Source organism: Stigmatopora nigra, chromosome 14 (genome assembly GCF_051989575.1).
Source record: "Stigmatopora nigra isolate UIUO_SnigA chromosome 14, RoL_Snig_1.1, whole genome shotgun sequence".
Lineage (NCBI taxonomy): Eukaryota > Metazoa > Chordata > Actinopteri > Syngnathiformes > Syngnathidae > Stigmatopora > Stigmatopora nigra.
The window spans coordinates 3242932-3315020 of NC_135521.1; the positions used below are offsets into that span (position 1 = coordinate 3242932).

General features: G+C 39.2%; 1 protein-coding gene across 5 annotated transcripts; it reads right to left on the bottom strand.

The window, feature by feature from the left end:
• Nucleotides 1-2736: 2736 nt before the first annotated feature.
• Nucleotides 2737-51400, bottom strand: glra1 (glycine receptor, alpha 1). 5 transcript variants are annotated; one of them, XM_077732816.1, is made up of 13 exons: nucleotides 51284-51400; nucleotides 50938-51003; nucleotides 47718-48292; nucleotides 40223-40362; nucleotides 38640-38651; nucleotides 30742-30780; nucleotides 23929-23996; nucleotides 20290-20513; nucleotides 17149-17231; nucleotides 15733-15870; nucleotides 10459-10673; nucleotides 6344-6490; nucleotides 2737-3173 (listed from the first exon to the last, which is right to left on the bottom strand). In XM_077732816.1, the coding sequence occupies exons 3-13, from the start codon at nucleotides 47786-47788 to the stop codon at nucleotides 2862-2864; spliced, it is 1449 nt and encodes a 482-aa protein (XP_077588942.1). In that variant the 5' UTR covers nucleotides 47789-48292; nucleotides 50938-51003; nucleotides 51284-51400; the 3' UTR covers nucleotides 2737-2861. The 5 variants fall into 5 exon arrangements, with proteins under 5 accessions (XP_077588942.1, XP_077588945.1, XP_077588943.1 ...); XM_077732819.1 differs by lacking the exon at nucleotides 47718-48292; XM_077732817.1 differs by lacking the exon at nucleotides 38640-38651.
• Nucleotides 51401-72089: the final 20689 nt, after the last annotated feature.

Here is a 72089-nt window from a genome sequence, read left to right on the forward strand (position 1 = left end):
TCGATTTTAAAAAAAACCTTACTCAAAAATTCAGACATCAAGATTATTAGAATTTTAATCTGTTTTTTTTAATTTTTTGAACTTGACACAGATCTGGCAGCGAGCCGCCATGGACATTGTTCAAAATGATGTTGATAAAAGGTCATTAATAGAATAATTAGTAGGACATATTTCAATAAATAGAATATATATATATATTATATACAGTTACAGCAGAAATGCTACATTCTTTTTTTGTTCTTCTTTAAATTGCTTCACAGTTTTTTCTTTGTTGTGCGCAAGCAAAACATCTGCCAATCTCTTTGTTTTCATGCAAAATATATTTTGTCAGATCTCAGAAAAGAAAAGTCATTTGCCACACTTTTTTTTTTTTGGAATTTTAACTTTTTTTTCTAACCCGCACGCCGCAAAGCAAAAAAGGAGTGGTTGGACACCGCAAAAGCTCGTCAAGCCAAAGGAAGGAAGAGAAAAGTAAGGCCATTCCGACGTGTGCAAAAGAGATTCCCGACCAATCAAATCGATCAAACATGCTAACTTGAAAAGACAAGCTCCGAAATAGAGAAATCCCGCCTTCCTGCCCCTAACCACCCCCCCGAGGGTAGAATAACACCGCGTGATACACCGCGACCTCACCCGCGTCGGAAGCACAAAAACATTTGCGGGTCAGAGGTCAGAGGTGGGCAAAATATACATATGCGGCCACGCATAGAATTACGCAAGTCTCATTTGTTTAGGGTAACACTTTGACCAAAAAATGGAAAATGAATCATTAAAAAAAAAGAGTAACTGAAGTGACAATACAATAAAATTGTTTTCATGAAATAAAGAAAATCACTTGTAATTTTAAATAACAGTAAAAAAAATGTCATGTTCTCATTTATTCATCACTATCAATAATTTAATAATATTGTTGTGAATAAAGTGTAGATAATTTTAATTTCTATGTTATTAATTGAAAATAACAAATAAATTATGAAAAATATTACAAAATTAACAATAACTTCGATTGTGACTCACAAAAATACCCAAAATATTATTATATTTGTATTGCTAGTATTCCTCTCAACCTGAAAATATATTTCATTTTAAGTAGTGAGATTGATTTTCATGGATATGAAATCAAATTAAAAAATGAAACCATTAAATAATATCCATAAAAAAGAATTCATCTCATTCAAAAATGTAACCAAACCACTTGAAACAAAAATATTTACATTTTCATATATTAAATGCATTGTTTGGAACAACATAAAAATGATCACTAAAATTTTAAAGCAATCATTAAAAAAAATATAAATCATGAAATTATTAGCAATAGTGATATTTTTGACTAACGTTAAATATACATGAAAATAGTCATTTCATCAGCATTTTTTTCTCTTGAAAAGTTTGCCCACCCCCGGTTTTCTAGGTCCATGTTTTGTCTTTGCGTTTATTTTTTTCTTTATTTCTTCGCGTGCACACAATTATTAGCCAGCTAGCTAGCTAACTAGCTAGTTAGCGGTGGCGGCTATGGCACAAAATGTGATCAAAGCTCAAAATGGCGTCACCCGCAAAATAACACGACGGGTGGTGCTGATGCACTGTCGGGATAACACTTTCGGCTTTGTGTAAAATACGTACGTCGCCCCCTGCTGGCCAGGAGTGCAACGGACATGAGCCTCGGACTCTTGACACGACGTTGGACGTCGGCGGTCGACGCCCACGTGCTTTGCATTAGATACGAAGCGCTTTGCATAGAGTAGCCGACCGAGCCTTGTATTATTAGAAATTACTTCAGAAATTAAATCATTCCAATGATAAAAAACAAAAACAAAACATATCACATATAATTTGGATTTAAAAGAAAAATCATAATAATTACTATAACAAGTACATGAAAAAATAATGCTTTAAAATCTAAATACACCTTTGGAAAGAATTGAAAAATTGCATAAATGCAGTTTAACATAAAAAATAGTATACATTTATTAAATATTAATAATGATAATTTAAAGAATCGTAATATAAAACTTTTAAAAAATCATATAAAGAATAAAAAAGGGAAATCATAGTAGTAAAAGGCAGAAAATAAAATTAAATTATTGCAAAATGGAAAAAATAATTTACCATAAAAACGTAATAAATTAAAGCACAGCATCAACCAAAAAAATGACCAAAAATAAAATTACAATATGTAAAAAAGCGCTAATGAGTACGCTTTACTGTCCCATTTTTAGTCACTTCCTGTTAATTTGAGGGCATTTTTTAATATAAAACCATTTTTTTCTGTCCCTCCAACGACTTGAACTTGTATTGCCATCAATCCCAGCGAATGAGTTCATTTTGGGCCACTTCCTATTGCTTTTGTGCCATTTATAGCACACTTCCTATAAATTTGGGTGTAATATTCAGGCTCACTTTCTTTTCATGTCACTTTCTCTTGATTTTTAATAAAGTTCAATCAATTTTGGAGAATTCCTGGCTCACTTTCTTTTGTCATTGGAAATGTACGGAACCATTTTGTACATTTTTTCCCCCCAAAAACTTTGCAAAGCATCCCAACAATAAGCAATTGCTACATCAGGGGTTATAGCGTGCTAGCATTAGCATAGAAGCAAAATTTTGTTTAAAGAGCACATTAGCATCCCGTCACCGGGTTAGAGCTCCACTTTTGTGACCATTTGCGAGCCCACTCATGAATCCTCCCTTGCGCTGGATGGGCGTGGCCTCTGTCGTTGTGAAAAGACACTCCCCCTTCTTTTTTTTTTGGCATGCAGCCATTGGATTTTTGGAGGAGGATGAAGAGTTGTCGGCCTTTTGTCCAGCAGAGGAAGATGAAGGATGGAAAAGAAGGATAGAGGAGAAAGATGAAGTGTTTTTTATTGTTTGTGTATGTCCTCGCTGCGGATGATTTTGTAGGTGATCCAATAGAAGATGTTGAAAATGAGGAAGACGAGGGGGAAGGCCACGCGCGACACCGTGTCGATGCGTTTGGCGCGACCGATGAATAGTTTCTTCATTTCCTCGATGCTTTTCTCGGGCGGCCCACCGCTGGTTGGCCCAGCACCTGTCGTAGCCGCGTTGTTGTTGTTGCCCTTGATGGCCGCCATGCCGTCTTTCTGCAGGCACGCCGGACCCACGCCGTAACCCGAGCCCGCGAAACTGAAGCGCCCATCGCCGCCATCATCCTCCTGTCGTGGGACAAAAAATAAATAAATCATGTTTGGATTTAAAGATACTCTCTGCCTGCCATTGGCAGCGTTAGATTTCAATACAGTGGTACCTCGAGATAAGAGCTGAATACGTTCCGGGACTGAGCTCATATGTCAATTTTCTCGTAATTCCAATGAACGTTTCCCATAGAAATGAACTAAAAACAAATTAATTTGTTCCAACCCTCTGAAAAAACACCCAAAACAGGATATTGGAATTTCTTTTTTATTTGTTCTAATTCGCCATATATTATCAAAGTAACAAATAACTAGTGGTATAATAGAACTAAAATGTGTTTAATAGTACTAAAATTAGACGTATTTCACGGACTTCGACCTCATGATATTTTTTCTCCATGTTTTCCTTTTGAAAAGAATAAGAACAACATGTTTTGTCTTTGTGAACCATTCTAAAGCCCAACCACTAAATAATGAATAGCAAATTCAAATTCTTTCAACTCTGAGCGTTTAATGGTCCCATGGAACAACTAGAGCAAAAAATGTCTGATATTTATTCATTCATTCGTTCATTCATTCATTCATTTGTTCATTCATTCATTCATTCATTGATTCATTGATTCATTCATTCATTCATCCATTCATTCATCCATTCATTCATCCATTCATTCATCCATTCATTCATCCATTCATTCATCCATTCATTCATTCATTCATTCAAACGTCCGGCGACCAAACGTCCGGCGACCAAACGTCCGGCGACCAAACGTCCGGCGACCAAACGTCCGGCGACCAAACGTCCGGCGACCAAACGTCCGAGTACCATAAACCTTGTGCCCGAAGTCATCTGAGAGGGTCTCATGCAATTTTCTATTACTTATTTTCTTTCCTTTTTCGAGAGGGGGAATCATAACTTCTATGTAAATCTTTGTAATGGGCAAAACACAGGAAGCGATATGCAATGCGAGTGAGTCATTGCTATTGAGCTGAAATCAAACAAACCAGGTGCGACGCGACAGCACGGAAAAGCGATAATCACAGACACCCGCGCTCTGCCTGTGCGTCATACCTTGTCTCTGATTGGCTATGAATTTGAAGGCAACCGACGCCTTCTTTTCCCCCGAAACTACGCTGAGGCAGAAGGTTTTGTGGGAAATAATGGAGATATTGAATAGATTTATCATACGGTTGTTTTTATTTTTTTTCAGAATACATCCCGAGAAGTATTATTAGATATGCGCTGGTCACACACACCGCTAAAATAGTGCGTTCTCCTTTGTTGACACCAAACCCACTACTGATTGGTTGTAGTGATGGGCGACGGAAATTGAATTCTTTCATATTCTCTACATTCACATTGCGTACACGTGCGCATGCACTATTTGTTGCTTCGCCACAAGAGGAAGGCGATTTTCGCCTCGTCGTTGTACTGCTATAGAAAATAAATTGAACGCGTGCCCATAATGCTGTTACGTTTGAATAAGCATATCGAAAACAGAAAAATAAAATGTATAAAAAGTGTTATGATCATGTTATTATTCAAAAATCTGTTCTTCATCATCATCATCATCATCAGTGGGAGCCAATGAGTAGGCCTGAATATAAAAAAATAAATGCCAGTTTCTTCCAGGCATTCATCCCCCCCCCCCCTTTCAACCCTCTTATTGAAACCCCAACAAAGAAAACATACATGGACGCGCTGCCTCACTCACTATGCGATATGTGCATGCGCATCAGGTAACAAGCTCCATTTTTAGCCTCTGTGTCCCAATTCTGTCCTTGACTTCAGGCGAGGCCATGTATTACACTTTTCCCCCCCTTTCTTTCATTACACGCATCCACACACAAGACGACCTCCGCACGCCCTTCAGCTAAACTATGACAGATGTTGGACCTATTAGTGGCGAGGATCAATTGGAGACAAAAGACAGCAAATGGGCAGAGGCGTCCAATCATGTGCTGTCCAATCATCTTTCTGCTCTGCATTGAAACAAGTTGGTTGCTAGTACATGCCTGATTCATTTGAAGTGGGAGGGCTGACCAGCCTCCAAATTCAAAATGAATTCGACATATATTACCGCCGTTTCCAGCCAATAAGGTGAGTAAGCAATTACTATGTGAAAATACATCCGATTCACTGCAATTTTCACTTAAAAACATGGATTTGTGGCCAAATGTAATCCGACGAGAGCTCAGAGCTTTCGTGATAAAATTGAACGGATAAGTATTATTTAAAAAAAAAAAAAAAACGAATATTTTAATATTTAATGATTAAAAAAATAAGAGATTTAGTAAAATATATTTACTGTCTTTCCAGTTTTAAAAAACAAATCATTTACACTCAATGTTTTCCCTTTTTTAGAAAAAAAATCCTATTTTTTTAATTTAAAAAAAAATACAAAAAACTGAATATTTACATTGTTTCCAACTTTTAAAAAAAATCCTAAATTGTAAAAAAGTTTCTTCACTTGTAAAAAAATAGGAAAGTTGTACCTCTACTTACAAATCCCTCTAGATAAGAAATTTTCAGGTTGCAAATTTTTTTTATATACAAATGAGTGACTCGAGATACGAAAAAGACAGACAAAGCAGAAGTGCATCAAGTGGATAGAAAAAAAGGACGGTAAGCAATTTCAAAGAGAGAACAAAATAAAATAGAAGAAAGAGAAGGTGGACGGAAATCTGAGAATGGCAATAAGGAGATGGAAGCCATTTAAAAAAACGAATAAGAGAAGAAAGTAGGAAAAAAGAGCAAGATGCGTTTTTTTCATGAATTTCATTCCTAGGTCAAAATGAATGTTGTTTAGCGTTCTATGTTTATCTTTTCTCTTTTGAAATAAATGAGCGTATCTGCATTCGCTTGCGTAGCGACGCCATTTTTGTCGAGACGTCAACGTGTCATGGCGTCGTCAAATTGCTTTTTTGTTTTTGCAAGTCGTGTTTTTATATGCGCAGCATATAAACAAGCCTACTCTTGATTCAGTCATATATTTTTTGTCTGACAAAAGCAGCTTATATGTGAGTAAATAGGGTAGATTATTTTAAACTCCTTAATAGATTTACTCAGTATTGGATCAGGACTTGGTTTCGTCAAATTCGTGATTGGGACATCCCTAGTGAATAATCTATAAAGGTTTTTGGTAGAGCAAAAGAAAGAATTTTGAAAATACGTAGTGGATAGAGGAAATGACCTTCATGTGCCGTCGCCGCCGACGGAAGCGGAGGAGCTCTTTGTGCTGGCGGGCGATGAAGTTGACAGCGGCGTACTCCAGCAGCGCCGAAAAGACGAACAGCAGACAAACGGCCATCCAGATGTCAATAGCCTTCACGTAGGAGACCTGCCGGTAATATTGCATTAGTCAGAAGAATCATATTGCAACAGAAAATGGGCTTCAGGGGCAAATATTTGAGCAAATATTTGGACAATGTGTACTTTTAAAAGATGCCCTGCCTGCCTGCTTCTTGACACTAATATTGATATAGAAAAAACTTAGTGTTTTTACTTTATTTAAATTCAAAACAAAAAGTGAACAGTGTAAACATTCTCAGTTGTACTTATTTATTTTTTGAAGTTTTAGAATTTAAAAAAAATCTTTGGATTAAGTATTTAGTTAAGTCAAAATACCCAAAATATTCAGTTTTAAACATTGTAGTTTATTTCTTAGAAAGTGAAAACAATATATCCTGTTTTTAAATTCTTTTTATGGAATGTGATTTAAAATAAAGAAAAGTGTAGATGTATTTGAACATATTTAGTTTTTTATTAACCTTAAAAAATTAATGTAGAAAACAGTAAATACTGTTTCTGTCATTTTGAGTAGTGTGCATTTGATTGTAAACAAATACTCCTAAATTATTATCTGATAGTATTATTACAATCATTTCACATTATTAACCAGGTGTGTTGCATTCATGAATTATTTTTCTGATCTGCTTGTCCTCGTGTGGGTTGCAGGAGTGATCCTATTACACACTCGCATGTATTATGGAGTGAAGTATCAGTCTCGCATGTATGTTTTGGGTTTTAAGAGAAGTACCCACAGAAAACCCATGCAGTCACCGTTTATCTGATCTTGAACTGTGAGGCGGATATGCTAAACACTTCACCACAAACACTCATTTAATTTCATCTTCTGAACCTGGAAAAAAAACCCACACAGGCCTGGGGAGAAGATGCAAACTCAACACTGGTGAGCCGACCTGGATTTGAACCCGCTAACCACTTATTTGCCGGGCCGCAACCTATTATATCCATCCTAGTAGCACTACTGGCTTCTGCTTACGAGTTTCAGCGTAAATGTTCACATTTTTATGAATTTAAAAGTATTTTTATATTTTTTCAAAATAATTAATAGCAGAAAAAAATCGTGAAGAAGTGAATTCGCGATCAGTGAAGTCGCGGTAATCGAGGGAATACTGGATATGTCATTCAAGTAATATATATATAATATTTATTGAAGGTAACTCCAACCTTTTCCCGTTTAATGAATAATTTCGGCAAGATCCTACATTGAGATAGCACACATGTGTTGCTTGTTTATTTTCAGGACATTTAGTTGGGAGTGATACCGTATGTCCAGACTGTTTAATCAATTTATAAATCAGTTGATGTTTTAACCTTGGGAAGAAAAACAACCACACTTGCCCAGAAAATCTATTGGGATAACTCCTATCAGAGTGTAACGTTCACCATGTATAACGTGCACCCATTATTTATAACAAAAAAAAATTGGTATCATTTTTTTTTCTTCAGTTTTTCTCAGCTTACACCAAGTATTGCACCAGTATTCGTAACTGTCGAATGCTGAACACGTCGCCTTGAAAACAGGTATTCACAACATAAAGTACGGAAACCTGGTAAAACAAACAACTACCAGTATGAACACAGTTCTCAAATAGAATTTACAATTTTAAATCCTTAAAGCCTAATTCATCATCATTATAATTAAAATGTTTCAAAGTCTTGATTCATTTCATCAGAAGAATTTACCAAAAAATTAATTCAATTCTTCTTGAGCTCTTTGGGCAGACTCATGTGGTGAGCAGGTACCCCACTAACGATTCCCTGGAAAACTTTTAAAATGTGTACTTCTTTTACTGGCTTTTGTAAAATAAAGTAGATTATCGCCATCTGGCGGACGAAGACAGGTTTTACGTCTCCCATTATAATGGCTGCGGAGGCGACTTTTTCACTGGCGGAGGGCAGTTTTTCACAGGGTTTTTTAGTCATAAAAGCGAAGAGTTTGTGTATAACGTGCACCCGAACTTTGCCCCATTTTTTTTTGGTACAAAATAGTGCGCGTTATACTCGAATAAATATGGTAAAAACGCAATAGGCACAATTTTTCACCCTTTTGGTTGCCTGGTGCTTGTTACCCTTTCCAAAGCTTGTACAGAAATAAGCATTGCGACAATGGCTTGACGAAGGTTTCCCTTAACAACAGTTGCTCGGACGTATAATTGGTCAATGGTCGTTTTTTGGAACAGAGTTTACAAAAGGTCAACTCGCGATCTTTTTTTTTTTAAAGCTCAGGCTGAGGGTGAAAGGGATGAGATGGTCTAGTTCAGACATGGGCAAACTACGGCCCGTGGGCCATATCCGGCCCGTGAGGCTACTTAATCCGGCCCGCCGACATTGTACAAATATATATATTTTAATTAATTAATTAATCATTTATTTATTTATTTTAATTTTTGAATGTATTTTATTTTTTATTTTTCCCCAAGATTCCACGCTTTATTTTTCATGTTTTACAGTAAAAGTTGAAATGACATTTTAATATTTCTTAATACTCCATTCCTTTTTACTTGACTTTGTACTTTCTACTTTTTACTTTAATGATGAGTGATGAGTATGTTAATACTTGATTCTTTTTTTTTCCATTTATGGTTCATATGTACTGTTAACGGATGCACTTTTTTATTTGTATCATATCTTTTGCTGACCCCGCCCATCTGTCAAATTGTCAATATGGCTCCCGCGCCCAAAAGTTTGCCCACCCGTGGTCTAGTTACTCTAATAGGTCGAGACAAATCTTGTGGTTGTTTTTACACCAGATGCCTGGCGCGCTAAGTGTGCTAGCTCTTTCTTTTCTAGCTATTCTCACCTTCCTGCTGACGTGCAGCGACCGGATGTGCAGCAGTGTGTGTGCGCACGCATAAGCTCAGCTGCGCTGTGTGATCATTATTGTGACAGCTGAACTGCAGCGGAATCACGGTTCACTTGTTCAATTTTTAGAGCGCATGAAGCACCTAATGTCCACGAACTGTGTGTTTGTATGTGTGTGCGTGTAGGGGAGGGATTACAGCTTCCCTGGACATAATTATACAATCGTATACTGGGTCACGCAAGCTACTACTGTTTTTTCTTTCTTTAATCTGAAAATCCCTCACAGGAAAACAGTGAGCTGCCCTTTTGGAAGTTCTTTTTTCTTTTTTTTTTTGTTCTTGGCTGTCCCTCATTCCGATTCATTTATTTCAGGGCTGCCAAATTCATTTTTGGCGCGGGTCACATCTAAGTAGGGATGAGGAAGGGAGGGAAAGAGGGAAGACCATTATGTCTGCTAAGTAGGGCTGCCATGATTAATTGATAAGTAATCTATTATCAAATGATAACAGCTCAGAAGACAGAGGGGCTTCTTGCAGAAGGATTTACAAGTGTGTGTGTGTGTCTGATATCTGGCTTGTTTGTTACTGAGGAGCATATCAATATTTTTCAGTCATTTGAAAACAATTTCTTTAAAGATTATACAAGCCACCTGAATGTGCAGTGGTTCTTCCGCCTGACTGTGGTGCGGGCAGTCTGGGTTCGATTCCTACTCGGTGAAAGCGTCAGTTGTTGTCTGTCTCTCACCAGTACGGAAGATGGATGAATGAATGAGTGAAAGATTATACAGTAATACCTTGAGATATGAGGTTAGTGCATTCTGGGACCGAGCCTATATGTCAATTTACTCTAATCTAATCTAAATACGTGCCGCATTGTGTTTCTACGATTTCTTATCGTTTAATACAGGGAATTGCAATGGTTAATAAAGGGAGAAAATTGGCCAAAGTCGAAAGGCATGGGACAGTCGCATGTCAAGGTATTACCGTATAACGTGTTTCTCTGACATTTTTTCCATCATTTTATTTCTTATAGTTGAGCTACAACAAGGTTGAAAATGATGGGCCTCTTATCTGACTGCTATGTATGTGCAACCATACTTTTGCTTTGGAAAAAATATATATTTTTATCGGATAGAAGAACAGTAAAATAAACAAAACATTATTCATGAAGCGACAAGTCGCAATGATATGATTTAACCTTGGGCAAGGAGGCTCTGGAACCCGAGCTCTGCGTAGTCATGGTGAGCACAGTGGTGATACCCAGGCCCACCCGGGCGGGAGCAGCGTCCATGTTGATCCAGAAGGAAACCCAGGACAGGATGACGATGAGCAGAGATGGGATGTACATCTGGATCAGGTAGTAGCCCATCTGACGCTCCAAGTGGAAGCGGGCCTCAATGCATGTGAACTTGCCTAAACAAACACAGATTATTTTATATGAATCATAAAAAAAAACAATCTTTCGCATTCACTCAGTGCTTATGAAGACTACGTTTGCATTTTTGCCACTTGTTGTATTTGGTGGCCTATCCAGTCCAAAAGGATTGGACACCTATCAACGGGGACGGCGGCGAAACAGTCGATCCGGACCTTCATTGACTTTCGTATGCCTGAAATCTCAAAACGAGAAGAAGGATGAAGAATGCGGTAGCGACTGAAGTGAGCAAGACTTGAGGAGTAAGAAGTTGACGGGGTAGAAAGCAAATTGGCATCTTTGTCATCTTCGGGAATATCAAAAGGCTGAGCGGGACGTCAAGCGACAGGAAGTCAAATGGTTGCTGACGGGAAAAACATGGCAGATGCCGAGCTGCAAATATTTCAAATTCACTCGTACGACTAAAAAAAAATCAAGCTATAATTTGGTGACTTTTGTGTCGTCATTCGGACGGATGTTTTATTCACTGACTGCCATTGAAGGTGCGAAACATCCAATCCATTTTGACTGAAAACGTTCGTTATAAATTCCACACAGTTCCATCATATTTATTTATCTTGTTGTTTGACATGTGGTTTTCATTTTTTTTTCATTTGATCAACAATATATTTGAATGTCGTCTCCTCCTATATTGTCTGATGTAAAAAAAATCTTTATTTTTTATCTTATATCTGATGATCCCAACCCATTTTCATGTCATCCAATGCCAAGCTGACAAACACCTCTTCCTTTAAATGTCTGTTTAACGAACTAGCGCTGACACTGAGAGGTATTTGACCCATTTTAATCAAATGATTGCTGCCATCATGCTACCCTATCATCAACAACTATGAAACATTGTCATTCATATCCAGCCGGTCATCCTCTAGAACAGGAGTGCTCATTATGTCAATCGCAATCGACCAGTCGATTGCCTAGGTACTACTGGTAGATCGCCTGGGAGTAAAATTTGATCCACATTGTTAGTTTCCTTTAGGCCTGAACATTGTCTCGTTTGTACAGTGACACTGCAATGTGCCCACCGCAATACTCACACTTTGTTTGAACATGGATAACTGACTCAATTAGCAGCAGTTCAGGCCTCATCAGTATCTAAGTGTAGTCCCGAAAGCATCGGGTATTATTTACGACCTGTCACAGCCGCTTGCTTATTATGGCTTCCCTTTCATGTTGAAAACCTTCATTTTGGCGCTCTTTGTTGTTAATCACGTGTGTGAGCTGCCCTCTCGGCGACCTCAGTGCCAAAAACATGGTAGGCTTCTTGAACGTGCTAAATTGCCCCTAGGTACAAGTGTGTGCGTGAATAGTTGTCCTTGGTCTCCTCGTGCCCAGCGATTGGGTGGCCATCAAGTCAGGGTGTCATCTGTTTGGTGCCCATATTTGGCTGGGATAGGCTCTAGCACCCACTGCGACCCTTGTTAGGATAAGCGGTCCGGAAAATGATGAATATAGAAATGACCCACTTTAAGCACTGTGAAAATGATGCACACAAATGTATTCACAGTAGGATAACACATGACCACTTGTCAAAGAGAAGTAGTCTTGAGTGAGCGATCGCGGGAGCTAACAGGCTAAGGAAGGAATAACACTGAAAAAATACAACAGCTCAGCCTACCCACGTATTGATTGTGGGTAATGAAGTTTTATTCTGAGAAAGGGTGCCATTGGCTATCGGTGTTGTGTGCACGAGTATACTTCATTACCCAGAAATCCCTATTTTTGCCCACGCATGCGCGTTGTGCGTTTTCTGATCCATTTGTAGGAGAAACTCGTGTGAAGAAACCGCCCAGTGCTCGTAGATATCTGTTATACACGACAGATATGCAGCAAAAAAGACAAAACTTTTCTTGTATCTAGAGATAATTATTTGCTCGAAATTTAACTCGTATCTTGAGCATCTCAAAGTTAGAGCTGCTCGTATCTAGAGGTATCACTGTATATCAATTTTATGTGATTCGCTTTCACTCCAGGAAAACGGTACTGCTGAAATGGGGTTGGCAAATGTTGCCAGCTCTGGAAGAGTAACTGTAGTCATCTACATTTGCATGTTGAACGGTATATGATTTTATTTTGAAATTTTCAACGGAGTGAGCATGCTAAACTGCTGACTATAAGTTTTACACTCGGTAAAAAAGTTCACTTTTATTATATTTTCCTTCAAAAAAAGTGCACGTTGTGCAATTTTTTTCCCCATTTGTCGCACTGTTTGCCGACGTTTTACACTATCGAGTTTTCATTGCTTAAGTGTCGCCATTCAAATGTGAAGATTGCTTTTAGGAGAAGATAGCTGCTGGTTAGTAGCACGTTAATGTGATTATATTGTCTTTCGCCAAAAGCCTCAGTGCTAAAACGCTCTTCAATGTTAAACACAGATGTTTTATTATTTTGTATTTCTTAATTTTAGTTTTACAGTGTGAGAATGACCAATAAATATCAGCGGAAGGAACTGGAGTGTGATATAATCAATGGGTGAAATTATATTATACGAAAATGTACTCACAGCACAAACTGCAAAAACTACCGACCTGTTTTTTATTTATCGTGCGATTAATCCCAAGCTTCCCTGGATATCAGAAACAACCTTCATATGTTTAAAATTTCAAGGAGGGAGGAAGAGGACGAAGAGTGTGGTATGGGCCGTGGCTTGATTTATGCGGCAGATACACTTGAGAGCTTTTAAGCTATGTCCATATTTTCCATCCTAGGACAAGATTGAAATGATTCATCCGTGAGTGTGGGACCTTTAATCAATACACTTCAGTAGACCATGACGCACACGACTCCCTATACCTTGTAAACTATATATGAGCAAAAATGAACGCCCTTCAAAAAAGAATTGTCTTTTGTATTTACCGATCAAATGCACTATTAATTATCAAGTACAGGTATGGTCAACGTTCGGCTCTCGAGCTGCACGCGGCTCTTTGCTTCTTATCATTCGGCTCTTGGGCTGCATGTGGCTCTTTGCTTCTTATCCTATTTTGTATATACAGTGGCTCTTTACCATATTTCATGTTTCTTTTATTTCTATTCTCTCTTAATACAGACTCAAATTCCCCATGGTCTACTTTAAACAAATATAGTAATACCTTGAGATATGAGCACATTACAGCCAGCTCTAATTTTATAGCTGATATAAATCCGATCAAATGCACTATTAATTATCAAGTACAGGTATGGTCAACGTTCGGCTCTCGAGCTGCACGCGGCTCTTTGCTTCTTATCATTTGGCTCTTGGGCTGCATGTGGCTCTTTGCTTTTTATCCTATTTTGTATATACTGTGTGGCTCTTTACCATATTTCATGTTTCTTTTATTTTTATTCTCTCTTAATACAGACTCAAATTCCCCATGGTCCACTTTAAACAAATATAGTAATACCTTGAGATACGAGCACATTACAGCCAGCTCTAATTTTATAGCTGATATAAATCCGATCAAATGCACTATTAATTATCAAGTACAGGTATGGTCAACGTTCGGCTCTCGAGCTGCACGCGGCTCTTTGTTTCTTATCATTCGGCTCTTGGGCTACATGTGGCTCTTTGCTTTTTATCCTATTTTGTATATACTGTGTGGCTCTTTACCATATTTCATGTTTCTTTTATTTTTATTCTCTCTTAATACAGACTCAAATTCCCCATGGTCCACTTTAAACAAATATAGTAATACCTTGAGATACGAGCACATTACAGCCAGCTCTAATTTTATAGCTGATATAAATCTAAATTAGAAATATACCATGTTTTTTGCCAAAAAATCAATCTATGAAAAATTCTTAACCAAACAAATAAAACAAATGTAAAAAGTGTTGATTTTTAGAGCTGCTCTGGTTTGTCTATCACCGTCAATGGCAGTCAATTAGTCAAGTTAATACCACAATAATAAAAATCATTGTAGGATGCAGCTGTCACCAGAAAGTTTTAGCACGGGGTCCGACCGAAAACATTCTGACGTACGACGAAGACGCATTTGTTGTTGTTGTTGTCTTTATTGTTCCTGCGGCGTAGCAGCGCAGGGCAGGCGAGTTGTGCATTGCAGTAGGCAGCCAGTTAATTAGTATTTCAAGAAGCTTTATGTTGCCCACTGTTTGTGTTGCCGGGCGGAATATCTTCTCTCACACGCTCACTGCAGCTACTAATAAATCACAATACCCCCGGCGCACCTTCACCGCCGCCTTCGCCCCAATTGGGAAACAGCTAAAAAAACATACACAGTATGCACGCATTGAATCATCCTTTTTCGGAGGCGTTGACGTCCACTGACGTCTAATGCCTTTGAGCTGGCAGTCTTATTAAAATGTTACAGCAAAGTTCAAAACTAGATGGTTAACCAGTAGTGGTAGTAGTAATTGATTTATAGGTAGACTTTTCTCCTGTACTGGTAATTTTGTGGATTGCTATCCAGTAGAGGTAGGAAATGTTGGTAGATTGTTGTGTTTCTGGTAGATTGTTGTGCAGTAGTATTAATCTTGTAGTAAGTAGATTTTTATCCAGTAGTGTTAGTAATAATTGTGTTGTAGGTAGTCAGTTGTCCTGTATTGGTAATTGTTTGGTAAGTAGATTACTATACATTAATTGTAGGAGTTGTCAGTAGATTGTAGTCCAATACTGGTACAGTCATACCTCTACTTACGAATGCCACCCAGTACGAAATTTCCAGTTAACGAAATCTTTTTATATGCAAATGAGTGCCTCAAAATAAGAAAAATTCCAAGTCACGAAAATTTCAAAGAAATCAGTAGATGTTAATGCTTGTTGTTGATTAATTTGTTTGTTTGAATTCTTAATGATGATTGGGCGAAGAGGTTCAGAGATGGGAGTTCATGTAAGTTAATAGGTGTCGTAGAGTAGTAATTGTATAGTGTATGGTATAGTAGTAATTGTGTTGTCGGTACATTACTATCCTACAAGAGTATTAATAGTAGTAAGTGTGTAGTAAGTTGATGGGAGGCAGATCTGATACTGCTAGTAGTAATAACGTTTTTTGGATAGATTGCTGTCCAGTAATGGAAGTGTTGGCGTGTTGTAGTTCTCACCAGTATTGTAGTGTTTGGTGCAGTATCTGAGGTCTTTTTCCTCCTTGAGGATGAACTGAGGCAGCGTCAGGCCATCGGCCACCTGCACAGCGCCTTTCTCGTCCCACTCGAAAATCAGGTCGTTCATGGTGTAGCCAACTGGAGACACAAGGAAAGTATACCCGGCGTTAGCTTCACTGCACAATTGAGATTTGCATCCGCTTCTTTTGCTGTCCAAAGCATTTTACATTAACTTGTAAAGAGAGTTTTTCAGGCTCTTTTTCCAAACGTGGGCAGGACCAAATCTAGACAAAGGATTTGGTTTCTATGGTTACGTGGCAACATCATTTCTTTGCGACATTGGCTCCAGACTGAGCGAGTGGGAGATAGGAGTGTGTCGACCGCTGATTTCCCAGTTACTTCACGTCTGTGCCGGCAACTAAACCACACAAATTTGTACTGCACTCAGGTGCATAAAATAAAATATTTAATTCAGCTGTTTACTTCTAGTATGGTAATTTTGAAATAGGGATGTCAAACAGATTATTTTCGCACAAATTTGGACTGCACTCAGGTGCATAAAATAAAAATTTTAATACATCCGTTTAACTATAGTATTGGAATTTTGAAATAGGGGTGTCAAACTGATTTTTTAACTAGTTTGCCACAATTAATCCAATACTGAATTGACAGCTTTAGTGGACACAGTCTTCATAGACTTTAAAATGACCTCAAAACTTTTTAAGCCTCTTAATGGAATTATTTCATATTTTTCTTTTTAATTCTAAAAAGGGAAAAACACTAAGCACAGATTGATCTTTCAATCTTTCCTTTTTTTAATTAAAAAGAAAAGCAGTTGATAATACATTTTCCAAAAATGATTTCTCTACATTGAAAAATAAGTAAGAGTTATTTTTCAAAATTTTAGATTTATAAATGTTTATTTTTGAATTTTGGATGAAAAAATAAAATCATTTTTTTTCTCAATAAAGGGAGGACAAATATTTCTTTTTTTCTATCTTTGATTCAGTTGTTTTTCATTTAAAAATGAACAAAAAATATGAAGAAATACATGTATTTTTTTATTTTACGTTAAAAACTAAAGTGCAAAACAATAAATATTTCATATCCTTTATTTGTTTTTACATGATAAAAAAATGCTTTTGAATAGACAAACTAAAAAACTTGAATTAAAATGAAGTGTATTACTGAATTTGAAGGAAAAACAGTAAATATTCTATTCTCTTCAAAGTCAACACACATGATGTACTTAGATGCCATTGGTCTTGATAGATGTCCAAATCTTTTGGAAATGAAGGGGGCCATTTCAAATGGATTAAATGTCTACCATATAGCAGAAGGATGATTGGATATGACATGATTATAGAACTATCGATTTCCATCACTGAAATTCTTTATTTATGAGTGTATACTTACAACTCTCCAGCTGCATGATGCAAGTTTGGACATCCATCGGGAAGTTCTTGAGATCCATGGGACAGGCCAGAATCAGCGTTATTCTGGGGGACACAAACACAAAGACACCCTTGTTTTTTGACTCATTTGCTGCAATTGAAAGGAATACACATCTAATCCATTTGAGCTCAGAGTTCTGGCTGTGATGTTTTTGAATTTTATTTTGGGAATTTCTATTAAATATATTTTTAGCGAGTAAAATATTTTTTGGTAAATGAATACAAAATGAACCTAAAAAACGAATTAAGAGCTATCAAAAATACGTTTTATTAGTTTTATAGTTATAGAAATGCACTCATTCATTCATTTTCTGAATCACTTGTTTTCAAAGGTCTTGCGGGTGCCGGAGCCTATCCCAGCCAATCACGGGACACCATGGCCAGCCAATCGCAATGCACAGGTAGACAGACAACCATTCACACTCACAGTCATAACTAGGGGCAATTTTTACATTGTTTAACAGAAATGAACATAGATTACAACGGCCAACTATGCATGTTTTTGGGATGCAGGTAGAAACTGAAGTACCCTGAGAAACCCCACACAAGCCCCAGGGAAAACACGCAAACTCCACACAGTGAAGACCCATCTGAGACCGAACCATCGACCCCAGAACTGTGAAATTGACGTGCTAACCACTTGGTCACTGAGGCCGCCTCTTTTTTAAATACTTTAAAATATAAAAAATATATAGTCGTATATTTACAATGGTTTCGAGAGAAAATTTGTTAAGCAGAATCCAAAGGTTATCACTGAATTCCGCTACTGGCAATGCTTAAAACGGAACTGGACACCTGTCGCTGTCAAAGGCTCTAAAATGTCCTTCCGCTTCTTTAGTCGATGTGTTCTGAGCTGCTGCAGCGTTTTATGACGGCCATTTTCTATTCCCCTGATTTTATTGCCTCCTGCCAGAGAAAAAGCCGCATTACAGGCAGAGAGAGCCGAGGACCGCTCGCCGCAATGCATCACGCTCCAGCCTGCCAAGCAGCGGCCGACTGTCCGTCCGAATGTCCGTACTTTTGTCTGTTGTTGTTATGACATTGACTGGAGAAGTTTATTTATTTATTTATTTATAACTTTAATTTAAAAAGTGAGGACACAAAGAACAGAGTCAAACAATGCAAGTAGAGATGACTGAGTATTTGCGGCTTTTCTTTTCAAAATACTGACATTTCTTGAATTGCCCCAAATTAATCAGAAGTGGACTAAAATGCAAATGAAGTATTCGGTGGGAATGTCTCAAAAGAAAAATAGTGACTTAAAATCAACAATAAGTGACTTATAAGTGCTCCAGAACAACCGAATGTGGACCAAACCAAAAAAAGGAAATGAAAGTGGGCAAAAAGACAACACAAAATGATTCAAAAATTGACAAAAAAAGACCCTAGAATTTATCAAAATGGAGAGATAGCACTTGATAGAGTACAAGAAATAACCTGGAAATGCCCCAAAACCGAGATGAAGTGACTAATGAGCAGAAGCTGACTAGGAAATTCTCTCAAATCCCCCGAAAATTATTTAAAAATCTACAGAAAGCACCCTGATTTGCCCAAAATTCATACACATGATTCAAAACCAACAGAAAGTGATCAGAAATCAAAATGCAGTGTAATTGATGTCTTAATTTGCCTGCCATTCAAAATCCAATGGATTAAAACCAAGATGGCTAGATGTGGAAGCTCATCTTTCAGGGTAATCATTGATGCTAAATGTTCAATTCATTTTGTCAAAATGAATTGAATGCTGTGTAGTTCTGTCATTGGCAGACAAATGAGCGAAATATTTCTAGCCATACGTACAATTTGGCCCCTGGCAAAAATCAGTTTGACTGCCCTGTCATAGTAGAGTATACGAACGTCAAATTTTGGGGTGACTACCCCAAGTTGTGTAAAGAATAGTTTGAAAACTGCACTACATTGTCATTTGGAAGGATCTCATAGCTTCTTCTCCTCCAACTGGAGGACAAAATGACGGACGCCGTACGCCGCCGGAATACTAAGAAGCGCTGTAGATCACCGGCAAGGCGAGGCAATAAAAAGGAGCGGTAGGCAGAGGCAGCAATAATTTCCGCAGCCTTGAATTGGTTGTCGGCGAGACAGAAAGAAAAGCGGTCGCTCTGACTCTGACTCATTAATGGGAACTTTAGATGAACGGCGTCAAGGTCTCTTTCACACAGTCCACAGTACACCGTAAAGTTGGCCCTCAAAATTAATTGACATTCACAGACGATCCGCTAGGAGAATTTAGGAGAAACTCCATAAACACATTGTTCGTGATTCTACACCTAAATTAAAGTTAAAAGTTGGACTAAAAACTCGGGGTTACTTTGCTGAATTCTATAGATTGGACTTCACTGAGCCTTGACCCATCTTTGTAAAACAAACAGAATAATCCCATTTGGCAGTTAGCTAGAAAAATCAGAGTTGCTACTGAGACGGATGGACAGCCTCTTTGCGCACTTTATTCTATTCAATATATTTTCTTGACTGTGGCATCTGGCAAGTTGTTTGGGTTCTCAAGAAAATCAATCGGAAAATGATTCATGTGTTGTGGAGGAAATTGGTACAACATCCACAATGCCGATATAACCCTTGATTATTTTTGGTAGCACCAATCTGAAGCAATTGAGCACAGGAGGAAGTAATAAATATCCTATTCTGTATTTTTTTAATCCCAATATTTAATTGAAGACTCCTTTGACCAAGTGCCAAAGGATGAGTATATTCTAATAATCCTTTGTTTTTCATTTCAAACGAAAACCATTTTTCAAAAATTATATTTAAGATGTTACAAAAAGCTTTTTGACCTAAAAATACCAAAAGAAAAAAAAATGATAAAAATTGCAATTATTGATTCAAAAAGGGGAAAATCAGGAAATAAATATACATTTATAATCTTCATTTGAATCTGATCCTAAAACAGTAAATTGGAACTCATGATTTTCTTACTGGGGCCGCACAAAATGATGTGGCGGGCTAGATTTGGCCCTCAGACCGCCACTTTGACACTTGTGCTCTAATCTGACTACAGCATTAGGGTCTGAATTTTGGAAAAGTTTGACAGAGAGTGACTGACTGAGGCTGAGTAAGGCGTGCCACTCACCGTATGCTATAGAGCACGTTTCCATTCTTGGAGATGCGTAGCAGCTTGTTATCAGTGGTGACCTCGTGGAAGTTGGCCCCCTTCTCGTTGGCAAAAAACAAGTCGGGCTTCCAGATCGAGTCCAACATAGACGGGTCCAGGTCCAAAGAGTCGTCCGGATACTCTTTGTAGGCCAGACGCGGGTCGTTCCACTGCTGCCTCAAGAAGATGTTCACTCTGTAGTCCTGCCAAATATACCTTTTTTTAAAATTTCATTTATTTTCTACCTTTTAATCATTTGAAATGACAAGTTGGCGCCGTCACGCGGCGGACGGTGGCAGTAGCTCTGTCCACTCTTATTTGTTTTTTTGTGTTTTACAGCCTTTCTATATTTTTTTCACATTTTAATATTTCTTAATACAATCCTGTTGGCTTTACTTTGTACTTTATATTTTTTACTTGAATAATTTTACAACTTTCTTTGTTCTGTTAGCCTGGCTTCTTTCTGCTACTTCTATTTTGGAACCATTCAGCCATTCCTACGTTGTCATATACATGGGATTAGCTGTGTACAATACAAAGCAGAAGGTACACCTCAATGCCGCTGGAAATTCGGAGCTGGGTAAAAGCGCCGGGAGAAGAAGCGACGCTTCAGACCAACCATTCCATTATGGGATAAGATGGAAGAGCTGTCGGCACTTACCAGGCCGGAAACGGAGTCGAGGGGTTCTACTTTGCTACTGTTGATTCTTCAACTCCAGATTACTGAGGAACTATGCGGATAAGCTTGGAAGAGTGACTCTGCATATTTTCAACCTCGGTCACAGTCTGCCGAAGTTCCCCCATCTTGTGGAAGACTTGCTGTGTGCGGTTCCAGTTTTATCCAACCCTACAGCGTCTTTTTCTGGAGTCTGTATCCGTTTTTGCTACTGCAACCAAGATGGTGCCGCTCAATTGGAAGCCGATAGCAGTAGCTCCGTCCTCCTCTCTTTCTTGTTTTGTGTTTTTGCTGCTTTTCTGTCATTATGATTTGATTAAGTGATTCTTAAATTCATAAACTTTGCTTTGCACTTTGTGCTTTTTGCTTTGTTGTTCTGCATCCTTTGCGACTGTATTGTGATATATTATACCTTTCCTGTATCTGCATTCTCACCCTCTTGCTACTGTGACAATGAAATTTCCCAAATACGGGATGAATAAAGTTATCCAATCCAATCCAATCCAAACAATGAATAGTTTATCTTTCTTGTTTTTTCCCCAATATGATTTTAATTTTATTTATATGTATTCATTGTTTTTTTTTCAAATCAATTAATGGCAGAAAGCAGACACACAAGCGCACACTTTTGCTTCTCCTAATGGAATTAGCGTGAGGACAAAAATGGATAAATCTGATGATAGCCGTACTTTGTTGTTTTTCTTTCTAATGTACTGGCAAGGATTAGCAAGCAGTCACTGTTCACTTGTTCACCCAAACACGCACACAAATTAACATACTGTACTGTTGGCTACATAACTCATTGGCTGCATCTGAGCGCAACAGACACCCAAACCATATGGACCAGGAGAGTCTGGCTCATTGGCTGTCTCACAACAACCACTATCCATGTTTCAAGATTCTCTCTTATGTAGTTTTGACCATTTTGTCGTCACGAAGTTCTGACGGTGTTTCTTTGTTGAGTTTTTGGACCATAATCTAGCCAAGTAGGCAGTAGGCAGGGGACACCCTGAATTGGTTGCCAGATTGAACCCTCGAAAGCAGGACTGTGAGGTGGACAGGCTAACCCAGGAGTGTGCAAACTATTTCACAAAGAGCCAAAGTGGGTGTTGGCTTCTGTTCCAATTTCTAAATTGGAAACCTTTCCTTTCCACAAATCTGGTATCTTAGAAGTCAGGTGCTTCTTCTTTCCGAAGAAGCCCAATTGGTTATACTGTCTGTGCTGGATTGGTTGCACCTGCACCCACAGCGCCCCTAGAGGAGCAGTTTGCCGCCTTTTTAAAATGTATTTAACTAAAGAAATTAAAAAAAAAGAAAATGACACTGAAACTGACAGTGTTTACCAAGTTTGGACATCTAAGCTGTCAGTAGCACTGGTCAAATGTATTTAGTTTAATGTCTTTTAAATTTAAGTTACTTTAAAAACAATGATAAAACATTTTTTTAGGGAAATTCCACAGAAGCATATTCAGACGGTCCCAGTAGAAATTGATTGAATGTTTATTTTGTCAATTTTTTTTCCCGTCATGAATGCATTTCATTATATACTTTTTTTCCATGGCAATCTGGATTGGACACCTATTGAAGTCTGAAACGCCCAACACATTTCTTACATTCAGTTTTTAATGAACCTCATGTCCTTTTTGCATATTTTTCTGGAGTACTCGAGTATTTTATTAAAACTGAAACTGTTAGCATTTATTTTAAATATTTTTGATTTATCAAAAAATATATTTAGCGCCATTTTTTTCTCAAATTAAACAGTGTTGCGGGGTTTAAAGTGAAACCAATGTGTGCACGCACGCACGCTTCCGACTCTTTTGGGCACTAATGGAATTTTCGTGTAATGACGCAGCGTCAATTTAGTCCTTTGGGGGGCGCAGATGGTGCCAAGGTGACGCATATGCGCACACTTAAAAAGGAGGAGGCGGCTTCAATGAGGCGCAATCATTTAGGCTTATATCTTTCCAGGGCAATTTCAAGCTTCTCCTCAGTTTGAAAATTAACGCATATTATAAGCCTGCCGTGATATGAAATAAGTCAATTAATCGCACAATTAAAAAAAAAAAAAAAAAGATGTCGGTAATTTTCTGGCTGCAATTTATCACAGCTTGTGCTCTGCACACAACTGTGTTAAAATTTCATCAATAGTTTGCATACGAGATTCCACTTCCTATCATAGATGAACAACTAGACTACACCATACAATTAATTCAGATATACAAAATAGGAAAACATGTTGTGCAGAAATATCATTGGTGTTTTGAGGTTGTACTGAACTGAATCAATAGCTATCTTCTCCAAAAAGGTGATTTTCATGGTTAAAAGGTGACACTTCACACATGGCTGATTTATAGCATTTGAAAAGTATAAAAAATGTCAGAAGGATGAATGAATAATGGGAAAAGCACACTAGGAAAAATTCAAGTAACAACCTGTTAGAACATGACGATTAATAAGTCGAAAGTCGAAGTAATGAGTCGAAAGCACAGAAATCAAGAACTCAGCCGGTCGGACATTTTTTAGATTTTGCATTTCGTAAATAGAAATTTTTTTCATATGTTGAGAAAAGATTTTTCCAATGGGGCTTTAGTTTTTAGTAGTAGTACCATTGTATTATTTTTTAATCCAGTTTGTGTGTTATTAAAACCATGAATACGGAGGTGGAAATTGTGAATCAGGGGGTGTCTCTTATACGAGAGAAATTGTAAAATTAAAAGATTTTAAGGCAAGTTTAAGGGTACGGCTTATACGTGGAGGCGGCTTATATCCGAGAAAATACGGTAGTAGTCTTCCAATTTTGAAATAAGTGAAACTCTCTTTTGAAAATTCTCTTGATTTGAACACAGACAAATAATCTTGATTGTTTCTTTAACATGACAAAATATGTAAACACGTTATACATAGATTTATTTTACCCCCACCATCGAAAATTGACTTACCATGGTTGTCTCTGCAATGGAGCCAAAACTGTTGATGAAGATGTTGCAGGTGACGTTGACTGGCGGACCTGAGGATGAAGTTTGAAAAAAGCACATCAGAGGACAATTAGGTCACAATGACATCGACAGCCATCATCGTCCACTGCATCTGAACAGTTCAAATGCATCAATTACACCATTAGGCACAACGGTTAGCCTTAAAAGCAAAAACCTTACATTTATTTTAGCATTTTTTTGCACTACCTTGGAACAGTGTCTACATTTTTAAGGATATTGAGGCCCTTTAACCATTTAGAGGGCACTCCTGAACTGGATAGCCAGCAGTAATAGCAATAGACGTCTAATCCACTTGGACTCAAAAGTCCAAATGGATTGGATGGTTGTCGCCGTCAAAGGCTGCCAATTTAAGTTCAGCAACACATGAATTCTAACAAAGACCCCTAAAATATTCAACATATAAGATCCCTTTAACTTTGTTTTGTCATTGAAATAAAGAAATGCTTGACATAACCCTGGCACAAACAACGACTGTATATCTGCGTTCCATCTCAACGGGAAAGCGCCGGCCGGCATGTCACGGGTACACCCGCAGAGGTCAATCACAGTGTTTTATCGTCCTTCGGGCGGCGCCGCCATCACGATGAAATATTAACAAAGATGAAAAATCCATGTCATGTGACCCAAGAGGACGCCCGCACCAATAAATTAGCTTCAAAGTCAAACATCCTCCTACATAAACATCAACGCAGTCTCTCCTCCAGTATTCAAAGGACATTGCTCAATAAAAGTACCGGTCAAACTATTTGGGAAGAACTAAATAAAAACAAAATATGTTACGTTACATGAAGAAGCTCATTTTCAGTTTTTGGGGAGAATTTTTGGGAAACTTACCAAGTTGAATTAGCAGATTACTAAGAGATGAGAATTTTTTTTTCTTGGTGGAAACCAGGGTATTTTCTTATGTGTTATAACTTATTATTTTATTGCATACAATGCATACAATACTAATGAGTCAAAACAGTAAAATATGGACAGCAAAATAAAGTGGGCTGTCCTGAGAATGGCTAGGGAAATGTCAAAAGAAAAACAGAAATATTAAAAAAATATATACAATGGATCCCCAGGTTACGGCATTCCTAACCTTGTGAATTTTTCACGTTGTGATGTGGAATATAACGTTTTCTTTGTCCCCTTTTTATGGCATTGTTCTTACCGTATGAAAAACAAGAATTTCTTTCGGGCAGCGAAAAAGTTCCAAAATTCAAACATGGCGGTCAGCGTGCACCATGGCGTGACTAAAAAGTTCACCAATAGCAGACCAGCATCTTAGTGAGGAGACCAGTCTTAGTGAGGAGACCAGTCTTAGTGACGGTGTGACGCACACTGGCTGCCATGTTTGAATTTAGGGAAAATGCCGTAAAAGGGGATAATAAACTTTATCCACTACTTTGTAACGTAAAGAAAAGAAAAGAAAAGGTAAGGTAGGCCCAATGTAAACCGGGGATCCACAATTTTGAAAATAACATAGATGTCTTGAAAAATAATTACAAATTAAAATATCAGGTTGGAAAAATAAATCAACAACTCAACACAAATGTAAAAAAAATGTATTCAACATAAAATAACAAAAAAATAAAGCACTAAACTAGATGATGCGCTATTTTTAGGATGTGTTGTGACTATTGGCGAGGGCATTTGTCGCCTGTACAAACATGGCGGCCGCCATGTTGACTCCCAGCTACAAACAAGCTGTACTTGTTTGTGGTACTTTTATTATTTATGCGATATATTAGCCTTCAGGTCACAGCAGGCTTCAGGCAAACATACACACGCTCACGCACACATGCGCACGCTCAATATCCCGCTGCAAGTTGGCGTCTAATTCCACAGGCGGGCCTAAGTGAGGATTCTGGATTACTTTGATGGCCAATTACTCTCCCTGTCAGCGTGTGCGCATCCCTGCAGGGGCTTTCTGTGTGTGCCAGAGAGAGAATAGCAAGCACATCGGTGGTCCGTTTAAAGGGGAGGGATGGCGTAATGGCGCCCAGCCGGGGTGCGCATCGACGGCATGACTCGGGGCTGGAGGGCCAGCAAAGATAGCCCCCTGAAAAATTGGATTTTGATGTTTTTATATGCAACATGAAAACAACAAAAGATTGCAATTGCGCAGCGTTTTTTTTTTTTTGTCTGGAAAGACGCTACGTCTCACTCTCACTCTATGAGGAGCAGCTAATTTATGGATCGTTAAATTTCTCATTTCATTCGACAATCTCTTTGTGTAGGGATGCACCACTCTCATGAGTTAGAGCAGGAGTACCAACCTTATCGATGTTCCCAACCACGTAGCAGTTATGATTTTCTTCGGAAGGCCATTACGTGGGCCAATCCATTGTAATATTTACCGTATTTTCACGACTATAAGGCGCATCGCATTATAAGGCGCACCCTCAAGGAATGACATTTTTTCCATATATAAGGCGCACAGTATTATAAGGCGCACTGTCTATTTTGGAGAAAATTTAAGACTTTTAAATGCGCCTTATAGTCGTGAAAATACGGTAATTGCTATTGACTTCCAGGTATAAAGCACTCACTACTTCAGTCACCTCTAGAGCCAGCCATTGTTGATGTTTTGGATTTTTTTTGTATAAAATCTTGCAGTGTGGAGGAGCTATATGATGGAGGATTTTGTAAACTAAGATGGCATCTGCATATTTAACAGTATTGTTTCAGTTCAGGCATTTGTGTTTTTTAATATCCGACAGTGGTGGTTTTTCGTTTTTGGTTTTCTGTTTTTTCCATATATAAGGCGCACTGGATTATAAGGCGCACAGTCTATTTTGGAGAAAAATTTAAGACGTTTAAGTGCGCCTTATAGTCGTGAAAATACGGTAACTCAATTGGTGGTCATTGACGGCACGAAACGTCCAATCCATTTGGACTGGATGGGGCGTATTATTCATTCATAGAACACCGTCAATGGCAGCTAATGACTTGAGAGTATGAGAAAAAACTGGTCCTGTCCTAAGATAACCCCACCTTTGGCTCACAGTGCACATTCCTACCAAAAATGTGAATTGATTAATGGCTAAAATGAGAGGAAGTCATAGGCAGCCCTTTTTCAAGGCGCCACCGTAAAAACAATTGGGACGTTCTGGTCACAGTTGATTAGCGATGGCATGCTCGTTACAAACCTGGAGGCAACTCCGCATGTTAGCGTTTGCCTCAGCATCGCTGTCAATCTCCTTCTTCCGCTCTGCTTCATACCGCCATTAGCATACGACGTGTACGCAAATCAACACACTAAGCCATAGATAAACACTAGAGCGCGAGAAAACAAAGTGCTGCCGCTAATCAAGTGTCAACAGTGATTGAAAGGAACATTCACCCCTCCCAGGCCAAATATATTGGACCTCTATTGCAGTTATTGGCAGACAGTGAGTTAATAGGCAGTGTGGTTTTCATTCATTTATATTTTTAAGTTGTTTTTTTATTAAATTGAAAAAAAACAAAAGTAGGTTTACACAAATTAAACTTTAAATTAGAATAAATCTGAAATGCCATAGATGTAAATATTCCCTCTCATTTTCTAAACCGCTTTATTCTCATTAGGGTCACGTGGGGTGCTGGAGCTTATCTAAGCTTACTCCGGGCCAGTGGCGGGGGACACCATGAATCGGTGGCCAGCCAATCGGAGGGCACAAGGAGACGGACAACCACGCACTCTCGCACCCATACCTAGGAGCAATTTAGAGAGTTGAATCAGCCTACCATACTTGTTTTTGGAATTTGAGAGGAAACCGGAGTACCCGGAGAAAACCTGTACAGCCGGAGAGAACATACACAGATTGGAGGTGACCTGGATATGAACCCAGGAATCCAGAGCTGTGAGACCGACGCGCTAACCACTCGCTCCACGAGGCTGCCGATGTAAATATTGTCTTATTCAATTTAAATTTCATAAATAACTTCAAAAAAAACTGCAAATATGCACATTTTTATTCATGGTTTTCATATTTCTTTATATTTTTTTAATGAGTGGTAATATTTAAAAATAAAAATAGATGCCAACTATTGAAAAAAACATGCAATTTTTTATAAAAACATTACAACCCCCCTCCCCCCGTGTTATTTTTTCTTCAAGAATTTTCTTTTAAAAACACCAACACTGAATGAGTAAATATGGTATTATTTTTAAGATGGAAAACAAAAAACCTGTAAATATACACAAAATATATATTTATCACTAAAAAGTAAAACACCGGACAAGCAGTTAATATTATTTATAATTTTCAAATATGAATTATTGTGGGTTGATCAGCAGCCCGAGTGGTTAGTGCATCGGCCTCACAGCTCTGGAGTCCTGGGTTCAAATCCAGGTCAGTCCACATGTGTGGGCCTGTGTGGGTTTTCTTCCGGTACTCCGGTTTCCTCCCACATTTCAAAAACATGCAAGGTAGGACTGATTGGACACTCTAAATTACCCCTACAGGTATGAGTGTGAGCGTGAATGGTTGTCCATCTCAAAGTGCCCTGTGATTGTCGGACCACCGATTCACGGTGTATTAGATAACCCCCCCCCCCCCCAAAAAAAACTGTAGGTATACTATAAAGATTTTTTAAATTCTTAAAACTCCAGAAAATATCAAAAAGGAAAGAAGGGAATGAATGATCGCTGCCTATTTTTCTACTGCATTGCCGTTTGCCTGTTTTTTTTCTTCTTCTTCTTCTTTGTGTGTGTGTGTGTGTGACCCTGTATGAAAATGCACGTGTGCCATTTAATGAAGTCCGTTGATGCTGTGCTGTTAGCTTGATGCTTTAAATCATCTTGACAGCAAGGAAGATGTATCATGGCAGTTGAGCGCCAGCCCCCACACACACACTCAGGTTGAGTCACTGTCACAGTCTATATTTAAATGTCACGTGAAGGTAAGGTTATGGTCGCTTGCCGCCGGCGCCCTGGTGTATAAGCATGGCGTCATTGCGTTTGGACGGGAAAAAGAAGGCCACTAACTTCTACCAATGGAGTTTATTTTAGCTCATCAATGTTTGCATTACTCATTTCTTTTACGCTTTCGATTGGCGACATTTACAACTATGCAGCGTCCAACCACCATTGTGATGTGAATTGAAATTAATATGCTCACACCGAAGGCTGAAGTGACCCAATTGCAATTTTTTTCACGTTTTCTGACTCGAGTGAGGCACTTTTTTTGAGTGTGAGCAGGACAAGTTGCAGAATATACAGACAATTGCAAATCTAATCTAAATCATTGTATGTGGTTTTAAATTTGATACTGGCCGTGTATTTCAGAATGTGGGTGCGGTTTTGATATCTGAAGTCTACCAAATAATAATTCACGTAAAAAATTACATCCGCAAAGAGTGAGCGGGGGAGGTGGTTATAGCGCAGGGGGTCAGTGGAGACAGAGATGTGGATTACCACCGTCTGGCTTGAACTTGTCTTTTAGGCCGCAGGCAGGCTTGATGAGTGGTAAAAATTAAATTAAAATAAAACTGGGATTTCCCCTGTTTTCTTACTGTGCACCAAATGAGCGTAGTATAATAAGTGAATATTTCTTACAAGGCCAGTGCATCCGTTTGTGTATATGTATGTATATGGCATACCCTTCAACTTATAACATCTGGGAAAAATGTGTTTTGATCATTTCAAATTGTATACACATGATTTTTTAAGTTTTTTTCTTTTTTTTTTGTAAAAACGATCGTGTTTTGCCCATTTGGGCTCCAATCCGGATGGTCTCGGTCACTGGCAGCAGACAAAAACGTCATCCTGGAATGCTAATATTGCCATGAGCTAAGTATGATCTTTCACACGTCTCCCTGGTCAGAAAGTAATGTACCTAGGAAGTCAGGATGTCAGCGTTATATAGCGACATCTACAGAATCTTGAGATTAGTGCATACCGATTGCGCACCCCGTCTACTTTGGAGAAAATTATAGACTTTTAAGTGCGCACTTTGTGAGTAAATATATATATATGTATATACTTTTTTTTTGCTTAATAAGGGGAATTGCAATCATTAAACCATTATTCACATCTTATTTTTCATTTTTTTAAGAAATAAAAAAGAAAATGCGTCATTTTTTTTAGATTTAATATTCATCTATATTTTTCAATTGTTTTGGTTATTAATTATCAAAGGATGCATTTTTTAAATCTAAACAATCAATACATAACTGAGTCAAAACTGTTCCTGTTTTCCACTTACATTTTAATGTAAATGGAAAAAAATATATTTAGTGTTTTACACTTTTTAACAAAAAGCTAGGATTAAGATAAAAAAGGAAATGTTATCCCTTTTTATGAAAGCTTTTTTAATCCTAAAAAGTTTTTTTATTTAAAAAAATTGAAAAATAAATATTAAATAAATAAAAATAAGAATTTACTCTTTTCCCCTTTTTGTTTTCATTGTTAAATAAAACATTAATTCATTTTTAATGCGAGCCACTCAAGTCTGATTGGATATTAACTGGGTTTGCATTTTTAAATGAAAAATAAATGATCAGAACATTAAGAGACAATTCTAAATGAGTTGGATGTTTAGAGCTGTCAATGACTGTCAATTTATGAACACGTAAAAATGCAGAAATATCCCTAGAATCGCAAAATGAAGTTCCCCACTTTACAACAATATTCTGGTTACCTGTCGTATTGCAAAAACAAATAACTGTTGAAACTTTTGCAATCAAATATCATATCCGGATCCAACATTTCAGTATTGACACGTCAATACTTTTCCATACTTCTGACAAGCCTATTCATGGGCAAGAAAAGAAAATGGAAAGTACCTTTCTTGTGAGTAGCTTCATTTTTGGAGCCTTTGGGGTCTAATAATACAAAAAGATGACAATTAAACACAACACAAAATGTTGATTTTTCTCCTACTAGCGACTAACAAGAGCAACTACTCGTTTGTCCTGTTTGAGGAAAACAACGCCACTAATCGGGTGGGGGATGGGGATGGGGGCGCCATTGCGCGCTGCCAACAAGGGGGGGGGGGGAGCTGGGCGGGAGAGGGGGTGCGCGTTGGCGGCAAGGCAGTAGCGGCGGGCGGGCGGGTGGGCGAGCGGGTTGGGTGAGCGGGGAGGATGCACTGGTCCAAAGGAAGTCGAGTGCGGCCATATACAAAAGGGAAAAGAGGAAGGTCAAACAAGCAAAATGCACCACAATCTTCTCGCTTAGGCTTTACTAGGACTGCCACCATCAAGATGCTCATCCACTGAGTAATCTGGATTGTGCACTGGTCTTGTAGACCAGTGGTCCTCAAACCTTTTCTCACCGTGGACCAGTAAACCTATTTTCTCGCGGACCGGACTATGAAGAGGGCGTCAACTTAAGACAGAAGTGTGGAGGTAGAGGCAGCTGTATGTTCCACGGACGAGATCCACAAGCACAAAAAATAAGTCCCAAGCATAAGAGCAATTATTTATCATTATAATTTTTAAAAAAAATCTCATTTCAGGTAGGAGGGTGAAATTGAAAACGTTAATATTTATTTTTCTGATGGACCGGTACCAGGTACCGGGGGTCTCTGGCCCGGTGGTTGCGGACCCCTTGTTTTAGACCACCGGTGGCCAAACCGTAGTCCGGGGTCTATCTTGACCACCGAATTAAAAATGTGACTTAAAAAACACCATTTTTAAAATAACATTTCTGTAGTCCTCATTGGTGTGGCGAACCAAATGAGACAGAATGAAATACTGTGTGTCAATGAATAATTAAAATGAGAATTAAATCAATGTGTTAATCATAGGTAAAAAAAAATGCTATTTGACTATATGGACACATTTTTACCTGTCAAACTCAACCGTGAATGGGTAGAGTTAACACCCAATTAATTAGCCAGCACATGAAGCTAAAACAGGCCGGCAGGATCTCAGAGGCCTTCTTGTATGTCCCCATGTTTGCGGATGGGTTTGTTGAGCCATAGTACATTGGTAGACTGCAACTCTAAAGAAACTGTAGAAACCAAAAATATAAATGCCTCTGTGAAGGTGAAAAACATTCCTCTGCATACCAACATCTTCGGAAACAAGGTCAAGAACTTGTATGATAGCTTAGCTCCTGACGAAGAAGCCTCGTCAATTTACCGCAAGCAAGGGTTAGTTCGAAAAATGCAAAAAGAGGCTCGGTTTATTCAGTGGTTTGCACCACAGACAAACTTCATCTGCAGACAACGAACCAGCGAAAAGGTACGTTGGGGAAGTGTTCCTCAAACTAAAATTACTGAATTTCTAACCCCCCCATCTGATGTTCCCTATGCGCCAAAAGTTATGACATTTTGAAATAGTTGACCGTATCGAACGCCTTGTCTTGCTTTATGATGTTTTGTCTTTGTCACCTTGCAGTTTCGTGCATGTCGTCTTTTTATTCGCATATAAGCCGTAGCCTCGATTGAGTCAATTTTTTTGGGTGCGACAAATACGGCTTATATGCGAGTAAATACGGTATTTGGTGAGGAGTGTTTTTACTTCCAAATCCTGTTTTCAAACAAATTGTGTAAAGTGTAGAAAAAAAATAAAAAGGAGGAAGTGGAATGGTTAGTGCAAAGCGCACAGCATTGACTTCCACTTGTGCGCCCGTGTCACGCTAAACCCACGTTTAAGCCTGGCTTTAGAGGCGGGATTATAGCAGAGCCGGCAGCAGATCTTAGCCTCGGGCTGTCCAGAAAGCTGACATTCCACGCGCGTCTCCGTTATTCTATCCGCTAAGACACCACCACGACTAATTAGCATTCCAGTGTGTGATGATGTCACGAACGCTAGCCTTAGCGTTAGCTTTGACGCTGATGGCGTGACAGGATCTCGTTGCAGATCTCGTTGCGGGACAAGTTGCAGAATATGCAGACAATTGCAAATCTAATCTAAGTCATTGTATGTGGTTTTAAATTTGATACTGGCTGTGTATTTCAGAATGTGGGTGCGGTTTTTGATATCTGAAGTCTACCAAATAATAATTCACGTAAAAAATTACTCTACTCTGTTAGCATCGTATTAACTGGCATGCAAAAAGACACGTATTGATATTATAGAATCGTGCACATGATTGTTGTAAATTCAGATTGAACACAAGCAAACTGGATTGATTTTAGCAGTGGTGTGACATCAGGGCCTTCAAAGCCTTCTCTGTTGGCCCAAAAAAAAAATCTGAATCATGGACTGATGTTAATTATGTTTTGTCCATGAATATTTATTAAATAATTCCAAATTGTCTATCAGCGTCCTTTCATTGCTTTTCCCCTGGTCGCACTGCTTCAAGATATGTTTTCATATTTAAGCACATTTCAGCCATTATTTGTTGCCAGGGTCAGAAATCTGCCTTGAGGCTTTTACAATCAGTTCTGCAGGCTCTGCTGGATAAAACCAGCATCGATAAAACTGCTGCTTTGGCCAATCAGATTCATACCTGTCAACCTCGAACCATTTGTGATCTTACCAAATTTTGTTTTCGCCCTTACATATATGTATAAATACATGGAAAATCTTACCACTTTACTTTTTTGTAAAAAATCACGAACAACAAGTGAAAATGAAAGTAAACATAAACAAGGGAACAGGAAACGGAAATCACATGGTGAAAGTGTTACAAAACGAAATGTTTATCATGATCTTTTTTTTTTAGCCAATCAGAGGCGCCGGTACATATATCACTTGGCAGACATGCGTTTCCGGGAAGAAACAATGGCGGATGGTGAAAAATGGCTAGAAAGTGCCTTAATTTATTTTTTTTTCTCAAAATCACCGTTTAGCGTACCATTTTCATGTGTACAGCGTACCAATATAAAAATGGGCTTTCAGTTGTACCAATTACGGCGAGAACGTACCAGTTGACAGGTATGCAGATTTCGGAGTTGGCGACACCAAGGCCTTCTCATAGGCGATATGTCATCGCTTTCACAAACTATGATTGGCTAGATAGAGTGGAACAGCCAGAGCTACCTAACTGTATCTGGAGGAAGCTGCACCAGCAAATATATTGTTGTGTTAATCTAATAGTGGTTTTGTCAACCCGCAGTGGCTGAAAGAGGAGAAGAAATGGGTTTGCAGATTTACTGTCAAACCATTTTCAAGACGGACTTTTCAAGGAAAGCTGGACATCATTATGAAAGCTCTGACAATTCTGAAGCAAGCAAGCCTGTCACAACCGGGAATGAACATTTTCAGCACTGAATCAAATAAAAATTTATGCCAGAAATACGACAGGACAAGCTCAACTTTCAGCATTAGCTTGGATGGCGATAGAAAAGGAGGATGGATTTTGTATACAGATAAAAAGGATTTTTGGTGGGTAAAATATGGCTATATTGCTAAATAATATTTCCAATATATGAGGTACTTATTGTACTTCTTGACGCTTTTTTATGTCTCACAGCTGTAGCTGCAGTAAAGGTTTTATAGCTATAAAAGTTTTTGAAGTTTGGATTGATTCAGAAATAGCACTTAAGGCATTGGTTTGAAATTCACAGCTTGCCACTGGCAAATATCCAGTGATGCCTTGACATACGCGTGCCCCGACATAGGGGCAATTTGAAAATTTCAAAGGTTTTATATCTTGATACGAGACAAATTTTGATATACGAGCATACAGCCGACGTGAGCGGCTCCTCTCTTTTTCCACGCAACACCCTCGTATAAATGTCTCTACAGACAAGTAGTCTTGGATTGCTATCGCAGTCAACGGCAGTAAATTAGTTCATTCTTTTGCCTAGGTATGTCTCGTTTCATCTTTTTCTGGTCTCGCCTTACTTTCCGTCCTCACTTCTTGTGTCCCGAAGTGACATTTAGAACATTTTACGCGTGCAGCCCAAAGTGCGCGCTAAGCAAAAAGCATCTCAACTTGTTCTTGGTCAGCACGTCATCAGCACGCCAGCCTACCTCAGCCAATGCCCCCCAACCCGAGCTTATTAGGGCACGTCCATCTGCGGCATTAAACAGCCATTAAACAAGTGCTCACGGATGGAAAAGTGCACGTTGAAGCACCAGAAAGTCATATCTTTAATTTAACCCATTTGGGGTTCAAATAAATTGGACGTCCATCACCATCAATGGCACCTAATGATCTCAAAGACGATCCGTAATATAAATCGATCTGCGGAAACGCTCCGTCCTGCAATGAGGATGCAGCAGTCTATTGCTGAAAGAGCATTGGAGGGACTCCACAGACTCATGCAGGGGTGGGAGTTGCTGTCCATTATGGACATCATCCTGGTCAGCATCCTCCACTCTGCCACTTCCTCCAGAGAGTCCAAAGGACAGCCCAGAACAGAGCTGGCCCTCCTGACCAGCTTATTCAGCCTGTTCCTGTACCTCTCCATGCTCCCGCATCCCCAACAGACCACTGCATAAAAAAACTTTATATGCCACCACACATGTACTTTAAAGTAGCCCATTCATTCATTTTCAACACTGCTACTCCTTGTCAGGGTCACAGGGTGTAAGGGTCTATCCCCGTTGACTTTGAGAAATTAAGACTACACCCTAGACTGGTCGCCAGTCATCCACAGGCCACCTTAAAAATAAATATCTGTATATTGCAAAATGTATTACTTATTTTCAAACTGACTGGTTCATCATAAATGTTAGGGTTGCATTCATTTTGCTGCATAGCCACACTAAAATTGGTTTGCATTCTAAAAGAGAAATCGTTATTGTGTAAAATGTAATGACTGTGGTTTATAGTCAAGGATGGGTTATAGTAAAAATAAAAAAAAATACAGTAACTCAAGAACATTAGCCAAAGTAAAATAACTGATTTTACTCAAAATACTATAAATTTGTGCCACAAAAAAAAAATACTTCATTAGATATATTTCATTTTAGATTTCATTGATTAATAAATTACAATTTTTCACTTTCTACCCAATGGATACCTGAGTCCTTGTGGGTGTGTGTGTGTGTGTGTGTTTGTGTAGGGCTGTGTGTGTTGTGTGCATTATCTGTATATACCTGTGTGCATATTAATGCATGTTATTGTGCATGTATTTGAATGATTTTGTGTATGCATTTTGGTTTGAGTGAGCATATATATTTTTGAGTGCATATTGGTATATTTGTGTTTATATAAAAATTAGATGGCACATTTGTGTGCTACTATTTGTGTGGTTGGGGTGTCAGATAGTAAAGTGTGTGTGTGTGAATATTATTATACATTAGTACATTGGTGTCTGCATGTGTGAGTTTGTGTTTCTGAATGTGAATGTCTGTGTGTATACTTGTGAGCAAGATGTGATGTTTGTGTGCGTTTGTGCGCATCGGCTGATGTTGTCAGCTCCAGATTGCGTGTCAGAGACGATTGAGCGAAGCTGCACTCGTTTGTCTTTGTTTAAGGGACGCGTACACACACAACGGGGCGCGGGATTTTGGCGCGAGCACGAGCCGTCACGCTACGCTGGCAAAACGACAGCCGTGACGGAGCGTGGACATTCGGGTCACCCTATCTCAATTATCTCTAAAACTAGGGGTGTCCAAACTACATCCCAACGGCCTGCATTCCAGTTTTTATTGGCCAAAATTATGAAAATCTCATTGGATATGGCCCACACTCAATTTTCTTATGACACAGAACCAACCCAAGGAAGAAAAAACTCAGTTGCTAAACGATGATTTTATTTACCAGGGCCAAAATTGTCTGGCCCTTTGTGAAAAAGTAATTGATCACCAAATAACTGTGACTATTAACAATTGTAGCAAAGCTGAATTCCATTTCACAGACCACACCCACATCTGATTAACACCATGCGTTTAATCAAGAGAACACTTAAATAGAATGTGTCAGACAAAGTGAAGTAGGGTACAAGATCAGAGCCTCATGCCACGATCCCAAGAAATTCAAGAAGAAATGTGAAAGAAATTGATGGACTTCTATCAGTCTGGAAAAGGTTACAAAGCCATTTCCAAAGCTTTTCGTCTCCAGCAAACTACTGCCAGAGCCATTATCTACAAATGGAGAGAACTGGGAACAGTGGCAAACCTTCCCCGTAGTGGTCAGCCAGCTAAAATGACCCCAAGACTGCTACGACAACTCATCTAGGAGGTCAGAAAAGAACTGCAGGCATTGCTGGCCTCAGTTAAGGTCAGTATTCATGGCTCTACACAACCATGGCAGAGTTCAAGTCAAAAAACAGATTTAAATCCTATTGAAATGCGGTGGTGTGATCTGAAACGGGCTGTTCATGCTATAAAACTGCCTAATATTGCAAAATTGTAACAATTCTGCAAAGAGGAGTGGGTCAAAATTCCTCCAAAGAGTTGTGAATGACCCATAACTAAATTATTGTAGACGCTTGATTTCAGTTATTGCCGCCAAAGGTGGTGCAATCTGTTATTGGGTTCAAGGAGCAATTACTCTTTCACAGAGTGCCAGAAGTTTGTAATTTTTGTGCCTTGGTAAATAAAATCATCATTAGGAAACAGATTTTTCGATTTTCTTGGGCTGTATCTGTGCCATATAAAATTGTTTTGATGATCTGAAACCTTTGTGCAAAAACTGCACTGTATATATGAGTGGATAACAGAAAAATATATTTTAAAAATCCAAACTTTTATTTAGAAAGGATTAGGATTCTCTCTGAAAGTCAAAGTTTGTCAAGTTGCCCTTTGGCATCCTTTAATTTTTCAGAGAAAAAGGTTTAGACACCCTTGGTGTAAACCTTCTGCTCGTGTGGGTTGCAAAATTGAGCCGATTCCCACCCAATTCGGGTATTTTTAAGACTACGCATGGCAGAAAAAGGTTGATACAATTTGGACTACATTTGAAAACAATCAGATCTGATTTTGGGATATTTTGCACACCCCTGTTCTAAACAATATGAAAATCTGGGGAAGTTTGTATCCCCGTCCCCAACACTCCAGTACCCCACCTGCCTCCCCACATTTCCATTGTCTTGTATACCATATAGCCATACGGTAATGTAACGTAACAGCCTTACTGTCAGGTGCACTCTATTGTGCACAATTTAACTCACTTGCTGCCATTGATAGTGCTAGATGTCCAGTCCGTTTTAACTGACAGTGAATGTTCATTCAGTTCCAGCTTCCCAGTTCTTAGGGATTGGACGTCTATACCCATCAATGCCGCTGCAAGAATTCAAATTACCCATCATGGGTGTGACAAGGTGGTGATGCTCAAAGCTTTAGGACATTCAGAGGTCTACAAACGGGTCCTCGAGGGCTGCTGTATATGCAGGTTTTTGTTCCAACCGATCCAACACAAACAGTTTAACCAAATAGGTTTCTGCTGAAGCAAGAAACACCTGACTGCAATCCACTGATTGCACTTCTAAGATACCAGATTGGTGGAAAGGTTTCCTTTTATAGGTTGGAACGAAAACCTGCACTCGCTGCGGCCTTTTCTGGAATAGTTTGGAGTATCCCGAGTAAATGAAACAGTATTCAGGAATGTTCAGAAATGAGTACTTCCTCACTAATTGTACTGTTTCTAAAGTGAGAAACCGGTGACATGTCCAAAAAGAGTGGGTGTCAATTCGGGGTAGGGGGGAAAGTCACTATATTTGCCATCATTATCATAGAAAAAAACAAAAACAAAACAAGCAGTCGGGATAGCATGTGGCTACAAGCAATGTAGCCAGCTGGCACTGAAGGAGAGCTGGGTGCAAACGGGGAAAGGCTGAGAGCGGGTGGCGCAAAGGAGGAGAGGGTTTAAATTCTGACATTTGTTTATTCTTTACCTTTGTTCCACACTGAAAGTTGAGAATAAGAACATGAGATGATTAAACAGAACATTCACATTAGCAGAGAGCGAATGGGCGGAAATCCGACAGTTTTTGATTAGTTACCTTGTTCCATGCTGAAAGTTGACATTTTATTACATTTGCATTAGCCCGACAAGGGTGTAAACATGGGAGCCAGAAATGGCAGCCATTGAGTCCGGTATCCACTACCTAGTTTCTCTTCTTTGAAGTCAAATTCCAAAAGCCAAGGCACCCCCCTGCTTGATTCCCTTGTTCGTTAGATACATTTTTAATTCCAGACAAAAAAAATAAAATTTGCCAGAAATGTGAATTTTTGCATAGTTTCATCACAGTTTTAACCAGCGTCACCGGTTGAGAATAGTAACTGTACGGGACTATAAGTGTAGTGGCGATGGGTTCAATCTTCTGTACCGTTACTAAATGGGAGAATTGGCGGCAAGTGAATATTCCCTCGTTCACTGCCAACCCTCCCAGTTCAGATTAGAGGGAAGAAAAAAAATCACATGACTGGATGTATATGATTGTTAATGACACCAACAGAGCTTATAAAGGTAGGTAAATTATGAAAATATAATAAGCTTAACCAATTTTCCGATGATACAATGGTTAGCTTGACTCAAACATTTCTATAACATGATTATGAACTCAGTGCAATTTTCTATATTACAATTATGGTCTTAGGTGACTGTCAGAAAATCAGATCTTACCACTACAATTATGAGCTTAAGTCCAAATACAGTGTTCCCTCGCTACTTCGCGGTTCAGCTATCGCGGACTCAGAGCTTCGCGGATTTTTTATGGAAAAAAAAATACAAATATTACATTTAAACAACATATTTTACAGTTTTTTTTGTTATAACATGAATTTCACTCTCTCTATCCGTATTCTATATGGTGTACTGTATCCAGGGGGGTAATTTTTATTTTTTTTAAGTTAAAAAAAATAATTTAAAAATTGGAATTTTGGAAGCATTTTTGAAGGGGAATCCCTACTACGCGGAAATTCACTTATCGCGGGTGGTCCCGGTCCCCATTAACCACGATAAGTTTATGTTTAAGAAAATCTGATTAATTTCAATTAATTATCGTAGTAATCAACACTCATTCCCAAAGAATTAAGAATTACATTTGGAATTTTTTCTTTGTATTTGTTGTTTTTTTGACAGCTGTAAATGCTGCTAACTGAGCCTAAGACCAAAATTGTGTTTTAAAAAGACAAGATCCTGATTGTATGCAAGGATGTACTTTCAAATTTCATGTCATTCATTCAAAACTGAAAACCAAAGAAACTTGATTTTCATTTGACATCATGAAGCAAAACATCCTAATGCTTCCCATTCCTGGCTAATTTCCTTTTTGGTAATTGAAAATAGAGTGCATCAATGTAGCCCAAATTGTTGTATTGTACAGTGGCTGATTTTATTCAGTCCAAATCCTTCTATAGTGATGAGGCAATGACTTGAAGCACAAATACAAACCATTGGCAGTGAGTGCTTTGTTAAAGTTTTGCCTTTTACCCTCACAAAAAGCAGACATTATGAAAAGGCTCCCAATCCTACCTTTAAAGTTGGGTCGGATCCTGGCGTCGTAGCCCGACACTTTGCCCATTAGCTTGTCGAGGAACTCAGAGGGCGGCATGGGCGAGGCGGCTTTCCGAGCCGCCGCCTCTTTGGACGCCGCCAGGCTGCCCGCCACACAACTAAAAAAACAAAAAACAGCCACGGTATGAACCTGGATATCGCTAAATCAGCTTCGAAAGCTATATATTTTTGGATACAATTGAAATTAGGAGGCATTATTAACCACCAGACAGTAGGAGACATCCGTTTGATGGACTGTCAAATGACTATTCACTGATTGGCTTTTGTTTTTGATGGTTTCAAAATGGATTGGACATCTAACGTCATCAATTTATTGAATACTAATCCCTAAAGCAGGGGTGTCCAAATTATTCCACAAAGTAACGTAGTGGGTGCAGGTTTTTGTTTCAACTGATCCAGCAGACAGCTTAACCAATGAGGTTCTTCTGACCAAGCAGCACCTGACAGCACTCAACTGATTACTACTACACTTTTAAGACACCAGATTGGAGAAACTATCCTCCTCCTTTCGGTTGGGATGAAACCCTGCTCCCACTGAGGCCCTTGATGACTTTGAAAATGACAAAAGTATACAAATTTTGAAGAATGTAGTGGAATTGGAAGAGGCAGCTGAGCAAACATGTATACACGTGCACATAAATACAAGTTAATAACTTAAATGTATGTTATGTACACTTAAAAAATTGAAGAAAGAACATGGACACCCTGAATTGATGGAACCCTTGATCACAGAACTGTGAGCTCGACACAATAACCACTTTCCACTGGGTCACTTAATTGTTTTTTTATATAAAATAAAATCAATTAATTAATGCACAAATAAATTTAATTTTTGAAAATGTTCTACGGGTTATTTCATTTTTAAAAAATTCATGAAATAGAATACATTTTTTTGGAAAAATTCTCTCTACTGTGTTTTTTCCCTTTTTCATTCATTAAAATAAGCGAAACTAAAATAACAGAAACATGAATTAAATTTAATATAAATATTTTAGAGAATATAAATACAGATTTTGACTGTTTTTCTACATTTTTTTCATTTAAAAATGAATACTTTTAAGAGGATTTTGAACATTTGTAGTTAATTACCTCGAATGAAATTATCAGTGAGAATGTGGCAATATATCATGGATATTGCCTAGATATTACGTCTCAGTTGTTTTGGAAGCAAAGAGCGTAATGGGCTCCAGCGCTCTATTTCGAGCTACGACGTCACTGGCGTCCGGTCGGCCTGCAACACAGAAGGAGGTCACGGGTCGGCGCGGAGCTCGCCGGCTTGTCGTCCCGCCTCCACTGTCATCGGCTTGGGAAGCCAAAGTGACAATCGCTTGCGAGCGTTTAAGATCCAACCGAGCGTGTTGTAGCGCAGCTCAGAAATGGAGTTCAGGGGTTGGGTCACGCTGAACACCGGTCATAGTGCAAACGTCTTCTCCAAAATGTGGGGGGAACCACCACCTCAGAGAATATTTGGCTCTCTGGGTTTCATCGTCAGGGTCGAAGTCGACTCACTGAAGGCCCCAGACAAGTAGTAGACCGATAGGTGGGTGGAATGAACAAACGCCCTTAGCAAATTGAAAAAATGAGGTGCAACGGTCAATGTTTCTTCTCATTACTGTAACTTTGACACCAAAGGAAATTGAGACAAAGGTTAAGTAATATATGGTGCTTCTAGTGTCACGGGAGCTAATTAGCATCATTTCAGTAGCGCTGTGTGGTGGTTGTTGTTGTTGTAAGCTAGAATTAGGATTTAGATATTTAAGATTGGATGTGTATCCTCGTCAATGGCAAAAATTAATGATAGATTTTTGTTATTAGTATTTCAATTGTATTATTTTTGACTGTATTTTCTCGCATATATGCCACCTCCACGTGAAAGTCGTGCCCTTAAAATTGCCTTAAAATCGTTGTATTTTACAATTTCTCTCGTAAAAGACATCTTGGATTCACAATTTTCACCTCGATATTCAAGGTTTATAAAAGGGACTAAAACTGTGTTACTCTGAAGACAAAATCTTAATAAAAATCATCGCAGGTGGTATTTCTGAGATACTGTATGAATCGAAAGCATCATCTTCTGGATTGTACATGATTTGGGTCAATATAATAAGGAAGTTAATATGCCTGTCTTTGTGAATGCAAAATATCAAATTATTCAATTTGAAAAAAAGAAATGTCTCTCTTGACTAGAACCTGATGCTTTTTAATGACAAAAATTACAATTACTAGAAATTTAATTCAATTACAATTTTCTTACCAGAAGTTTAACATGTTCTGACGGACATATTGCTTTGTTTTCAATTCCCCTTTCACACCACCCATCCTAAAAAAAGGGGTTGCTGGAGCCTCACCCAGCTGTTGTCATGCGAAAGTCAGACTCACCCTAGACTAGTCGCCCAGTCAGTCATAGGGCACACAGAGACAAACAACCATCTGCACTTCCAATCATACAGCCACCAGCGCGAATCGGGCCCGCGCCTGCCCACCTCAAAGTCAGGCAAGTGAACCTCAACACCACAAGGCAGCCCATATTGCTTATAATGGCGAAATATCTCGATTCTTTCAAATATCAAAAGGGGAATTTGGTTTTATTTCATAATCACAAATATAGCTATCAATTATTGTCTTTCTGTGTCCGGAAAGGGTGTTCCCTGCACATAAACATTCAAAAAGGAAGTCACGAGAATAATACTACCAGGAAGGGTGTCTGTAGCGATCTAGTGTTCACCAAATCTCTGCAAAAATAGCATGAGATACACATTACACAGGTATGAAGGCTGATATTTTAATGATCGACTGCAAGACCTTTGATTAGCGTTAATAACTATTGGTATGTGCTGACATGGTAAACACTACGAACACATGTATCAAGGCTACTCAAGTTTATCTACTGTAAGATGGCGGCGCCCTGAGCGAGCAATGACAGCACAAGTACCGTATTTCTCCGCATATAAGCCGTATTTCGCAAAAAAATATGACTGAATCCAGGGTACGGCTTATATGTGCATATATTAGACTTGACATAACGCCATAACCCAAGACAATGCGGCCGATACGGTCATGTATTTCAAAAAAAGAGGTAGGATCATCAAAACGCTAAACAACATTTATTTTGACGTCTATGAATTCAATTCAAGAAGAAAAATATTCAATTGTGCCTGTCAATGGTCGCTCAGGGCGTCGCCATTTTTCCGTAGTTAAAGGTGCTCTGACTGGCAAGATGCGAGTAGTCTTGATAGATGTATTCATAGGGTTTAGTATGTCAGAACATCCCAATAGTTGTTAAGACTGATTGGAGGTCATGCGATCGTTAAAATATCAGCCTTGATACCTATGTAATGTTTATCTCATACTATTATTGCACCCACAGACCTGGTGAAAAGTAGACCAATATGGACGACACACTTCTTAGATGTACTTGTGATTTATTTTTTTAATTAGTCTGCGTTAGGCAACACGCTTCATAAACAAAGAAAAAAGTTTTGAAGGTTTGATTAGGAAATAAAGCAAAATTCTGCTTTGTTTTTTTCCTTTTTTTTCTTGTTTGAAAGTGACAACTATTGCACTAATATGATTAATCGATAGAATCAAGATATTTCGACATTAGAAGCAATATGGCCACCACAACATTTTAAACTTTTGGTAAGACATTTTGGTAGGGACATTCTGAACCCCATCACAGAGCACAAGGAGCCCGACAAACATTCACGCTCACACTCATACCTAGGGGCAATTTAGGGTCATGTTTGGGGACTTTGAAAGGAAAAGGCAGGACCCGGAGAAAACCCATACACCCCTGGGAGAACATGCAAACTCCACACAGGAAGGTTGGAACCCACTGGGTATTGAACCGTCAAATTCAGAACTGTGAGGCCAACGGGCTAATCACTACCCACCAAATTGCCGGCATTTATTATCTTTTAATTGTTTTACTTTTAATAAAAAGAGGTGGAGACGTTAACTCTGTACTTTTTTAGCTTTTTATGTTGTTTTTAAATTCTCAGCTTCCTTACTTTTCGGATTTTAGATTTTTTTTGTTTATTTCGACTTTAACCTAAAATGGGGGAAACATTAAACATTTAATTCCCTTCATCTTTCATTCATTTTGGTTTTCATTTAAAATGAATAATAAATACATTTGAAGAAATATATTTTATTTTTATTCTTATGAAAAAGTGAAATAAAGAAAATATATTTTATTCTCATCTCATTTTCAGAACCGCTTTATCCTCACTAGGGTTGCAGGGGGTGCTGGAGCCTATCCCAGCTGACTTTGGACCAGAGGCGGGGGACACCCTAAATTGGTGGAGAGCCAATCACAAGGCACATGGAGACAAACAATCATTCACCCTCACACTCATACTTTGGAGCAATTTAGAGTCTCTAATCAGCCTACCATGCATATCTATGTCTGTAGGAAGAAACCGGAGTACCCGGGGAAAATCCACACAGGCCTGGGGAAAACATGCAAACTCCACAAAGATGGACCGACCTGGATTGGAAGCTAGGTCTCAAACTGTGAGGCCGAAGCGCTAACCACTCGTGCTGCCCTATATTTTATGTATTTTTTCATTATTAATAGGGTATTTCACTTTTTTATAATGTTAACTGATCTTTTATTTGAGAGCTAGATATCAATAGCAAACTAAAATAGAAAACGACTCAACATTTTGCAAAAGAGGATGGAGAACTAGGAAGACCAGCGATGGCCTTGTTGTAAGCCGACGTGGCTTCGAAGATCAGTTATTGCAGATCGATGGTGCAAGTGGTGAGCGGCGAGAGAGCCTGAGCTGTCATTAGCGCTAAGTGCTGCTCATTATGTTCCTCTCAAGACCTCCCTCCGCTCCCTAATTGGCCGCGTGTTCAAAACGCAGCTCATCGTGCCGCCATAACTCACTGACAACCATTTTATTCTCGAATATATTTTAGGAATAGTTTCTAATTTTAGTTACAATTAATCCTGTGAGATAAAGTGTGATTACATTCTGGATAATAATGAATTATAATATTTTGTTTCGAAAGTGCCATGAGAATAAAACAATATGTATTAACCTCAAGTTGTCCCAATCATGTTTTTTTGCACCTGATTTTGGGGATCTGCTGATATTAAGTAGCGATCTTATACATTTTCAAGTAATCACCATATTTCATCATTCATCACAAAACATTTTTTTGTTTCTTTTGACAATATGGTTGTCCATCTTGATAATTTTGTTGCTTTGTTCCCATGTAAATAAAACCTCTTCAAAGCATTCTTTTTCCACCCAATTCCAATTTTTTTACAATCTTATCTAGCAAAAAAAAAATTTTTAAATAGACCAGCCCACATGAAATGGAGTGAGTTGACATTAATGCGGCCCGCGAACCGACCGAGTTTGACACTAACACAATTTGGTTGCTATTGTGTATTATTAATATTTTTTATCACATTTTAAAAACCTGATCTTTCAAATAAATTACATGATTCGGACTGGTTTTCGATCACGTGATTCGATCTGGGAATGCAAGAATTTGAACTCAACAGCTTCCATTGACAGCAATGGATGCCTAATCCATTGTCCACAGGGGTTCATGTCTCTTCCTGATGAGTGAATCGTCATTTGGGTTACGTACAATATAAGTTGGGGTTTCCCTGGAGATTTCCTGTTCAGTACAAGCTGCTTCCTAGTAATGTTGCTACATCTCCAGGTCACTTTATGTTTGGTGTGCAGCATTCCCTTCTCACTTCTTGTACATTTTGAAGAATTCCCATAGCTTTTAGAGTGTAAGTCACTTTCCGTTGATGTTATTGCATCTGCAAGGGGTCACTAACTATAAATTTTGGGTCACTTCAGTTGGATTTTGAGGCAATTTGGGAAGTGTTTTTCTCTCAGAAAGAAAGTGTGAACGAAGCATTAGGATATGTTATGCTTAAATTTTTGTCAAATTTCGGTCAGAACCGTAAGATTTTGCCTAAAACGTGCATTTTTGCACAATGGTTTGTGAATTAGAAAAAATAAATTGATTTTTTTGTCTTTGGAAAGGAATATCAAAGACTATTTTGAATTTTTTTTTTTAAATGATTAGGTTTTTGGGCTGCTACGTGTTGCCGTCACAATTGTCCGAGTCCTCCAACCCTAACTTTCCGTTACTGCCTCCGCATTGCAGCAGTGATACGATTGGCCGGGGATGACCACGTGTGACCATGTCACCACCGCAAAAACATATCAAACAAGGGTTAGGAATAAAAGCGGGATCGGGAAAAAGAAAAAAAAAACCTGGCACATTGAATTAACCTTTCTGGGGCACTCATTAACTTCCATTGACGTCGGTAGACATTCAATTCCTTTAGAATGGACATAGGGACGAATGGACATCGGATATAATGTTTTTATGTATGAAATACGTTCAAATGAACAAATCTTAAAAATAAAGGTTTACATTTTTCCAATGTTTATATTTTTCTAATTTAATATTAAAAATGCACTGTGTATTTTAAAAATAAAACAAAGAATCGAATCAGTTTTACCCTTTTTTTAGAATATTTTCATAAACAAATACAGTTTAATCAATAGAAATATTTTTTGCCTATGTCTTAATGTAAAATACTAAAAATAATGAGAAAATAAACATTCAAAATTTTTTTTATTATAATTTGACAAATGCTATCACTTTTTTCCTATTTTAAAATGTTTTCGATACATAAAATGACATTTATAATTGTTTTCAACATTTAATTAAATAAATATACATATATATGTAAACACATATACACATACACACACAAGGAATGAATAAAAATCAGTTTTCCTTTCTTTTTAGTTCATATAAATGCAATAAATAAAATAAATATGATATTTTCCCGCTATTTCAATACATTCAGTTGAAATTTGTTTTTGTTTTTCCCCCAAAATAAAATAATGCCAGACAAAATACACATGGGCTTTTTTTAAATTTTTTTAAACAGTCTATTTTACGAGGATGCGCAGTACGGAAGATGAATGAATGTAAAATCTGTTTCTCCTTTTGTTTTTTTTCACCTAAAATATTTTCTGATGAATCTATCAAGTAAATGATTATGATGCCCTTTTTGCCATCTAAAAAGTGTAAAATAAACCAAATTTTAAATGTATAAAAACTACATAATATCATTTAGTATTAACACCTTGTCTGCCATTGACATCGCTACTAGACATCCAATGCATTTTGACAGCTAGAGCTGAATTAGCATCTAGCGCCATCAACGGGATTGAAATGAGCATTCTCAGCCAGTCGTGAAATTGGACGTCTAATCTTGTCAATGGCATTCAATGATTCTAGTAGATCACCCACGAATGAAGCAGACATCCAATCCAATAGGAGCGGACAGGCACTGCGCATTTCAAATTAACTGGACGTTGGCGGTCAAACTTGGAATTCCACATAAAAAAAAATAATAAAAAAAAAAAATGGAAAAAAACGTTTTAGGTCATCTTACCTGAAGAACACAATCGTCTCCCACAAGTAGATACTCAGCGCGTTCAGGCGGCACATTTTGGATAGTCTCATTTTTGTCAATAAAGGGGGTTATCAGGGGGGCGGGGTGGGGGGGCAAGTGTGGGTCACACTTTGCCAGCTGGAAGGAAAAGGAGGGGGGCGCAGGTGTGGGTGGAGGACCTCCAAGGTGAGTTTGCGCTCATGCGATCACACCTGTGTCCTCTCTGGGAAAAATGGGGGTCGGGGGCGGGGGGTCTTCTGGGAAGACAGGGGGAGGCGGGGTGGGGGGTGCTCGCGATTCCTTACAAATCCTCACAGCCGGCGGGAAATGGAAGCATATTCCTAGTCGGAAGCACGAGCGTTAATCCGAACAGGACAGCGGAGAGTGGACCCCCCCGCGGTCAGGGGATCTGATTGTCAGTCATGGCGTGTTTCCGCACCGGCGGACGCTCCCGTGCGCGCCGCGTCTGCCACTCCACGCGCGTCCGCGACTGGAGAGACGCCGCGGCCGCGTGTGGCGCCCGTGCTGCAGTCATTTAGCAAAGCCACGCTCCTCCCCCTCTAAGACACGCCCACCTGCAACGCCATTGGTCGAAGGTAGGATGCGCTCACACGCCGTTGGCAGGCAGGGCCGGCACTCACATTATGTGGTGTGAACGTCAGCGGCGTGTTCTGGAATTTCGGATTAGCTCCTTTTGAGTCTTTTTTTTTAACTCTTTGGGTCCTATCGAGATTGATGGAGTAACCAGAGTAGCTTTAAAAATCAGCACTAACTTTACTATCTACGAAAAACCTAAATTGAGAAAGAGAACCGATTGCAGAATCCGAAATTGGACTCGATAATGTCATTTTCAAAAGATCGAATGAAAAAAAATCTGGTGATCACAATTTGAAGTATTAACGCAATACCTGCCATTAACAGCAGTTGGCAGCGATTGTTCAATCCATAAATACGGAGCGCCCCCAGGGGGCAGGTTTTTGTTCAATCTTTTTTTTTATTCATTCTTTCATTTTCTGAACAGCTTTATCCTCACAAGGGTTGTGGTTCTCGACGAGACTGACAACCATTTGCATTCATAGGTAAGGACAATTTAGAGTGTCCAATAAGCCTACCATGGGTGGTCTCAAACCGGTCCTCAAAGGGCCGCAGTGGGTGCAGGTTTTCATTCCAATTTAACAAGGATACCTTTTGCAAGTGCAATCAGTTAATTAGAGTCAGGTGCTACTTATTTTAAAGACACCTGATTGGTTAAAATGTCAGCACTGGATGGGTTAGAACAAAAACCAGGACCCACTGCGGCCCTATGTGGAACCGGTTTGAGACCACTGTTTTAGACAGTAAAGTGGAGTACCCGGAGAAAACCCTCACAGGCCCAGGGAGAACATCCACACTCCACACAGGTGCACTGAGCTGGATTTGAACCTAGGACCCCAGAGCTGTGAGGCCGATGTGCTAGGGCAGTCTAGGGAAGGGGTAGGAAATCTATGGCTCGGGAGCCATAGTTGTCTCTTTGGATGGGTGGCTACGGCTCTCCGCTAACCTATGAGGTCAAATATGGAAACCACTGACGAGAGAGCCGAGTTCCAAATGCACCAATACGAGCATCACGTTGGTACTGTGGTGTTGACACTACCTTTACAGCCGCTTTATTCCTATCTTTTTCTTTCCTAGATTCTTCTACATGCATATTCCCATTGACTCATTGATTATCAATAGTGTAAAATGTTGTCAAAAGAATGTTGTACTTTAAAAGTGGTGAAATAACTAAAAGAAAACAGGTACACATCATTATGGATTTTTACTTTTAAATTCTGAGTATGGCCCCCAAGCAATAACATGAAAATATGAATAGTTTATGGCTCTCTGTGTCCAAAAGGTTCCCGACCGCTGGTTTAAGGTGTAGCCTTCCTTTTTCCCAAAGTCAGCTGGGATCGGCTCCAGTAAGCCTTACAGTTACAAGGTTGCACGATATGGAAGATGAATGAATGAATGAGTATGTTTAAAGCAACTTTGTTGTATTCAAAATTACTGGCGTGAATGAAATGAAGTGGACTGCGTTATCCATGATGACCGATATTGCAAGTTCTTTTTAATGCCGAATTGTTCTGCATACCTGTCAACTGGTACGTTCTCGCCGTAATTGGTACAACTGAAAGCCCATTTTTATATTGGTACGCTGTACACATGAAAATGGTACGCTAAACGGTGATTTTGAGAAAAAAAAATAAATTAAGGCACTTTCTAGCCATTTTTCACCATCCGCCATTGTTTCTTCCCGGAAACGCATGTCTGCCAAGTGATATATGTACCGGCGCCTCTGATTGGCTAAAAAAAAAAGATCATGATAAACATTTCGTTTTGTAACACTTTCACCATGTGATTTCCGTTTCCTGTTCCCTTGTTTATGTTTACTTTCATTTGATCAGCTGTTTCTGGCATTTTCTACTTGTTGTTCGTGATTTTTTACAAAAAAGTAAAGTGGTAAGATTTTCCATGTATTTATACATATATGTAAGGGCGAAAACAAAATTTGGTAAGATCACAAATGGTTCGAGGTTGACAGGTATGGTTCTGAATTCATAATTTGAAGTTGTTTAGATGTGAGTATATGTGCTTCGATGCCCAACATCAGCTTGCTCCTTGCACTTATGCACATGCACGAATGTAAAATGTTTTGTGCATTTGTGTTATTCATTTTAACTAATTGATCATTTTCATTATTTTCTCTTATTCGTGTGTGTGCGTGTTTGTTCGTGCGCGTGTGTGCGTCTGTGCGCGTGAGTGCGCGTGAGTGCGCGTGTGTGCGCGTGTGTGCGCGTGAGTGCGCGTGAGTGCGCGTGTGTGCGCGTGAGTGCGCGTGTGTGCGCGTGAGTGCGCGTGAGTGCGCGTGTGTGCGCGTGACTGCGCGTGTGTGCGCGCGAGTGCGCGCGTGTGCGCGTGTGCGCGCGTGTGCGCGTGTGCGCGTGTGTGCGCGTGTGTGCGGGCGTGCGTTTCTCAATCTTTCTCCAGAATTGGTACACGATCTTTTTTAAAGGTTTGATTTGATACTTTTTTGAAGATCGTGGGAGAATTCACATAAAATACTGCACTATTTACAAAAAAATTGTATTTCTAAGTTACGAAATGTAACTTCAGGGAGCAATAAATTTCGTAAGTAGAGATACCACTGTTCTAGATAGAGTAGCTCCTTTCAAAAGTACTCAATGTAAAATGTACTTACGTGGGTGTCTTTGTCCATGGGGAGCATCAACACTTTTTAGTAGAAAATGTGACTTTTTTTGAACCGCTGTACAAAATAGAAAAAACAAACAAAATAACAGCCGTTATTGCAACTAGTTCAAATACAGGCACACTAGTTACAATGCCCATTATTTTATTGTTATTTTATTTCCTGGGAGAAAATTGAGTGCAGCTCTCAGTGTGACTGATTGTTAGCCATGCTAATTGGTAACGTTATGTCTCTCAGTAGCTAGCAAGCTATACCATTAGTTTAACTAATACCAGCGAGACACGGAAACTCGTAGATAATTGCAATGGCTAATCGAAATCAATATATTGTAACTTACCTTAACTTTGATCTTTACGTTGTCTGTAACTGTCATAGGCATGACATACATCAAGGCTGGTACGCGGCTTGAGGAAATGGTGCACGGGCGTCATATCCCGTGGCACCATCTTGCGTCAGTGCCATTACAAAAACATTGTGTTTGAATCTTTTTAATAAAGTTAGTTAAAGAAATATTGTTTATGAAATATTAGTCAAACGTTTTTGCTAATATTTTGTTTGTTCCAATTCATATTCATTTCATTATGTATTTACATTTTGATTTTCATATCACTTTCTGAACCGCTTTATCCTCATTAGGGTCGCGGCGGCGTGAGAGTTGGGGGGTGGAGCCTATTCCTGCTGGCCAGATGCGGGGGACACCCTGAATCAGTGAGCTGCCAATCGCAGGGCACAAGGAGACAAACAATAATTCATGTTCACACTCATATCTAGGGGCAATTTAGGGTGTTTAATTAGGCGTCCATGCATGTCTTTGGAATGTGGGAGGAAACCAGAGTACCCAGAGAAAACCCACGCAGGCCTGGAGTGAACACGCAAACTCCACACAGGTGGACTGACCTGGATTTGAAACCAGGTCCCCCACTATGAGGCCGACCTGCTAACCATTATTTCAATATTTTGTCATTTCAATTATTTTTTATTTTCAGATCTGTTTCAATTTTCTTTTTTTCATGTTCGTAGCATTTCATTAACTGTTTTTTAACATTCCATTGAAAGTAAATCATGAGTGCCGACTTTCTGTTATCACGATCAAATTTAATAAATATTAGTATAAATGTGTATTAAAATTCCCGATTTTCCCCATTTTAAATCAATATTTGTAATTTTTATCATTTTTTAGTTCATAAATCATTTTGTAAAATCTAAAAATATATAGATAAAAAAATCTAAAATAAACATTGTTTCAGATCTATAAAAAACTGAATATTCAGGGTTTTTAATCCAGTTCTTTATTATCCATTTATTAAAAAAAAATCTAAATATTATATCTGAAATGGTCCGGCCCACGTGAAATCGAGTTGACATTAAAGCGGCTCGCGAGCCAATCCGAGTCTGACATCCTTGCACTACACCGTTGGGTTGTGTCTCAAATTTTATTGATGAATACGTTAACATATGAAATCAACATTCTTATTTGTGTATGCATTGTTTGCATGGCAAATGATGGATAAAATGATTCCATTTTGGTTAAAAAAAAAAAGTCAGACACAATCCAATGCCCAGGCGTGGTCTGCAGGAGCTGGACTCATAACACATGACACGTGTCGGGTCTGAAGGTCGGGTACCAAGGTCATTCGTGGTATGCCAGAGAGAGAGCATTTAATCCCAGATAACAGGTTGCAAGAATGGAGCGGGAGGGAAACTATTAGCGGCCCCCGCACAGGTAATTGCTTGAAGCGCAGCAGTGCGGGACGCGCACGACCTCCAGCCGTACAATGATCACGCTCATGAATTAAACAGCAGGCCTGAAAAGTCATCTTCTCAGACAAAAAAAGGGTGGGCGGTGGCGCCTGTGTACGCTGCTAGCTGCCTCCTTATTGATGGCCATTCACGTCCAATGATGATACAAAATGCACTGAAAAAAAATAAACATTTAGTCATGAATGTTCATGATTCCCACTTAGTCATTTTGATATGAAGCTAATAAACTATAAATACATAAAGCATGTGTTGCTTTCATTATTCATTTGAATTTTTTTGCGGGTCCAGACATTTCTTTTGTCCAATATGGCTCCTTCAACATTATGGGTTGCCAACCCCTGGGCTAACCACTCATCTACTATTAATACTTTATTTTGTGTCACTTACTTAATTTTAGGATAGTTATTGGTAACATTATATGCATATGGTTGCATATACTGTTGATTTGAGGCCATATCCTAGTTACTTTCTGTTCATTGGTTACTTTTGGAGCATTCCAGGGTCACTTTCTGCATATTTTGGATCATTTTCAATTGATTTTAGACCCTTTACTGTTCATTGGTCATTACTTGTTGATTTAGTTGGTATTTCTGGGTCGCTTTTTGGGGATTTAAGGTCATTTAATCTTGATTTTGATTGAATGAATTGATCATTTAGAATCGTCATCACAGTTTAATTTAACTGGAATGTAACAATAAGTTCATTTGGGGTTCTTGTTAATTTTAGTGTACTTTCAGGTCACATTTTGTCGATTTTGGGAAACTTTTGGTACAGGGGGCGTTGGAGCCAATCCCAGCTGACTTCTGGTAGTTGGCATGGGACACCCTGAATTTGTGGCCAGCCAATTGCAGGAAGGTGGGAGGAAACCAGAGTACCCAGAGAACACCCACGCAAGCCCGGGGATAACATGCAAACCCCAATCCAGGAGGACTGATCTGGGATCGAACCCAGGACCCTAGAACTGTGAGGTTGAAGCGATTACCACTCAACTGCTGGGCCACTCGTGAATCCAGGTTTACTCCAGATTCCTTCCACATCCCACAAACATGCATGATAGTCTAATAATTAGACGATTAGACTCTAATTGAACACTCTAAATTGGTCCTGAGTATAAGGGTGATCTGGGTGAATGGTTGTTCGTCGCGATTGGTTGGCAGGCAAGTCATGATGGCCCCCACAATTTTTGTGAGGATAAGCAGGATAGAAAATGAATGAAGGTATAATGAGTACCAATAAAAAAAACACTGAGTTAATTCAAGAAAAATGCAATGGAAATGACACTTATCACTTATCAATTTTTTGAGGGGAAGTACGGTTTCGAGTAATTAGTTGCGGGCGAACGGAATGAGGGTCGCTCCCGCGGCGTCGGTGCCCGACTCACGTCTCGCGATCATTTGAATCCCGCCCGCGTTGCCCGTCAAGGCCCAAAGCCCAGCTGTGTTCCCGCGGGCAGTGTGGGTGGACAGATGCGGCAGCCCTGACTGGAGTTGCGCTACTTTTTTTTTTTAACATAAAACCGTTTCAGAGTCGTAAGAGCAAACATTTGAGTTCACGCCTGACTGGAGACCTATTTATTTATCCGATTCTCCGTGTGAATTTTTCAGGCTATTTAGCGACTTTTGAGCGCCGCTTTAGCCTCATACATAAAAGATGGCGGCATGCACCAGCGAACTTGCTCGCCTTTAATTCGTTGCGGCCGCCAAGTTGCAAATATTGACTTGTTGATGGGGCGGCCGCATGCATATTCTTTCGTTATTATTGCGGGGAAGCCGTGCAAAGCCAATCTTCCATTTTTTTTACATCTACTTATCATTTTTAATTTGGATTTTATTTATTTAATGACTTGCAAAAATAACTTTTTTTTGTGAAAGTTTTTGTCCGACGCACCTAAATTAGAGGTCTCCAAACTATTCCGCAAAGGGCCATAGTGGGTGCAGGATTTAATTCCAACCAAAAACAGTGTCAGTATTTAACCAATCAGGTTTCTCATAAGTGTAATCAATTGATTGCAGTCTGCTGACTACAGGAACCTTATTAGTTAAACTGATTCTGCTGGATCGGTTCTGAACAAAAAAAACGGACCCTGAAGTGTCCTTGAAAACCAGTTTGGAGACGTTGGACCTAATTCAAAGTTTTTAAATAAAGGCACACAAAAAATATTTTGACAAAAAAAATGTTTAAAACCTTCCAATTTTTGCGTCTCAGCTGAAAAGTGATTAGCACGTCCTTCTCACGCTTCTGATATCGAAGGCTCAATCTTTTTGTGTGGAATTTGCATTTTCTATCTATGCCTGCGTGGGTTTTCCCAGGGCACTCTGGTTTCCTCCCACATCACAAAAAAACATGCATGGTAGGTTGAACACTGTAAAATTTGGAGTCTACATTGTCCCTCGCTATGAGTCATTGGTTGTGCCCAGTGATTGGCTGGCAACCAATTCAAGCTACAGCACCACAGTTGCCTGGGCTAGGCTCCTGCTATAACACCAAAATTGATGTAACTAGGCCATTACTAGACATATAATGCTCAACATATTTATATGTACATCATAAAGATCCCATGCTAAAATATACCGATTTGAAAATTCAAAAGAGCTATTCAATCAGAATATCTCCAAATATACTCGTCAAATGAATGGCGCCCATCCTTGGATTGTTGCAAACTATTCCAGGTTCCATAACCTGGAAAACCCGGAATTAAAATCGTAAAATGGGTTTGTATGTGTGTGTCGCAATTCTCATTCTATGAGCCTCTCGTTCTTTAATTCACACATAAAACCGTCCGTCCCTTCATTTGAATTAGCTTTGCCATAGGAAAGCATATTTATATTAATTGCTATTGAACTCAATGTTTATTTTGTGTTTATATTTTTAGGGTTATATCTGATCTTTGTATTTACATTCATTATTTTACTTATATTGTATTTCTATGTATTTATTTCCATATTTGTTTTTGCATTTATTTTCTATTTTTTGAACATAGTTTCTTATTTTTTTAACATAGTTGTTTATTTTTTGAACATAGTCTCTTATTTTTTGAATTTAGTTTCTTATTTTTGAACATAGTTTCTTATTTTTTGAACAGTTTCTTATTTTTGAACATAATTTCTTATTTTTTTAACATAGTTGTTTATATTTTGAACATAGTTTCTAATTTTTTGAACATAGTTTCTTATTTTTTGAACAGTTTCTTATTTTTTTGAATTTATAGTCCTTTTTATTTTCACTTTGTATTTTCTTTATTATTCATTTATTTTTTTATATTGGCATCTTTTTGTTCTCCATTCACCACACTCAAAATTTGATGCTCTTGTGAGGATAATCGATTCTGAAGAAGAATGATGTTGATTTATTTTGATGATAACATCAAGATTATGTGAGAGGGTATCTGTGATCCGATCAAATCATTTTAGAACATCAAAATTGTAAGATTTCATTTTAAACTAGGGCTAAAAACAAAACAAAAAACTCAAGACGTACAAGGATATCGTGAAAAGAAACAAACAAATCTTGCATGCTTTGCATTATGCAACATAACAACATCACCGGAAACAGTGGAGGCGGAATAAACGCCGCCGGTAGGAAACCATTATGCTAGCTGTCACATTAGGCATGCATAATGTCTGAAATTTGGAAATATTTTATATATTTAGATGTTTTTTTATTTTTCCTCCCCAATGAGTTACCAAGGTATCAGATTGGTATTCTGTATCGGCAGATCCTAAAAATCAGGTGACTTAAACTCACATGCAAAAATGTATCACATCACCCTAATTATATCAAAATATATTTGTGAGTTAGTCCAATTTAGTGGAGTGCAACCTAGGACTAACTTCTGAAAGATTTAAATTCAACTCTTTGTTGATATTATGGATTACTCAAATATCTCTTGTGTGTAAAACAGATTATTTTCAGTCGTAATGTCCTGATTTGATACTCAGAAAAGGTTCCCACCCCCAATATGGATATTTTTGGGAATATCAGACAGTATCAGATTCGATCTCAAAATCAAGCCAATCCTATAATTGTGTTTTTTTTGCACATTTTATCAATTGTATTCAATAATCACTTACTTAGAGGGCACAGTGTAAGAGTGGTTACCTTAACTGCCTCACAGTTCTAAGATCGAGGGTTCAATCCTTGGAGGGTTCCAACATGTCAGTGTGAAGTTTGCATGTTGGGCAGGAGTGGTTAGAAGCATCAGCCTCACAGCTCTGGAGTCCTGGGTTCAAATCCAGGTCACGTCCTCCTGTGTGGAGTTTTCATGTTCCCCCTCCATGGGTTTCCTCCGGGTACTCCAATTTCCTCCCATATTCCAAAAACATGTGTGTTAGGCTGATTGAATACTCTAAATTGCCCCTGGGTATGGATATGAGTGTGCATGGTTGTCCTCTTGTGACCAGCGATTGGTTGGCCACTGATTCAGGGTGTCCCCCACTTCTGGCAGCTGGGATAGGCTCCAGCACCCCCCGCAACCCTAATGAGGGAGGGTAAAGCGGTTCAGAAAATGAGATGAAATAAGATGAGATGAGATTAGAAACAAATAATTTTCAACACCCGGTCGTTTTCACCGGATTCTAAATCTTCTGACAAAATCAGGCCCCTTTTCTGATCACGTGATCCGGAATGAATACTTTTCCATTCATTTTCCATACCACTAATCTTCACTATGTTCGCAGGGGGTGCTGGGATTTATCCCAGCTAACGAGAGGCAATAGGTAATTGGCCGGATAATCGCAGGGCACAAGGAAACGGACAACCATTCATGCTAACACTCACACCTAGGGGCTGTTTTGAGGGTTCAATTAGCCTACAATGCATGTTTTTGGGAGAAAACCCTGAAAGTACCCAGATAAAAACCCACTCAAGCCCGGGGAGAACATGCAAATTCTCCACAGGAAGGTTTAGATCTGGGGTCAAACTGTCGACCACAGAATTGTCAAGCTGGCGTGCTAAACATTCGCCCACCTAATGAGTATATTTCTAAGAAACCATATATACATATATATATATGGCGGGGGTGGGGTACGTGTCGGAGGGTGTATGTAACAATGGTTCATGGTAAGTAAAATTGAGTTTGACTTGTTTCTCCTGATTCAACGGCATCCGCACCTCGCCTGGCGTGCCAAACGTTGGCCGTCACGGCAAACAGCACGCACGCGCGCACGCAGGCAGGCAGAACGAAGCACGTTATGTAACGGCGGCTGTCGACTCCGTTCAAGGCGAGCCGGCCCGCCACCGGCGGCCATATGTTGCCGCGAGGAGGAAGAGCATCACTTTGACTCATGTGCGCCGAAGGTAGGGAAAGCCGCGCGCCGGGCCCATCCTGACGCTGATGGCGGATGACGGACGAGGTGGACTCGTCAGACGTCGACGAGCCCCCCGGCGGGACGGCTCGTTGAACGCGGGAAAGCGGTCCCGTCTCTATGTCATGTCGCGGACGAGGACGAGCCGGCTCTAAACGATGTTACGCTTTGGCCTCTCGCATGAGTCACGTCGGACGACGTGCAGACAACGGGCTCCGTCTTAGCGGGCCCCGGGGCTGGCGGTCGGGGGCGCGGGAGACCGACGTGGAAGTCAGAGCCAAAATGGAAAACCTCAGCCTGGGGGCGGGGAGCAGAACAAAAATAGAATCGGCGTCTCCGAATTTCAAACTTAGCCGAGGAGGGTTGTCAAAATTAAGGAAAGCTCTCGATACTGAAATGTCGTTGTTCCCTGTTACGATACTTTGCAGTATCGATGTTTTGGGGGTTCATTTTTTTTTGTTACACACAGAAATGTGGTGTCATAGGCTGAATTTGATTTTGTGCTAGTCTTTGTGGGAATGAAAATCGAGGATATTTGATATATGATTTCCAGTGCAAATGAATGAAATGCATGGCAGAGAAAGGTAAGCATTCCTTGCAGTTTAAATGAATTGGGTGGCACGTGTATGTTTTTCAAATGTAAAGGCGTGTACGGAAAAGCACGTCCCGAGCGCCGGCGGATAACGCGAGCACCAGATCAGGTGTCGCCGCGTTGCAATGTGGGAGCTGAGAAACATTGTGACGCGAGGTCACGGCGACCAGTCGGGCGTCAAGTCGGCAAACGTCACCGATATTCTGCGGCTGGTGCAATGCAAACACCAGCTTACGAGGTGAAGGACTTTCTCCCGAACAATGGACGACTTGATACTAGTCGACAGAGAGAAACTTGTGAATCAGGTTCATAAACTACTACTTCTGTACTTGAAAATTGCCAAATTGACTCTAAAATGCCACTTCCAAACAAAATCTCAGGGATTTTGTCTTTTAAAAACACCAGGAAACCATATAAAGCATTAAAGACCCAGCATGAATCATTTCTATATCCAAATCAAATGATCTTGTGGAAGAGATTTAAAAAATGAACAATCTGCACTCATATAGATCCATAACTCTCGAAATTCTACAAAAAAAGAATCAACATTGCATTCAACTTTCTTAAAAAAACAATGCTGACACAAGAGTACAACAGCCAATAGGCTGTATGCGCCAATGTAAAACCAATACTTATTGTACTATGAAATGCAAGAACATGCAATTTCAGCAAACTAGTTCAAACTAGAGGCTGAAGCACTATAAGACAACCCACGTGACTCTGTATATAAAGATGGCACCCAGTCAGACACAGGTGCATCTTGGGCTTCATTCACATAGAATCAATTTAGCGATCATTTAAAATATCCTACTCTTAGAACCCATCACACTACAAACAAAGTCTTAAGGAAAATAATCAGATTAAAACAACAAAATATAGACTATTTACCAGCTTCTCCACTTTCTTCTATGTGTAGAATTCACAAGTGAAGACCAAAAAACAATAGTCTTACATATATTGGTAGGGTTTGAGTTATTCCAATTTTCCACACAAATTGTGATAGGCCGTCCCAGTGGCTTCACAGTGGGGGGACCTGGGCTCAAATCCAGGTCGATCCACCTGTATGGAGTTTGCATGTTCTCCCTGGGCCTGCATGGGTTTTTCTCTGGGTACTCCGGTTTCCTCCCATATTCCAAAGACATGCATGGTACGCTGCTTGAACACTGTAAATTGCCCCTGATATTGAGTGTGAGTTTCAATGCTTGTGCATGTCCTGGGTACCCTGCGATTGGCTGGGATAGGCTCCAGCACCCCCTGTGATTCTTGTGAGTCTAAGCGAAAAAAATGGACAAATATTTTAGACAAAATGTTATACTACCTATGTTTTTACAGTAATTGTTTCTACCGACTTTTTTTTTGTGGGTGTACTCATAGTGGACATGTCCTCCATATTGGAACTAGTGGACATGTCCTCCATATTGGAACTAAACACGGGGGCTGAATTTTTCCAAACCTTCTGGGACTGCAAGACTGAATTAAGCAGACACTTTCACCCTTTTGGTTAGTTTTTTTTTTACCTGCTATTGCTGTGTCCTATAATTGTCCCTCAGCAGAAAACACTAAGACTCGCTCAGACAAAGACACAACATATTGTGGGATGTACCTGAAGTCATGAACCGCAAAGTGTTTTCTCAGCCATCTTGCTGCAGAGGAGGAGCTTTTTAAAGCGTCATCGACATCTGCTGTAGAGGAAAAACACGTTATTGTTCTGCTTTATTGTTGCTTTTTATAGCCTTGATGTGATTTTCGCAGGATATAAAAGTGGCACAGCATTTTATTGCGGAAAATGTCCTGGAAGGACCTTTTCCCACAGCGTCTGTTCTCTTCAAGTCAATTCTGATTCACTTGATGGCTGCTTGTTAGAGGACATGGCATAACCAGAGTAAAATGAACAAAATAATGAAAGAAAAATAGAAATCCAGGGCTGAAGACATTGCTGTTGTCTTATTTTTGACCGCCCTAAATTCCGTCTTTCACTCTGACATAGCTCTTGTTGAACAGATGGACGTTAAACAAGCTCTTGACGGCAAATGATGGTGTTGCCACGGTGACAAAGCGCTCCGTTAATTGGCGAGCTTCACTCAAGCGCCAAACGAGACGTTTTGGCCACGGCCAGACGGGAATATCCCCGCGCCTTCCAACCGTCAGTAATGGAATTTTGATGGCCTGTGTCACTCATAGTTGGTTTGGAAAACAATTTAAGGTCTGGAATTCGGACAAGACCCTCAAGGAAAACGTTCAATTTCCTCTCCTCTTTCAGTCTTTTAATGTTAATTTCTTAATGTAATGATGTTGGACTTTGCTGTCTTTAAATTTCTTCAAAATCGACTTCCTCTTCTTTGCCAAAAAAAGTTCCGATTTTTTCTTTACCTTCAATTAATACAGTTCTCGATTTCTCGTTCTCTTTTAAAATGGATCTTGTCTTCTTTCAAATCCAAATTAAATCATGTGTGTTGACTTTATGTTTTATGATAACATTCTAATGAAGATTGAAATGTATAAAAATATTTCCTGTTTTTCCCTAAAAAAAATAATTGTACACATTTTTTATCCCCCAAAATTATAATTTAATTTGGTTTCTATCATAGTCCAGTTTCTTTTTTAAAAATCTAAAATAAATAAAACAGGATATTTACTGTTTTACATTTTTGTTCATTCATTCATTTTGCAGGCACAATGAAATGGACAACCACACTTTGATTTTGTTTTAACGGTAATTTTAAAAATGTCTTTTTTCCATACACATGTTTACTGTTAAATATATATAATAAATATATATATATATTGGGGGGGTTTCCTCCGGGTATTCCGCCCCCCCCCCCCCCCCCCCCCCCCCCACATTCAGAAAAGCATGCATGTGTGACAGGCTAAAGTGTGTAAGTTATTAATGATAGAGTGTGACATGTTTAAGTTATAAATGATTGCATGTTGGGGATTACAATTAGTTTTGGATTGGATGGTTATCAGTGTTTGATTATTGATGCATTCATCCAAATAGCAGGAGAAATATGTCAAAGTATGTATTGGTGTTATCGATTATTAATGTCTGGGTGTACACAGGTTGAGGCACAGGAGATTTTAAGTCATTACAGTAAAAGTTGGTTCAAGACAACTGATCACTGTGTGATTATTTCTCCGTGTTTCAAGCAATATGAAAATGCAGGGTGCAACACATGGTAGGCTGATTAAACACTAAATTGCTCCAAGGTATGAGTGTGAGCATGAATGGTTGTCCTTCTCCATTGGCTGGCCACTGATTCAGGGTGTTGTCCCCCGAATCTGGCCCGGAGTCAGCTGGGATAGGCTCCAGCAAAAAAAATATATATATTCCCCTTCTTTGCTGAAGAAAAATGTACGTAATTAAAAAAAAAAAGAATATTTCCAATGGATTAAGTAATGAACGAATTAACTTAAATATTAAAAACGAATTCAGTGGCAACAGACGGATAACGAAACAGACATTTTGCTTTTTGCATCTCCTTTTCATCCTCTTGCTCGCTGGTGAAAATGTTTGGAGGGAAAAAAAGCTGACTCTTCACTCTCTCTTTTTTTTTTAATGATGTTCGCAATTAACCAGAGGAGTTAATAACCAACGGGCAGCTCTAAGTGCGCATAAAAACCTCCCGAGCACTCATATTTGACTTTTAGCAACACGCTAATCAACACATTGACCAACTGTGTCTCTCGTGGTGCGAATAGTCCCCTGTTGTGGGTACGTAACCTTGGACGGGGTGTGAGGTGTTAAGACGATGAAACCCCACTGCCGACACGTGAAGAAAGCTAATATGAAAATGGTGCTTTTGGCTATGGACCAAAGCACACGAATGCATATTCACTGTAGGTGGCTCTTCATCACATCACAGCAAATGGACGCCACAGTTGGAAGTCACTCATACAGGATGCAATAACACACACAAACTACAATACGCAATTTCTGGAGAAGTTGTGATGGTGGGTTTGCTTTCCCAGTCCACCTGAATTGAATGTCTAGCGCTGCCAAAGGAGGACAATGCAAATTTAGATTTTTTTTTAATTCATTTTATGGTGCTTCTTGAAGATTTAGGGGCAATTCATGGAATTTTTTTGTTGTTGTTGCACATAATAACCAATGGATAAAACATTTAACCTCCTAATACCCAAACTCTTTCAAGGCATACATTTTCTCTTTGATATTTAGGCCTGATGAGTATAAAAACAAGGAATTACCTTTACACATGATATAGTTTCTGATAAAAAATAATGCCCACATTATAAGTGTAGTCCAAAATGTAACATTGCATTCTTTGACAAGCAAAAATGTGTTGTGCACACATGTGGACGCTAGGTCATAGGTCATTCTTTATGTAGTAATGAAAACAGTACTGAATACAATGATATGTTTTTCTTAGGGCGCACTCAAGATGAAGCTTGTGTCCACTGAAACAGTCTCCCTTTTCCCTATTAGTCATTTGCTGCTGCACACAGTCAATGAAACGCATTAACACACACACATACATACACACACATTTCCACATGGATGCAGGAAGATTGTAAATAAAGTGGGCGTACATAAAGGGAACAACGAGCGTCAATAAAATGCTTGCCTTTATGCAGAGGCTTCCTATTTATAACAGTACTCTCCTTCTCCATTCAAGGGGACATGCTTTATTCTCCCTGTACACATATAGCACAAACATTTGTACATTATGCTTAGTTAACTCTTTCAGTGCCATTAAAAAGGATAGACGCAGCAGGCAATCATCGTTCTGATATGGATTGAAACGAGTATGTCGCATGTAAATGTTCAATCTATTTAAAAGGGGGCTGATTTTAATATTAGATTTGTGACTTTAATCACAGAATTCTGACTTTAATCTCAGAATTTTGACTTTAATCTCAGAATTCTGACTTTAGTCTCAGAATTCTGACCTTAATCTCAAAATTCTGACTTTAATATCAGAAAACAGACTTTAATGACTCAGTGACCCTAGTGAGGATAAGTGGTTCAGGAAATGTATTATACAAAAAACAATTAATAAATAAAAAAATGTTATCAAAAAAATCTAATAGACTTTTTAAAATCATAAAGTACTTGGAATGAATTAAGCAGAATATATTCTGTGTTCTCCGCATTTAAATAGGAAATAAAATACATTTCCTAAAATACTATGTCTACGATGTATTGTACTCAATTTATCAATCAAGTATTTAACAGTGGTTAACTCTATGCTTTGTGTTTTTTTTTCATGTTGTTGTCTTCTCTGGAATTGAAAAAATATGAGCTAACAACCCTATTTTAGCAAAGTAACAAGTATAGTTCTTCGCTTTCCAATGTTGGCCGTATAAGTAAACAGAGACTTTAAGAGTTACTAAATTTCCCCTGTCCTGCAAACGACATTAACTGGACTGTGGCTCAGGTTAATTTACAATACATTAGTAAATGGGCACAATTCACATGAAATGAAAATGGCCGTCTGCCTCTTCTTTGCTTCCTACGGCTGCCTGGCGACCAATCTAGGGTGTACTCTCCCTTTTCCCCAAAGTCAGATGGGATTGGCTCCAGCAACCAATGCGGAAGATGAATAAATAAATATTTACTGTCTTTCCTTTTTTAATTGCAAAACAAAAAGGTTTCTCCCATCCCTCTCATTTCACTCTTTCCCCTTTCTGAACCACTTTATCCTCATTAGGGTCACGCGACATGCTAGAACCTATCCCAGATGATATCCTGAAATGGTGACCAGCCAATCACAGGGCTTAAGGAGATGGACAACCAACCACACTCATATCTAGGGCTATTTAGAGTGTCCAATCAACCTGTTTTGCAATATAGGAGTAAACTAGAGTACCCGGAGGAAACCCACGCAGGCCCGGGGAGAACATGCAAAATCCACACAGGTGGACTTACCTGGATTTGAACCCAGGAACCCAGAGCTGTGAGGCCGACGTGCTAAGGACTTGCGGCAGCCCACGAAGAGGTTTAACATTCCCAATTTAGATGACTGTTGAAGTCTGGGCGTTAATGCTGTAGATACTGTGGCGTCTCCTAATTTAGAATGGTGTGTACATGAAGTATATGCCAGAGTGTATGTGTAGTGTGCATGTTCCAGTTCCCTGCACTGACCTTGGCCTTCCCTCCCTCCCTCTCTCCCCTAGCCCTCCATCTTCCCTGCTCACTGACGACCATCTGGCCTCAGTCAGCCATCTTTAATGGCTTCATCACGGGCCGCGGGAAGCCGCTGAACCGAGAGCACTGATTGGCGCGCCCGTAACCCCCACCCTCTTTCCAATGTCTCCCGCAAAACAACCCACCCACACACTCGGGGCGGCACCCGAGTGATAAATGAAGCCCGCGGCATTTAACGCGGCCGGTCGGAACAACGTGCATACGATTCAACGTAAACATTCTACCAGCTATAGTCAAAGATTTGACAGCGAGTAATCATGGCCGCATGGATCCATTGATAATGATAGATTTCCAAGCCGTTTGAAGTGCGAGGCCTGACAGCAAGTTGACACTGTCACTGTTGAATCATTGTGCTAAACAGACAGATTTATTTTTTTTTACAAAAAAAGCACCATTTACTTCACAAAAACATAACATTTCCGATTTTGAAAATGCTACTTGTCTTCTAATTTTTGTCCCGATTTGAATTTTTATTCGTTTATTCTGTCAATATATATGTTATACAGTCGTACCTCTATACTTGCGAAATTAATTGGTTCCAGAACTTGGATTTTTCGTAAGTAGAGCAGTACTTTATATGTAAATTCTGTCATTCATTCCACAGTCCTTAGATACATATTAACACACCTTGTATAACTATTAAACAACTAGTTATGCGTTACTTTGTTAATAGATGGTGAATTAGAAGAAATAAAACATTTTTTCCAATCCAATATCCTGTTTTTGGTGTTTTTTTAGAGGGTTGGAACGAATAAATTTGTTTTTAGTTCATTTCAATAGGAAACGTTCGTTCAGGTTACGAGACGATCGACATAAGAGCTGAGTCCCGGAACGAACTAAGCTCGTATGTAGAGGTACCACTGTAAAATGAATGGGAGCAAACATTTTCGATTTCAACTAATGCTTTACTTTGCATGTTCTCGCCGGGCCTGTGTGGAGGAGCTTCACTTGTATCAAATCAAGGCAGATGTGCCTGATCCCAGGAAAAGAAGGTGACCAGTCAGCAGGATGCAAATCTTCTGGCCAATCAATCTAATTTCTTTGGCATTAACCTGGTCAACAAGATCAATAATTTGACCAAGTTAACTCCTTCTCCCCCAATCACAACATGTCCACGACACTTCATGATTGGGTCGGACAATGAGCTAAAGAGGAACTAAAGTAACAAAAAACAATCCATTTAGATATAGATATAGTAAGTAGATTAATATCTTTGTGATCTAATATGGTCAGTTAAATATTTACATGAAGTTATCAAAAAAAATGTGTGGGATGCTTTCAAATCAAATCATAAGCCTTTATTTATTAGTGTCCAATCAGCCTACCATGCATGTCTTTGGGATGTTGGAGGAAACCGGAGTACCCAGAGAAAACCCACGCAGGCCCGGGGAGAACATGCAGACTCCACACAGGTGGACCGACCTGGATTTGAACCCAGCTCTCCCATTGTGAGACCAACACGCTAACCACTCGCTCCACAAGGCCACGGTTCTCTTCTGTCTTGCGAGAATGCGTTGACTTTGCCTGACACCTCCAACATGGCCGAAGAATTGGCATATAGCAGACAGACAGACTCCATTCCACTTAATGTCTCTGATTTGGAATCTTTGAGAGCAGACAGCTCTTCCTTCTCCTCCTCAATACCGCCGACCCATTGGGTCTTTACCATCTGGTCCCTGAACGCGGCGCCAGCGAACACTGGCCCCGCCCATCTCCCAAATAAGTGACACACATTTAGGGTTTCTGCAGGCATCAGCGTTTTACTCGCTAACATCTACTTTACATTTTGGTGCCAGAGTTGGGCGGAGCAGAGGGCGAATTGGAGAGCGGGAGGGGTTGACAGTTGCCTTCGAGCAACCGTGACCAAAACGGGACAAATGAGTAAGCTGTCAAGCTAATTGGCTAAGGTGTCGTTTATCAGTGTCACTTTGTTCTCGGAAAGTTTCGTCCTTGCGCCGGGCATCCCCGTTAGCTCATTTGCTCCTCAAATGACGAGGTCGCCATTGCAAGATGACTGTGATGAATGATTTTCTTAATTACCAGGCAACAGCTTATTTGATTTTTTTTCAATAGACTCTAATTACCCGGTTTTACAGCAACAGAAGAATAAATTCAGATCACGACTGAGCAAGAACCAACGAACCAGGGCCCAAATAAAAACATCGACATGTAAAGTAACTAAGATTAAGATGAACACCTCGGCTAAACCAGGAATGTACAGAAAAAAAAGGCCTGAAGCAAAATTAAGACCAGTACGATGATCAAAATCGACTGAAAATAAAATTTGAGCTAGAAGAAAATTACCGTATTTTTTGCATATACTCCGTATTTGTTGCTAAAAAATGACTGAATTTAGGGTATGGCATATATCAAGCGAGGCATGTTATTGCGAATAGACATGATGAGTCAAAGTGTATTGACCTATTGGTATAGACCTGCCAACTGGCTTAATAATTGTTTGTTCATGACGAGCCATGTGGCCAAACTGGTTTTACAATTGTTTGTTAAGACAGTGGAATGTAGGATAGGCCAACTAGCTGGCCTTGCCATTGTTTGTTCGCACTACGAATTGTAAGATAGCTAACTAGCTGGCCTTGCAATTGTTTCCTTGTATTGTGGAATATGGCCAACTCGCTTTGGAACTGTTTGTTCGAAACGCGCAATATAAGATAGGCTGCGGCAGTTTGTGTGAGTTATAAAAATATCGTGTTTGCATACAACTTAAACCTGCTAATGTCTAACCATATTAGCCCAAAATTTTGTTTACATAAACTCTGTCCTACATCACTGTCTTAGAAATTTTACCATGTGGTCTCTATAAAGACTGACCTAGTGTTCATTCAGAGAGAATTGCGAGGAAGCATTCTCCAACCATCTTGCAGTCCAGTAATAAACCTATTTCCTATTTAAATTGATCTCATTCTTTCTTAACCTGCTCCTGAAGTTGTATTTTCAGACCTATCAGACCTCCGCGGCAGAGAGTCCACCGGACGGACCCCTGAGACCGACTCGCCGAACCCCTAGGCGTCGATGCAACCCAGGTTAAGAACCATTGGGCTAGAAGTAGTGACTTTTGTGTTTTTATTAGTGTTTTCAGATTTTAATGATGTTTTTTTCTTTGTTTTGTGGTTTGCCCCACTGGTTGCATGCAGTTTGGTGTTCTCTACTGCATCGTAATAAACTTGCAGGGACAAGAACATTTATCGAGCGGCGAGTGCACATTAGGAAGAAAAAAAGCCCTCTCGCAATTATGCAAAAAGTCCTTTGAATAATTCAACATTTTAATGTTATAAAAAGACGCCTCGTGGCTGTTTCCCACCAAGACGCTAATGAAGGCGCTAACCGCCGAGCCTGCGCTTAGTCCAGGAAATGAAATGAAAGTTAACGCATCAGTCAACAACTTTTTCAAGCGGACAGAAAGTCGAAAGTGGAAAGTGGAGCGAAAAGTGAACTGGCCAGGAAGCATGCACCTAAACACATCATGATGTATAGTAAATAGGACGTCAAAACAATCGTTGAAACTCTTTTAGAAAGTGGAGAACAAGGTAAAGCAAACAAGAATCAGGAAGTGAATCTGACACTAAACCTGAAGTCGTACTAATCTTTTTGGAAAGAAGAAATCAGCTGCAGAACAGGATACCTGTCAACTTGTACGTTTTATACGTATTTTATACGTTTTTTTACCATTTCAAATCATATACGCCATACACCGACTTTTGAACGGGGATTTTTAATTTTTAAATCGCCAATATTTCTGAAAACCGATCTCAACAGGACCGTTTTGGCTAAAATCTCGTAAAAGTCTCGTAGGCTGGTAGCCAACGACGCTACCGTCATCGATCGTTACTATTGTCACGGTATACCAGCAAAAATTATCCTCAATCGTATATATTTTTTTAGCGGTGTGTACGGCAATATCGATAAAGGATGACATGCGCATGCGTAGATATACATTGAGTAAATATGGTGGAAGCAAGCATGGAAGAGCCACATAGTAAGAAACGAGTTACCGCGAGTAAACATGCATCGTACGGTGTTTGTACATTTTTTGGGGGTTTATATGGGGAATCATAATCATTTATAAGGGCAGCTATCGGCAGAGATTGACAGGTATGGAACAGATACATGTCGCCGTAGGCTGTAGAACATGACAGCAGCCTACTGTTGTGAATGATCTGTTATAAAAATGAACTTATATGCTTGAGCTCTACTGGAGTTCGCTCTCCCTAAACTCACCCTGATCAAATTGTTTGCCTCTATGGATGCTCGGTTTGTGTAGACTACTCACAGGAATGTGTGCTTACAGATTATATCCCGGCTGTTTGTTTTGTAAACAATTGTTCCAACGTTCTACAGTTGTAATGGATGCTTCAAAGCTTAACAGGGTGACAATAACGTAAAACTGTTCCTGATCTGTCCTGTCTTGTTCTTATAGCTCAGAGTAGAAGGGAAAAAAAATCTGTCCCGACCCAAACTGGCTCGAGAGTATTAATTTTAGGCCTGGCCCGAGCAATTAACTTGATTGGCAGGCCCGAGCCCGAAGCAAACCTGAAATTTCATATTTTACTGTCTTTTGTAACAAAATCTAAGTTAAAGAAGACTGTATTTACATTTCCATCTTAATAGGATAACATAGATGTTTGACGATTTCAACTGTTTAAATGCTTGCTCATTAAGAGGGCGCCAGTCACGTGACGTGGGCAGAGCATCTCCTGGCTCGGTTGCCCCGCCCCCAATTGCAATCACATGACAGCACCATCTCTGTTTTATCCAAAATTCCAAATGATTTATTTTAAAACACATATATTCCTTGGTTTGGTATCCACACATTGTTTTAGTATACACTCTTATGAACATTTTTTTTTAAAGTCAGCTAGATAAATCACACATCATTTTTGTATAATACTGTTTTTTTTTTCAACTAGAGAAGCCCAGTCTGACCCGTAGGAAAAGTGAAACAGAGCTAATGTCTCTTAGTAAACCGATTGAAAACAGAAAATAGTCTATGTGAATTACCACTGCCTAATGAATTCTTCCTCCATAGCTACACCTGTCAATCACAATGCCCACTCGTGTCAATTATTAGAGGTGTTTTATGCTAACAAGAGCAAAAGTTGACATGGTATGAATAGTGGTCCTCCTTCCTAGTGCTGAAACGTGTGCGTGCGTGCGTGTGCAAGCATTGCAGCTACAGTGAAACGTCAGCTATTTACAACTCCAATATTTTTTCCAGCGTAGTCAACGGTTGCCTGGGGGCACACAGGAAGATCCCATTTGGTGGGCATCTACTCCCTCCTTCATAAGCGCACGCACACATATGCGCGCATGGGGCATAATGAACTATTTGAAGAAAGATTCAAATGGAGAAAGTGTGTATTGACTTTCATCAGAAGTCTCTGTAGAGCTGCATGAATTTTGCTTGTATGCGAAATGTGTATATACAGTGGTACCTCGAGATACGAGCTTAATTTATTCCGGAACAGAGCTCGTATGTGAATTGACTCGTAATACAATGAACGTTTCCCAGAGAAATGAACTAAAAACAAATGAATTCATTCAAACCCTCTGAAAAAAGACCAAAAACAGGATGTTGAATTGGAAAAACATTTGTATTTGTTCTAATTTGACATCTATTAACAAAGTAACAAATAACTAGTGGTTTAATAATACTAAAATGTGTTTAATAGAACTAAAATTAGATGGATTTCAATCATTTTTTAAGAGTTAGAGTAAGGAGCGGCAACCCAAAATATTGAAAGAGCCATATTCGATTCCAAAAAAACAAAAAACAAATATGAAACTTAATAAATGCAATAAAGAATCCTGATTTTTGATGCCATTTTTTTATATCTAAAGCGTGGACTCTCACTAAGTAGAGCGGATAGAGAAGAGATGATAAACGAGCTAGTCAATGGACTTGTAACAGTTAACAGTTTTAAACAAAGAGGAAATGTGGCGCCAAGAGAGAAAAAGCAAGAAAAGGATAAAAGCGCTGGAAGATGATGCAAAGTTTCTCCGCGCTCCCTAGCCACAGCGCCATTAAAAACCAAGATGCGTCAGCAAGTACTTTATTCATAATAACCAAAAACATACAAATACACAATTATTTCTTGTCCAAATCGGGTCCAGGATCTCTCGCTGTTGTGTGTAATAATGTTGTGAATCAATGGACTAAATGTTAGATGCATGTATATATATGTATTTAATTATTTTATATTGGAAGAATGAACGAGTTCATTGACATACAAGCTCGGTCCCAGTTTATTTTATTTGTTTGTTTTTAAACAATTTGGTGTTGGGGTGAGTATTGTAAACTGGGTCACTTCCTTCTCAGTGATATCGTATAGGAATAAATCATATCCATTTTGACACGTTAATAATTTTCCTTACTTTTTCCATACTTATGAACGTAATTATGGATTCATTTGTTTATAGAAGTTGGACTCAGGATGCCTTTACTAGCAATGAATGTTTGCTAGTAAAGACGGCGAATGTACACAATGGCTTCCTGTCCCGGAGTAAAACATTAGGGGAACACCAGTGGCGTGCTGATAGGGAAGGGAAGGGTGAGGAAGGGTGGGGAAGGGTGGGTTTGGGAGGGGAGCAGACAGTGGGGGTTGCACCTGAGAGGCTGGATGATTTATTGCCAGCCGAGGCTGAAGCCAAGTCGCCAGCTCTAATTAGAAAATCCTGCACAGGCAGCAGCCGCTTTTAAATCTCCACGTCGTTACACTGCGGCACCATCCGGACGGCCGCCATTTTGGCTCCACCGAACAATTTATAGTTGATGACGCGACCCTGCAATTTTTTTCCAAGATGTCAGAGGTTTTTGGAAGGCACCCACTAAGGGTGGTTAACTCAATGGCTGCCATTGACCAAGCTTGACGTCCAATCTATTTTGAGTAAGACGGATAGGAAGGGTAGAACTGAAGTAAAAAAAAAAAATTAAATGTTTTTAATATTTTGACCAAAATCAACAATTTTGGAACCAAAATTGACAAATGTTGAACATTTTGGACCAGAATTTATTCACTGCAGACCAAAATTGAACTTTCCCTTCTCACAATATTCTAACCATTTTTTTTAACCAAAATTAGCCTCTGCCGCACCATAATTTTGGGAAAATACAACAAGTTGCACTTTGTTACCAAGAAAAAACTTACGGTTAAGCAACTAATGTGTGTTTGTCTGGTGATGATTTCAAAATAAAAGCATATCATGTTCAATGAATGCAGAAGTCTGCCGTAACAAATATTTTAAATTTCACGTAAAAGATTTGCATCCTCATAAGGGTTACAGGGGTTGCTGGAGTCAATCACAG

Coding starts and splice junctions, on each gene's coding strand:
- glra1 (XM_077732816.1), bottom strand. CDS start 47,788: ATGAGACTATCCAAAATGTGCCGCCTGAACGCGCTGAGTATCTACTTG. Junction 17,232..20,289: donor AACGTGCTCTATAGCATACG/GTGAGTGGCACG, acceptor TGTGTCCCCCAG/AATAACGCTGATTCTGGCCT. Junction 10,674..15,732: donor CACCAAACACTACAATACTG/GTGAGAACTACA, acceptor GTGTTTGTTTAG/GCAAGTTCACATGCATTGAG.